Here is a 72089-nt window from a genome sequence, read left to right on the forward strand (position 1 = left end):
ACTTTAAAGCATTCTGTCTCATCCATATAAATGACTTCTTCAAGCTAAAATATATGTTTTCATTTAATTTATGAACATAAATATTGGTTGATGACTTGACTATTGGACCACATCAAGTACTAGTTCTAATAAATGGACCAAACACAGATAATTAAAAAGGTAGGGTCTAAGCAAATTAAGACTTTTTCTTTCCTCGAATCTTCTTTCTTGGTTCAGCTAAGACTTTTCAATGGTGGATATGTTTTTCCAATATTTGCTTTTTCTTTTGTGTTTGAAACAATTCCATTATTATGTAGGGTAATTCTATAATACATCCCCCAAAAGGAGCACACCATTACATTTTTCTTGTTTTCAGCCCCTGAAATTTTTGTATCAAATAGATTTGTTTGATCCTTGGTTACTACAAAAAATTTTAGTTTTAGTTATAATAAATTTTGTGACTAAAATAAAAAAATTTGTGGCTAAAGAAAAACCATCTTACATATGTCATCACTAAAAAGTCTGTAGCTAAAAGTATATGTAAAAAAAATCACAATTTATTGTCACTAAATGTATTTTTAGTCACAACAAACTTTATCACTAAAAATAATAGGTTGTGACTAATAAAACTACATTAGTGACAACGTGTGATTAAGTATGACTTTTTAGTCACACGTAATATTTTGTTGTTACTAAAAGTGGCATTTAGTCACACAAAATATATATTGTGACTAAAAAGTTATCACTGAAGGTTACCTTTATTTATAGTGGGGACGGTGAATTATTCAAAATTTATAAAAAATTTGCACACTATCATTAGAAATTTGATCCATGCGTGAAACAGTAAATAAATATATTGTATATTATTATATAAAAAAAATTAAGATTATAACTGTACTGGAAACAAAAAAAGTGTATCATGTCTCTTTCTTGGAATATACTATAGAAGTATCCTGTCGTATTAGCACTATCATACTTTCCTTGATGATGTCCATAAATTATTTTTTACTCTTTTTATAGGAGTACTCGAATTCAAGTTTTAAATTATATATTTGCGAGTTATAAAATATATATATATATGAGGGAATTTAGTAATTGCTTTATGCATTATAGATTTCATATATTAATATATCTCGGGTAAATACATATTTGGTATATTGTGTTTTATCGAAATACAAATTTAGTATCTACTATTTTAGGTAATACTCATTCGGTATCTTATAATTTACTATTGTACATATTTGGTACCTGGACTCAAATGCGATCAATAAAACTTTATCAATATGACTAATAAATTACTCTAAGTTATATGTAATTAAGTAATTAAATTTGAATTTAAAACCATATAGTTGAAGATAGTTTGTTCGTATTGATAAAATTTCAATAATCAAATTTGTTTAAGAGGTACCAAATATGTAAAATTTTAAATTATAGGGTACTAGATAAACAATATTATTAATAACATGGGATACTAATTGTGTATTTGGATAAACCACAATATACCAAATTGTTGTTTAATTAACCTTATATCTTTTGGTTTGACTTATTGCTAAAATGGTATCTTAATTAATTAGATATTTGCTTATCAATTTATAGCATTTTTTTGTTTATATATATATTCAAACTGAAGTTTAATCCACCATTGAAGTACTATACATATGTGTTTTTTTTATTAAATGTGATACAAGATGACAAATGAGTGATCAATAAAGAAGAAAGAGGCACTGATGATGAGTCTTCTGAACTACTACTACTTGTTTGTTAATGTTATTATAATTGGATCATTATATAATATAATAACATTTTTAAACATTAATGATAATATTTTTAATAAAAATAAAAATTATGTATTATATATTATTATAATGATATTTTATAATATTTAATTTTATATTATTATAAGTATTAAATGTCTAGTTTTGTATTAAATATTATTATAATAATAATATTTTATAATATTTGAATTCATATTAATATAATTAGTAAAAAATTAGAATTATAAATTATTATCATAATAATATTTTGTAACATTTAAATTTATATTAATATAATTATTAAATATCTAGTCTTGTATTATATATTCTTATAATAATGGTATTTAATTACATTTGAATTTGAATTTAAATTGAAATGCATATTAATATAATTATTTTATATATAGTCTTATATCAAATATTATAATAATAATAATAATGATATATTTTATAATGTTTGAATTTATATTAATATAATTAATAAATATTATTTTTTAGTTAATTTTAAAAATATATTTCTTTAAATATTTAAAATATTCTATTAAAATTAACAAAACAAACTTTTAATGTAAAAAATTTCTGCACTTTTTATATAGAAAGATTTATGAGTTCCTCGTATATTAGCTACCTTTATTTTATAACACAAATTGTATATAAAGGTTGTTCATAAATGCAATTAGTTAGGACTTATTATTATAGTTACAGTAATCATTTTTTATAATATATATATATATATGATAATAAATAAATAACAAATTTTATATTAACTAAAAAAAATTATGTGCTATTTAATTCTCAGATATTAATGAATGCATTGAGTACAAATCACCATGCTCTGAAGGCTCTACTTGCGTCAACACTTTCGGGGACTATCACTGCAGTGATAAACGTAATGCCATCTTTATAGGTATGTCTTTATATCTAATAAATATATATATATATATATATATATACTAGGTAGAAGTAACGTACATTACGCACGTTTGCTTAGTTTTATTTATAAAATTTGCTAATTATTTTTATTAAATTTATATAAATGTCTTATAAATTTTAAAATAAATATCATATTTTAATTAAATAAATTAATTTATTTTTGTTTAAGTTTATGTTTATTCTAGTTTTTGAATTTGGGAGTGACAATAAGAGATTATATATTATATGTTTAATGTAATATTAAATATTATACGTAGATTTTAAATTTAATTTTCTTGCTATTTTTTTAAAAAAAATAATTTGTTGCTAATTCACAATAGATTATATTATATGTTTAATATGATATTATTCTAATAAGTGAGTTTAAGTTTAATTAAATTTTATTTAAGTTATAAAACATATGATTTTATTATTTTTAAATAATTATCATTATAAAATATTTCAAAAATATCATATTTTAATTTGTTTAATTATTTATTATTTTAAAATAATTATCATTGTAAAATATCTTATTTTAATTTGTTTAATTATTTATTATTTTTAAATAATTATCATTATAAAATATCTCAAAAATATCTTAATTTAATTTTTTTCAATTATTTATTTTATTTTATTTAAATTTAAGTGTTTACAAACTACCGTTAAATATAAGAATATTCTATTAAATATAATAATATTTCGCTAATGTTAACATTAACAAAATAAAAACTGTTAAAACCAAGAATTTTCCTTATCTACACACTTATTATACAAAAGAGATATACAAATTAAACAATAAAATAATGTAACTGGGATAACTATTCTACTATTAGAACTCATCTATCCACCTACTCTCTCATTTTTACAAAAAATCTCACAACAATTTTTGTGAGTAAAAGAGCTTCATTATATTATATTTTAATTTTTTATTAATATTTGAATTATAGCACATTTCCAAAAGAAATAATTACATCTTAACTGTTAGGTACCTACGATTACCAAAAAAGCGTAACAAGATGTATTTTTGATGCAAAGGAAAAAAAATTAGGAATTTAACTGTAACCGTGTTGAGAAATTATGTATTTTTACTGCCAATATCCATATATTTTAATTAATCATATTTTTGATAAAAATTTATAAATATATTTTAAATCTATCACAAATTTTGATTAAAATAAATTGAGGCTATTTTGTCACCAAACTACCCTAAAGTTTGAGGTTTGTACGCATCATAGACTCAATCTTTTTTTTTTTCAGCAAGAAAAATACCAGAAATTAGTATAATAGTAATTTCGTCACTCTTTCTATTGATCTCCGTTAGTTTGCATTGTAATTTAAGAAAAACACAAAAAATTATTTTGCATTGTATTCTGAACAATATTTTTATCAAATGAATAATAGTATATTTCATTATCTAGCCTAGAAACCAAAACAGAAAGAAAAAATCAAATGTTTGATAAATTTCAATTTATATATTATAAAACTTATATCAAAAAATTAAAGTTTAGAAGAAGAGAAATAATAATATTAAAAAATCAGTTTAATTTATGCTTATTTAAAATTACAAACTAATTAAGAATAAGTTTTTAAAAAATTCCATATTTCTATAAATGAATGATTATGTTTATTTATTCATACATGATAAACAGGTGTGGGGAGTCCTCTTGGATTATTAGTTCTACTTTTTAGAACATGGAGACTATACATATTCATAAAGAAAAGAAAAGAAATTAAACGCAAGAAAGCATTTAATTTCAAACGAAATGGTGGCCTTTTGTTGGAACAACAGATACACTCAAGTGAAAACAATGTCGAGCAAACGAAGTTGTTCAAGTCAAAAGAGTTAGAGAAGGCAACTGATAATTTCAATATAGACAGAGTTCTTGGGCAAGGAGGCCAAGGCACTGTGTACAAAGGAATGTTGGAAGATGGAAAGATTGTTGCTGTAAAGAAGTCTAAAATAATTGATGAAGCCAAACTCTCTGAATTCATCAATGAAGTTGTCATTCTTACACAAATCAATCATAGAAATGTTGTCAGGCTATTGGGATGTTGTCTCGAGACAGATGTTCCACTTCTAGTTTATGAATTCATCCCAAACGGAACACTTTCTGAGTATATTCATGAAAAAAATGCAGAGTTTCCTTTCACATGGAACATAAGATTACGAATTGCAACTGAAGTTGCAGGAGCTCTTTCATACTTACACTCGGCAGCTTCTTTTCCAATTTATCATCGAGATGTCAAGTCTACGAACATACTCCTTGATGAAAAATTCAGAGCAAAAGTTGCAGACTTTGGTACATCAAGAACTATCTCCTTAGAGCAAACTCACCTGACCACTTTAGTTTATGGCACATTTGGCTATCTAGATCCAGAATACTTTCAGTCTAGCCAATTCACAGATAAGAGTGATGTTTATAGTTTTGGAGTGGTTATTGTCGAGCTCTTGACCGGACAAAAAGCGGTATCTGCAACAAGGTCAGAGGAGGAAGGAAGAAGTTTGGCATCATATTTCATGATGACGATGGAGGAAAAGAGCAGTAGTTTGTTCGACATTCTTGATGGTCAAGTTCTCAAAGATGCGCCAAAAGAAGAGATATTAATTGTTGCTGATCTTGCAAAGAGATGCTTACATTTGAATGGAAGGAATCGACCTACCATGAAAGAAGTAGCAAAGGAGCTAGAGAGGATTCAAGGCATTGATAATAAAGATTCCAATGGTATTCAACATAATTATGAAGATCTAGCATATGCACAACCTGAAATTGGAGACTACTCTTGGAATAATTCCACGTCGTCAATAGAGTTAACTTTTGATAGTGCTGCTACTAGCTTCTCATTGCATCAAGAATTACCATTGTTGTAAGGGTGAACAAATAGTAATATCCTCTTTGTACGTACGTAGTACTCTTCACTTACTTTTTTCTAAATCTTAAATTTGAGAGATCAATTATATATTGTGGTTTACTTTATTGGTTAATATTGTTAACTTTGGTTTCATCTGATTGTATAAGCATTCAATGCTTGGTACTTTTACTATGTAATATAATATAGTAGTATTCGTGTTTTTGTATGGTTTTGGCCTTTTTATTTTTCCAATTAGTTCTTTTTATACGAATTTTTATTGCCCACTATCTAATAAATATTATCTCCATAAATACTATCCTTGCAAGTAGGTGAGAATGATGGTGAACATGCATATTCACACAAATATATGACCTTTCAATCTCCTCATCGATACTCGATCTCTTTTGGTACGAAACACAACATCTCTTTATTCTTAATATATTTTTTCGTCTAAATATATAATTTATTTATTAAAAGAAAAATCAATATGGAGTGGTTCTTGTTGAGCCCTTGATTGGACAAAAAGCAAGATCTACAACAAGGGTTAAAGGAAGGAAGATGTTTGGCGACATATTTCACAATGACAATGGAGGAAAAAATTAGTCTCTTTGACATTCTTGATGATCAAGTTATCAAAAATGAACCAAAAGAAGAGATCTTAATTGTTGTTGACCTTGCACAAAGATGTTTACATTTGAGTGGAAGGAATCGACCTATCATGAAAAAAGTAGCAATGGAACTAGAGATGATACAAATAATTGATAAAGATTCTAAGGATAGTCAACATAATTATGAAAAGCTAGAATATGCACAAATTAAAATTGTGGACTACTTTTGGAATGTTTCAGTCATCGAAAGACCAAATATTGTAGTCGTGTAAAGAGTACTCCCAATGGAGAAGGTAAAATATTTTATTCTTTATAATATAGAAAAAAATGGTTAAATAGTCTTCCATTAAATGGTGTAAACTTTTTTTTTTTTTTTACATAAATGAATAGTATTTCTCTATATGTAGTTAAATACTATTCATCAAGCTATAAATATTTTATTATTTTTTTATAAACTTTTGTATATATATATGATTGTGATACTATTATATTTAATTATTTTATTTTTTTAAATGAATAAAATATTTTTAAAGATATAATATTTAAATGATGTAGAGAAAAAAATAGAGAAGCTGATGTATGGTATAATGTAAAAGTTTGAGATAAATTATAATAAAGTATGTTTTGGTGATATATTTTGGAGAACATCCATTGTGAGTGTTCTAACACGTGCAAGTACGAACATACTAGACACCCAAGCAGTAAAGCCAAAGAACCATATCCCAACCATTTTCTAAGTATTAAGAGATTGCACGGTGGAAACATTTCTCAAAGAAGCATGGCACATATTGACCTTGAATTGCATTATAAACTTGTTACTGATTTTAGAAATATAGGGTATTTGATAGGAATTTCTCTTATTAGATGTAACTAAAATGATTATATTTCAATGTGTTACTAAATTAGTATATAAAAAAAAGATTAATTTTTATATTATAGGAAATTTTTTGACCAAAATAGTGCAGAATGTACCATTTGTTACTAATTTTTTTACAAATATAGGAACCGTATTAATATGTATATTTCCTGTTTTAATCGGCACACAATAGTTTGGTATTTAAATGTCAGTAAAAATGAAAGTTTAAGTATTTTAGCAGTAAATTTCTTAATCAAATATTTGTGTAGTGGGTCTGATATGTTTATAGCATATGTTATGATATGATTTTATGTGTATGTTTATGATTTTAGTTGGTTTTGAACGTGTCAGTATGTAGTAGGTTGATATCTAATTGTAAATAAAAACTTTAAAAATTGTACTTTTGAAAATCTAAGGTAGTATTTTATAAAAATACAAAAAAAAATCAGAGATGCGAAAAAAGTAAAAAAAAATGATATTTATGAACAAACCTATTATAAAAAGTCATTATATGAAAATTCAACCCATGCAAAATATAAATTGATTATAGTATTATATATTATTTTAATGACTTACTTGATAAAATATTTTTTAATAGAAATTAAAATGAGATTATAAAATTAAAGCCCATTTTTTCACCAATTTTTTTGAAAGCAACTAAGATGCGTAACAGTAAATGAATATACATAAACTTCACAAAAGAAATTATCATGAAATTAATATTAATAAGACAATACAATAATAAGCTATGAATAAAAATCTCAAAACATGTAAAATGATAATCAAATGTGAAATAATTGTATATATATAAGTTATATAAACTTAATTAAAGAGCATATATTTTTTAACATGATAAATGTCATTAATTAGATTTGATGTAATTACATACGTTATTTGCTAAATATAATAAAAATATGTAAAATTATAATTTTTTATAATGATTTTTAATATTAAATTTGATAATTTTTGTTATAGTATGAAAATTGTGTTTCAATTTCTATTTATAAATATTATTAACAAATATAATTAAATAATAAATTATTAGAAATAGAAAACATGATATTTTTTATTTATAACTTGCAAGTGCACAACTAATTCTTCACCATTGATAATTTCTTAACATTGTTTCTAATGAGAAAGATATTATCTACATAAAAAAACAGGAATACCACTATCATTTGATTTGTCCTTAGTTGGCAAACACAAAATTCGTCAATATTTTGTTAAAAGTCATAAATTTTAATTATCTCATCAAATCTAAGATTTCAAGAACGAAAAACTTACTTAAATCCAAAAATATACCTATTCAACTTGCAAATTTTTCATTCTTATCCCGATACTTTAAAGCATTACGACTAATCCATATAAATGACTTCTGACATATCCATGTAAATGACTTCTTTCTAGCTAAAATATGACTTTTCATTTAATTTATGAACATAAATATTGGTTGATGTCATGACTTAGGCAATACTCATTCGGTCATGACTTGGTATATTGTGTTTTATCGAAATACAGATTTAGTATCTACTATTTTAGGTAATACTCATTCGGTATCTTATAATTTACTATTGTACATATTTGGTACCTGGACTCAAATGCGATCAATAAAACTTTATCAATATGACTAATAAATTACTCTAAGTTATATGTAATTAAGTAATTAAATTTGAATTTGAAACCATATAGTTGAAGATAGTTTGTTCGTATTGATAAAATTTCATTAATCAAATTTGTTTAAGAGGTACCAAATATGTAAAATTTTAAATTATAGGGTACTAGATAAACAATATTATTAATAACATGGGATACTAAATGTGTATTTGGATAAAACACAATATACCAAATTGTTGTTTAATTAACCTTATATCTTTTGGTTTGACTTATTGCTAAAATGGTATCTTAATTAATTAGATATTTGCTTATCAATTTATAGCATGTTTTTGTTTATATATATATATATTAATATATATATATATATATTCAAACTGAAGTTTAATCCACCATTGAAGTACTATACATATGTGTTTTTTTTATTAAATGTGATACAAGATGACAAATGAGTGATCAATAAAGAAGAAAGAGGCACCGATGATGAGTCTTCTGAACTACTACTACTTGTTTGTTAATGTTATTATAATTGGATCATTATATAATATAATAACATTTTTAAACATTAATGATAATATTTTTAATAAAAATAAAAATTATGTATTATATATTATTATAATGATATTTTATAATATTTAATTTTATATTATTATAAGTATTAAATGTCTAGTTTTGTATTAAATATTATTATAATAATAATATTTTATAATATTTGAATTCATATTAATATAATTAGTAAAAAATTAGAATTATAAATTATTATCATAATAATATTTTGTAACATTTAAATTTATATTAATATAATTATTAAATATCTAGTCTTGTATTATATATTCTTATAATAATGGTATTTAATTACATTTGAATTTGAATTTAAATTGAAATGCATATTAATATAATTATTTTATATATAGTCTTATATCAAATATTATAATAATAATAATAATGATATATTTTATAATGTTTGAATTTATATTAATATAATTAATAAATATTATTTTTTAGTTAATTTTAAAAATATATTTCTTTAAATATTTAAAATATTCTATTAAAATTAACAAAACAAACTTTTAATGTAAAAAATTTCTGCACTTTTTATATAGAAAGATTTATGAGTTCCTCGTATATTAGCTACCTTTATTTTATAACACAAATTGTATATAAAGGTTGTTCATAAATGCAATTAGTTAGGACTTATTATTATAGTTACAGTAATCATTTTTTATAATATATATATGATAATAAATAAATAATAAATTTTATATTAACTAAAAAAATTATGTGCTATTTAATTCTCAGATATTAATGAATGCATTGAGTACAAATGGCCATGCCCTGAAGGCTCTACTTGCGTCAACACTTTTGGGAACTATCACTGCAGTTATAAACGCAAGGCCATCTTTATAGGTATGTCTTTATATCATCTTTATAGGTATGTCTTTATATCTAATGCATATATATATATACTATGTACAAGTAACGTACATTATGCACGTTTGCTTAGTTTTATTTATAAAATTTACTAATTATTTTTATTAAATTTATATTAATGTCTTATAAATTTTAAAATAAATATCATATTTTAATTAAATAAATTTATTTATTTTTGTTTAAGTTTATGTTTATTCTAGTTTTTAAATTTGGGAGTAACAATAAGAGATTATATATTATATGTTTAATGTAATATTAAATATTATACGTAGATTTTAAATTTAATTTTCTTGCTATTTTTTAAAAAAAATAATTTGTTTCTAATTCACAATAGATTATATTATATGTTTAATATGATATTGTTCTAATAAGTGAGTTTAAGTTTAATTAAATTTTATTTAAGTTATAAAACATATGATTTTATTATTTTTAAATAATTATCATTATAAAATATCTCAAAAATATCATATTTTAATTTGTTTAATTATTTATTATTTAAAAATAATTATCATTGTAAAATATCTTATTTTAATTTGTTTAATTATTTATTATTTTTAAATAATTATCATTATAAAATATCTCAAAAATATCTTAATTTAATTTTTTTCAATTATTTATTTAATTTTATTTAAATTTAAGTGTTTACAAACTACCGTTAAATATAATAATATTCTATTAAATATAATAATATTTCGTTAATGTTAACATTAACAAAATAAAAACTGTTAAAACCAAGAATTTTTCTTATCTACACACTTATTATACAAAAGAGATATACAAATTAAACAATAAAATAATGTAACTGGGATAACTATTCTACTATTAGAACTCATCTATCCACCTACTCTCTCATTTTTACAAAAAATCTTATACTTTTACTCACAACAATTTTTGTGAGTAAAAGAGCTTCATTTATATTATATTTTAATTTTTTATTAATATTTGAATTATAGCACATTTCCAAAAGAAATAATTACATCTTAACTATGTATTTTTGATGCAAAGGAAAAAAACTTAGGAATTTAACTGTAACCGTGTTGAGAAATTATGTATTTTTACTGCTAATATCCATATATTTTAATTAATCATATTTTTGATAAAAATTTATAAATATATTTTAAATCTATCACAAATTTTGATTAAAATAAATTGAGGCTATTTTGTGACCAAACTACCCTAAAGTTTGAGGTTTGTACGCATCATAGACTCAAATTTTTTTTTTCAGTGAGAAAAATACCAGAAATTAGTATAATAGTAATTCCGTCACTCTTTCTATTGATCTCCGCTAGTTTGCATTGTAATTTAAGAAAAACACAAAATTATTTTGCATTGTATTCTGAACAATATTTTTATCAAATGAATAATAGTATATTTCATTATCTAGCCTAGAAACCAAAACAGAAAGAAAAAATCAAATGTTTGATAAATTTCAATTTATATATTATAAAACTTATATCAAAAAATTAAAGTTTAGAAGAAGAGAAATAATAATATTAAAAAATATGTTTAATTTATGCTTATTTAAAATTACAAACTAATTAAGAATAAGTTTTTAAAAAATTCCATATTTCTATAAATGAATGATTATGCTTATTTATTCATACATGATAAACAGGTGTGGGGAGTCCTCTTGGATTATTAGTTCTAGTTTTTAGTACATGGAGACTATACATATTCATAAAGAAAAGAAAAGAAATTAAACGCAAGAAAGCATTTTTCAAACGAAATGGTGGCCTTTTGTTGGAACAACAGATACACTCAAGTGAAAACAATGTCGAGCAAACGAAGTTGTTCAAGTCAAAAGAGTTAGAGAAGGCAACTGATAATTTCAATATAGACAGAGTTCTTGGGCAAGGAGGCCAAGGCACTGTGTACAAAGGAATGTTGGAAGATGGAATGATTGTTGCTGTAAAGAAGTCTAAAATAATTGATGAAGCCAAACTCTCTGAATTCATCAATGAAGTTGTCATTCTTACACAAATCAATCATAGAAATGTTGTCAGGCTATTGGGATGTTGTCTCGAGACAGATGTTCCACTTCTAGTTTATGAATTCATCCCAAACGAAACACTTTCTGAGTATATTCATGAAAAAAATGCAGAGTTTCCTTTCACATGGAACATAAGATTACGAATTGCAACTAAAGTTGCAGGAGCTCTTTCATACTTACACTCAGCAGCTTCTTTTCCAATTTATCATCGAGATGTCAAGTCTACGAACATACTCCTTGATGAAAAATTCAGAGCAAAAGTTGCAGACTTTGGTACATCAAGAACTATCTCCTTAGAGCAAACTCACCTGACCACTTTAGTTTATGGCACATTTGGCTATCTAGATCCAGAATACTTTCAGTCTAGCCAATTCACAGATAAGAGTGATGTTTATAGTTTTGGAGTGGTTATTGTCGAGCTCTTGACCGGACAAAAAGCGGTATCTGCAACAAGGTCAGAGGAGGAAGGAAGAAGTTTGGCATCATATTTCATGATGACGATGGAGGAAAAGAGCAGTAGTTTGTTCGACATTCTTGATGGTCAAGTTCTCAAAGATGCGCCAAAAGAAGAGATATTAATTGTTGCTGATCTTGCAAAGAGATGCTTACATTTGAATGGAAGGAATCGACCTACCATGAAAGAAGTAGCAAAGGAGCTAGAGAGGATTCAAGGCATTGATAATAAAGATTCCAATGGTATTCAACATAATTATGAAGATCTAGCATATGCACAACCTGAAATTGGAGACTACTCTTGGAATAATTCCACGTCGTCAATAGAGTTAACTTTTGATAGTGCTGCTACTAGCTTCTCATTGCATCAAGAATTACCATTGTTGTAAGGGTGAACAAATAGTAATATCCTCTTTGTACGTACGTAGTACTCTTCACTTATTTTTTTCTAAATCTTAAATTTGAGAGATCAATTTTATATTGTGGTTTACTTTATTGGTTAATATTGTTAACTTTGGTTTCATCTGATTGTATAAGCATTCAACGCTTGGTACTTTTACTATGTAATATAATATAGTAGTATTCGTGTTTTTGTATGGTTTTGGCCTTTTTATTCTTCCAATTAGTTCTTTTTATACGAATTTTTATTGCTCACTATCTAATAAATATTATCTCCATAAATATTATCCTTACAAGTAGGTGAGAATGATGGTGAACATCATATTCACACAAATATACATTTCAATCTCCTTATCGATACTCAATCTCTTCTGGTACGAAGCACAACATTTCTTTATTCTATATTTATTTTTTCGTCTAAATATATAATTTATTTATTAAAAGAAAAATCAATATGGAGTAGTTCTTGTACAGCCCTTGATTGGACAAAAAGCAATATCTACAACAAGGGTTAAAAGAAGGAAGATGTTTGGCGACATATTACACAATGACAATGGAGGAAAAAATTAGTCTCTCTGACATTCTTGATGATCAAGTTATCAAAAATGAACCAAAAGAAGAGATCTTTAATTGTTGTTGACCTTGCACATAGATGTTTACATTTGAGTGGAAGGAATCAACCAACCATAAAAAAAAGTAGCAATGGAACTAGAGATGATACAAATAGTTGATAAAGATTCTAAGGATAGTCAACATAATTATGAAAAGCTAGAATATGCACAACCTAAAATTGTGGACTACTTTTGGAATGTTTCAGTCATCGAAATACCAAATATTGTAGTCGTGTAAGAGTACTTTCAATGGAGAAGGTAAAATATTTTATTATTTATAATATAGAGAAAAATGGTTAAATAGTCTTCCAATAAATGGTGTAAACTTATATATTTTTTTTTACCTAAATAAATAGTATTTCTCTATATGTAGTGAAACACTATTCATCAAGCTATAAATATTTTATTATTTTTTTTATACTTTTGTATATATATATATATGATTGTGATACTATTATATTTAATTATTTTATTTTTTAAAATGAATAAAATATTTTAAAATAAGATAATATTTAAATGATGTAGAGAAAAAATAAAGAAGCTGATGTATGTTATAATGTAAAAGTTTGAGATAAATTATAATAAAATATGTTTTGGTGATATATTTTGTAATATAGAGGAGAACATCCATTGTGAGTGCTCTAACACGTGCAAGTACGAACATACCAGACACCCAAGCACCAAAGCCAAAGAACCATATCCCAACCATCTTCTAAGCATTAAGAGACTGCACGGTGGAAACATTTCTCAAAGATGCATGGCACATACTGACCTTGAATTGCATTATAAACTTGTTACTGATTTTAGAAATATAGGGTATTTGATAGGAATTTCTCTTATTAGATGGTACTAAAATTACTATATTTCAATGTGTTACTAAATTAGTATATAAAAAAAGATTAATTTGTATATTATAGAAAATTTATTGACCAAAATAGTGCAGAATGTACCATTTGTTACTAATTTTTTTTAAAATATGTATATTTCCTGTTTTTTTTTTATAGTTTGGTTGGTCAGTTATGATTATAGAAACTAAACATGATCACATACATAGTCCTATCAGATGATGAATCGGCACACAAATAGTTTAGTATTTAAATGTGAGTAAATGAAAGTTTTAGTATTTTAGCAGTAAATTTCTTAATCAAATATTTGTGTAGTGGGTCGTCAACAATTTTCATCTCAACTTTTCTTCAATCTAATTAAATTGAAGAAAATCTTCAAGCAGTCTCTGCCAATGATACAAACTATATGTTCTGCTTCTGTATGCACTTCTCATTTTGGTGCACATTTTATGTACATATATCATTATTGTAAAACTTATTACAATATAACAATTAGATCATTTATTACAACACAAATTTAAACAATATAACATGCATTATTGACTACTGAAGAAAGAGATAGTATTAAAATATATTGTAATACTTTATCTAGTCTCGTGCTATTCTTTATCACCACTCTCTCACAACCTCATTCCAATGTACAAATATCTTATCTGATCAATCAATGTTCTCTCATACGTCTTCTTCCATCAAACTTTTTCTAGCTGATCCCCATGAACGAAAATGTGGTAAGTTTCTTTAACCACAAAGGCCCTTGTAACATGAAGCACCATCCAGGAAGGAAAATTGTCCTTGTATTATTTCATCAATTTATAACGTTTCAAGTTCCACAATGAGGAATTGAATAAATCACATTAGCTAAACAAGAAGAAGAAGAAGAAGAATAAATTTGTGCAGAGATTGTCTTGGCAACTTTAGGCAGAGATTTAAGAAGAAAGGGCGATGGCTTCCTCAGAGTGTGAATGAGAAGGATCATCAGTGACATTAGTGTCAAAGCCCCAGCTTGATGAGCACTGCCCAGGGAAACTGGCACGTATGACAAAAGGGTAGATATCCCCAAGGTAACCTGCAATGATTACAAGGGGAGGAACCAAGTTTCGATCTTTATAGTCAGAAGAACATTCATAGAAATTGAGTTATCGGAACGTATGTACCTGAAGACCAGCCATGCCAACAGTGCTTCCAATCAAATATCGAACTGCAGGATGAAGATCCACCTTCCTCGTTAACCACCATAACGAGGCGATTGAAACTAAAGTGGCTGTTTCCAGGATACGATGGTCAAGCTGTAAATGCGGTTAAAGGAATATTCTATGATCACATTGATGATTATAGGTTCACACGGATTTCAGGAAACTACTGGTCGTGCGGAGTTTGAGCCATTGAGCTCGTAGTTCAATGGATTAAAATATATTTTTCTGAATTTGAGATCTCGTGAATACCTCTATGAATCAAAATTCAATGACAGACTGATCCTAAATCATGCTAAGGAATTCTCTCAATAATACACAGTAAATAAACACCACAGGAAAATTACCTCTACCAACGAAGTATTTTCATAGAAGTTGCGAATAAGTGGCTTCATTTCTAGAACATCCTCAGGTATCCATGTGTCACCCATCTTTGGAAAAGTATTGTAGGCATGTCCCTGGAAATTCACAAAATCATTATCATGATATGCTACTAGCAAAAAAACAAAAAAAATTGCATACTACCTACTAATTAATTTGTAAAAAATTATGAGCAACACCATAACAGTTGAAGTTACATACAGCATCATTTCCTGCAACAAATGCTCCTGAGACAGCAGTAATGCCGACAAGTAAGCTGACAGGAAGAGCGAATCTCTTTACTTTTGCAGCACCCTTAACCCAGGACATTGTTTCTGCAGGTGGTTCGGGCATTACCACCGAGAGACCTGTCCAAAGAAGGCCGCTGTATATAACAAATGCTGAAGTGAGATGAGTTGCAAGCCGATACGGGCTTACTCTAGGCTGTGCATATTCAGATGGTGGTTATATTTGAAAAAAGAGAGATCATTTAAAAAGGCGCAAACCACAACATTTTTCGATTCAAATTTGCAAATACACTTAATATAAGGTGTCCTACCTCTAAACCACTTTTAACCATCCACCATCCAATCAGCCCCTGCCCAGCACCAAGGGCGAAAAGAGTAGAGAGTTTCAGTCCAAGTCGTAGGGTAATATATGCCTTACGAAGAAAATATGAAAATGGCAAAGCAAACATGATACCAAGAGCTCTTCCCCACATACGATGAGCATATTCCATCCAGTATATAAATTTGAAATCATCAATGCTCATTCCTCGATTAACCCTGCAAAAACCATCATCCATAAATTAAAAAAAAATATTAATAATATTATAGCAAATGCCATAAAATAATCCTAGTCCAAACTCCAAAGAGTTCACCTCAAAACCGTTAAAAACTAGAAAGCTAAGCATCACAAACCATTAGCAATGCTACAAATACATGTACTGTTCTTTTCTTTCACTGACCGCTTATATTCAGGGGACAGCTTGTACTTCTCGAATTCCTGTAACCATTCCTCATCAGATAGAGGAGGGAGCCCACCACTGAACTTCCAATCAGTCATCGAAAGACCAGATCTTGTTAGTCGTGTAACACCTCCAAGTACGACCATACTAAACACCCAAGCAGCGAGCCAAAGAGTCATATCCCAACCATTTTCTGAGCACGAGGTCCTCCGTTTACAAGTAGCTCCAGTCCTTCATAACTTTTTGAATTAAGAGATTGCACGGTGGAAACATTTCTCAAAGATGGCACATACTGACCCTAAATTGCATTATAAACTTGTTACACATGTATTACATTTAAAATACATGAACATGACACATGAATTGTGTCCGATCCCCAAGTGAAACTGAATTAGAACAAGGACTTTCATCACATTTCATTGTCATGGAATACAGGGTCGCCATAAGAAACACATAATATCAAAAGAAAAAATATGCAAAAATATCTTCTTTCATGATAGTACAAGTGAGACCCTCAAAGGTTCGACTTTACTTTTTTTGTGGTTACTTCCCGCTATCAAATTAGCAATTTAGAATACTATAGATGCATATGTAGCCAAGTACTTAGATACCCAAAAACATATATATCTAATACTTCCAAGAAATAAATTTTAAAGCAGGGAATGAGCTTGAAATGGCATTTATGAAACCAATGAATTTTTCCAAGTTGAAATTTTTAAACTTCAGTCTTGGATTACTGCTAGCTGATGCTACAAGAAGTAATGATGTTCAACTATAAGATAAAAATATCTGCATATAAACTTTAATGTAAGAGCACTGATTTGAAACAAAGAACAAAAAATCTAGAATACGAAATAGAAATGAAGACAGCAGACATGGAACCAGCCATTTCAGTCCTAAAAACAAAAAATATATATTTATATCATAGCTCAAAACATGGAAAAAAATGTTTTCTGATATCCCATGCTATGATTATTAAAATATCTACCACTGCAATGGCACTTTGCAGAACTCCACAATCAAATCTGTGACTACTATGAGAATGCTTTATGGATTACAAAAATATAAAAACGAGAAAGTTATCATTTTGGGTGTCTCAAAATGGTATTTAATGAAGTTGAAGCTAATCAATTCAGTTCAAAGTTTTTGAAGTTGGTTCTAAGTTTCCATATAACAATATTTAGCAAACCATAATCTTTTAGTTCTAAAGATAGAGTTAGAAGAACCTTAGGGGGAGATCGGAAGTCATGCAGAATTCTCCGGACGATTCCGGTGGAGAAAAATCTAGGTCTCCTCCCTCACAACTCTAGACGAAGATGATGTTGCTTGGGTGAGATGGTTGTAGAGAGCCTTACAGTTACTCTTCACCAACAAAACTGGTGATAATCGGCTCCGGAACCAACTGCAACACCTACATTTTATCAAATATTATCTATCTATCTATACATATAACAACTACCACAATACTAAATACACAAAGCTATCTATCTTCCACAATATTAAATACATTCTCCATTTCCAACTTGAAAAACATGCTCCCAAACTCCGTCCAAACCCCCAAATGAACCCAAACATCTACTCCACATGTCTTAGGAATCATAACCTAACCAAACTTTGCCAAAAACCCCATTGAATTCTCAACTTTCAAACCACAATCCCAACTGAAACTCAATAAGAAAAACAGAGCAAGAACCAGAGTTTTAATGGCTAGTCACTCAGATCCAGGGCCAGAAGGCCCAGGTGATTGGATCGCCACATGGCTAAGGGTGCGGAACCCATATTAGTGACTCCATGGTCACTCATTTGGTTTACATTAGTGACTAATTCATTAGCCACTCATCTGAGCCAGGGTCAGAAGGCCCAAGTGATGACTGCATCATCACATGGCTAAGGGTAAGGAACCCGTGCTAGTGATTCACTCCTCAGTCACTCATTTGATTAGGGCTATACGCCCCATCATGGTTATCGGAACCTCAAGTGTTAAATCACTCATTTGATTAGGGCTATAAGCCCCAGCATGGTTATCGGAACCTCAAGTGTTAAATCACTCATTTGATTAGGGCGTTACACATTCTCTCTTCCATTTTAGTGTTTTTCAAGAGCATTTTCAAGTATGTATTTTATTTATTTTGTAATTTCTATTCTAGTTATGTAACGACCCAAAATCACTAATCAAGGCTTTTGTATCTAAAATAACTGGAAAAGTAGAAACAAGACCGGATATAATTTGTTCATTATGAGCAAATCCAAAATCTTTGTAGTGTCAGTGTCGGCCCAGCAAAGTGCTTTCGCCGTTGGTGTTCTTTCCGATCTCTACGCATTTCACCGCTCCACCGGAAATTCCCTCTGCCCCTACCGTACTCCAGCCCAATTTGTGAGTAAAATCTGAGAGGCATAATTCTTTCTTGCCAGGGTCCGTCTTTAGCAAAGCAAGCAGGGAGCTCATTAGCAATAAGAATAATAAGTACGTTTCCTTTTTTAGTGAATACTTTTTCATACTTCGCGTCTAGTCGAACCTCTTGCCCATCGAACAAATAAGGGAAAAGAATCCTATTGAAAACGTTCCTAACCCACCAACCCCTTCCTTCGTAGATCCGTGTATTGTAAGTGATCCGAACCCGCCCGGAGTGAGTCTCCCATAGAGGCAAGTGAAGTTGGTGAGCCGTATGCATATTTTTTTTGATAGAAAAATAAAAAGAAAATAAAAAGATGGCTCAATGGAAGCTGTTCTAACAAATGGAGTTGGCTGCGTTGCGTTAATAATGGAATCCTTTCATCGAAACTCCAGAAAGGATAAAGGACAACTTATTATTTCTTCATTTATTCTCATCCAATCAATTTTTTTTTTTGATGGGTTGATTTCTTGATTTTGATGAAGCGTGGGATAAACAACTTTACTAAACGGAAAGAAAAAGTAAAAAAAAATATTGATTGTAAATCCTAACTAGAGAGCTCCTTTCTATAAAGGGCTACTCGACCCATTTGGAAAGAGCGACTCTAAGGCCTATTCTATTGGTAACTTTTCAGTCGAAAGCTAAAAAAAGCGGTTGAAACCTCGGATTGGTTCTCGCGTCCCTGTGCCCAAAAGGATGGGCGAGTTCGGTTCAAGTGTTCATCGATCGGGTGGATCTATATGCTCCGGGAGAATCCATTTAGATAGTCCTTTGTGGCTCCGGTGGCGACTCGATCAACGCGTTATTACTTCAAGGATTTTTGGTAGGAAAGGCGGTAGTAGAGTTGCTAGAGGTCCTTTGCGTCACTCTACTGTTTGTTTTCCAGGCAGGCACTTTTAGCCGTGCTCTAACTCCTCCGATTTCCCTTTGCTTTCTTTATTACAACTTGCACATGCCCAGCCTCAACGTCACTTCCCAACGTATCTTATCTGTATATGAGTCTATAGGTAATTTTCAGTAAATTCTCGTGCTTCAATTTTTTTTTTTACAATTTTTCTGGAATCGATTGAATATATAAACGAGAAATTTTGATAATGTAGGCTCTAGGAGGAACGACTTTTCGGGAGCCCATAACTTTTACGATCTTTGGCTTTTTAATGAATTTAGAGCACCTGTTTCGATCCTTTCGGTGATGCCAGAAGTCGTTTCGATATACGATTTTATCTTGTTTCAATTTTATTTATTACCATTCTTATTTCCCATTGGAACCGAGTTAGCAACCCCATCTAGGATATATCAAAGACAGAAATAGATTCACGCTTTTCTATATCTTTATTGATGATTGGCTTCAGCTTAGGATTGACTGGCCTTTGCTTTTGCCTAAAAGGCTCGGCATCGGGCTTTAAAGGAATCTGATGCTTCATAATCTCATCATTCTTGTGAGTTTACAACTCATCGTAGTGCCAAGCAAAAAAATCCTTGTATTCTTGGAAGAGTTGGATGAACTTACCTTTCTCCTCCATCTCAATTGAAAAAGCAAATTTCTTTTTAGTAAGAAATCAAACCCCGCTTCCATATTATTCTTGTATTGTTTTTTATTTTTTTTCATCTTTGATACTACATAATTTTCTTCAATATCTTTTCCTTGGTTTGACAGAGTTAGTGTGCTGGGAGGGCATAATTGAAAGCTATGTGAGTAAACGGTGAAAATGCATGATTATGTGATATGCATGATCCTATGATTATATGGATATGTGGAATGCATGTTTATGAGTAATAGATAAACATGCGGTCCCTGTTTAGTCTGTAAGGGCATAATTGTAATTTTGGGCCGTTAGGGCACAGATGAAACTATTTGTGATAACTTTTGAGACTACATTATTATGTGGATAAATATTTGCAGCCTTCGTCACGAGGTGATCCTAGGGAGCAAGTAGCGGGAAAGTCACAACGGGACCCGGTACCCGTCTCGGGGCGAGTCAAGGGGTATTTTGGGTAATGGACATTTATTTGGGTTATTGAGTGATGAAAATAAATAATTTGAGATACATTTGAGATTAGGAAGCCTAGATGGGAGTACCAAACAATTTTACCATTTTGCCCTCGGGGACATTCTCGGTACCCCGATCCTTGGGATTAACTTAAGAGGCTTAAGTTAGATAAGACAAAGGAAAAAAAGAGAGAAAGGTTTGGAAGAATGCCAGAACTGACTCCCTCTTTCTCTCCCCTTCCATTAAACTATACCTCTTCCATTAAACTCCGTTAACTTAAACTATATTATAAATATGCTCGATTTTGATTGGTCCATCTTTAATTAATCTATTTAGAATAACTCAAAGACTTAATAAAAACCAAAACCCAGCCAGTAACTTACAGAATTTAATGGTGAGAATAACAGTTTAAAGCTTACCTTAGCTTCTACTTGAATCCACAAGTTAAAACTGAGTTAATCCCCAAGTTTAGAGCTCCAATTCCTATCTTAATCCTCAAAGTTTCCCCTTTGTATGTTTTAGAGAAAATGAGAGAGAAAGAGAAGTGTTGTGCCTAGTTTCTGAATGGTTCCTTGGTTTTGTTTTACTTATCCTAAGTCATTTAAGTTACCTAAGGCTCGGGGTACCAAAAAAGTCCCTGAGCGCAAAATGGTAAATTTCTCCAATATTCCCTCCTAAACGTTCTAACTTCAAATATATCTTTAAATATTTATTTCCATAACCCGATAACCCAATAAAACATCTTATGCTCGGAATACCGCTCGACTCGCCCCGAGTCGAGTATTCAACCCTGTTGTGACTTTCTAACTAAACCGCTCCCTATGACTGTCTCGGATCATGCAACACAAATATCACAATAATCACAAATATTGCATTTATGCCCTCAACGGGCTAAAATTACAAACATGCCCATAACAACCAAACGGGGCCACATGCATATTTATTTCACCTAAACATGCATCTCTAATCACATATTCATTAAATTCACATATTAAGGTAATAAAACACTTATTACTCTCCAGACATGCTAATCAAGGCCCCAAGCCCTATTAGCAAATTTTGGGACACTACAACTATCCCCTCCTTACAGAAATTTCGTCATCGAAATTATCTAGCGGAATTCTTGTACATTTAGCAACTTAGAATTCGAGAGAGATGATATCTAAAATTTGAAAAGGAAAAGCTTTATTGTTATCCTCAAAAATGATATATATATTTTGAAGTAAAATTAAAAAAAAAAATGCGAAAATGCATATTAATGAATTTTATAGACTTGAGCGTTAAAGGTGTTTTACACTAGCTTTTGTATACATACAAAATTTTCTCCTTTCCTTCTCTCTTTAATATGCTCAAATTAATGGGGGTAGGCCATGGCTTGCTGACTAAGTCTTCTAATGCATAAATTTATGAGCACAATTAATTAATGTGTGATGATTAGTCTTCTAATGCATGTTTGGTTTAGTAGGACTTTTCAGCTGTGGATGTTTCCTCGAGTTTTCTATATTGGTTCAGCAAAGATTTTTCAATCGTGGATATTAAATTGCTAATTTCCTCAAGTCTTCTATATATACTTAATTGTTTTTTTTATTTTATTGCAGAGAAAAACACACACGCACACTGATTCGATGCGTAAGTCTTCAGTTCAGAGTTTCATTATGTAGATAGGATGTCTTTAATATTTTTCTAAATTAATTTCACATATATATTTTTCTTAATTAATTTCACATATATATTTTTTAATATTATGTATTCTCACTGAAACACAAACTGATATGTCACATAGATTCCTTATTAAGTACGCAAATATACCTTCCAATTTTCTCATCCATATCTCTCTGGTACAAATAATTTTATCCCTTTTATCTTTATTGATTCTTAATGTTTTTTTTTTGTTTTGTTCTTATTATCTATCCTCTTCTCAATAATATATAGTATTTAATATCCAGTATTCCTGGGAAAAGTAGAATATTTATTTTAAAAATCTATAGAAATATTGAATAGTGTCATTATTATTAATTTGTAGATGATTTTTTTCTTCTTCTATCTAGTATTCATCTATGTCTTAGAGAAAGGTTGGTTGTTATCTCTCTCTCTCTCTCTCTCTATTTAAATTTGGTGTATCATATATATATGCATGCCTCAACAGTTATTTTATGTCTTTTAGATAAATTTTTTAGTTGCTGTTTTTTTTCAGATACCAGAGACAGCAAAGTGATGATCAATCAATAAAGAAGAGAGAAGAAAATGGTAGTGACTATGGTGAACTACTTGTTTGTTATCATAATTATTATTATTATTGGATCGTTATCAATGACAAGGTCGTCCACGCAAGTTTCACTTGCAAAGCCTGGTTGTCGAGTAGAGTGTGGGGCCATAACTATCCCATTCCCTTTCGAAATTTCCTGCGAAAACTCTACGCCTTTCCTCAAACACACTCGACTACAAGTACTTGGCATTTCAGATAACGACAACAGACCATTCCAAAGTGTTCAGGTCAGAAGCCCCATCAGATTCTTCAACTGCTCGTTTTCCTATTCGTCTGATAATATATTCATCGCAGTAAGTTGCGGTGTCAGTGCCAAGTTCGACACAAGTAATGAGAAACCAACTGCTCGTTTTCCTATTCGTCTGATAATAGATTGGGTGCAACTCCAGTGAGAAAACAACTAGTAATGAGAAAAATGTTCAGCTCAAATGATGCTGAGATATGCCTTTTCATTATATAGAGTGAGTCTGGTACAAAGAGAATTCTCTAGAAGCATTGTAACGGAAATATAATACGTATCCTACCTTTAACCAAATCCTAACAACATGAGAATATTCCCACAATATTGGAATCAGGAAAATGATTACAAAATGTTGACTAGGACAGTATAGCACAATAAAGAACAAAATAGCCCTTTTCAATAGCAGAGAAGGTTAATCAATTCTTGACCACTCCACCTGCTCATCCAATAGTACAAGTAATATTATTGATGATTTTAGGTATTGCCAAGGCATCGATTGTTGTACTACTTCGTTCTCTTCTGTCATTGGCAACAACATCGAAACCAATTTGATGAACTTTCACATTTAGGAGACGTGCAAAACAATATGTTTATGATTAGCTATTATTATAAAATGAAGACTCAAATAACATTGGTCACACACATGGTCCTATTAGATGATAACTAGGCCAACAATTATAATAATAAGGGAGAAATGAAATAAAGTACCTGATAGAGCCGGCCTGGTTCAAAGACCAATCAATTTGGATGGTGGGACCACCGTGGTGTCTAAGCAAATTAAGACTTTTTCTTTCCTCGAGTCTTCTTTCTTGGTTCAGCTAAGACTTTTCAACTGTGGTTGTTTCCTCGATTCTTCTATATTTGCTATAAGTCTTTTTTTTTTCTTTTTCTTTTTTCCCTAAATTAATTTCATGTATCTTTGAAATATTATATATATTCTCACTAAAACACACATATACTCACACAAATATACCTTCCTAGTTTCTCATTGATGAAAAAATAATTAACACTTTCCTTATCGATCTCTCTGGGAGATATAAAAAACGCTCGATCTCTCTTGGTAAGTAACACAACATCTCATAGACTCATACTATACCTTGCTGTTTCTTGGAAATAATTTTATCCCTCTATTTATTTTTTATGTTTTTTAATTTCTTATTATCTACCTTCTTCTCAATATATAGTTTATTTAATACTTATGAGAAAGTAGAGTATTTATTTTAAATTTCTACACAGAATCATTCAATTCATTTCTAGATATAATTTATTATTTTGAGCTACAAGGCAAAGTAACTTGTACATATAACAGAATTCATAATTTTTAGTGTTATTCCCATAAATTTTCAAAAAGTTTGGGATTATTTAGAGTGTCGAAATCAAAATTTAAATAGTTTGTTGCACACATGTACACACGCATGCTTTTTCTTTTGTGTTTGAAACAAGTTGCTTGCACCAAAAAAATTCCATTATTATGTAGGGTAATTCTATAATACATCCCCCAAAAGGGGCATACCATTACATTTTTCTTGTTTTCAGCACGTGAAATTTTTGTATCAAATAGATTTGTTTGATCCTTGGTTTTGGCTCTACAAAAAATCTTATTTTTAGTCATAATAAATTTTGTGACCAAAATAAAAAAATTTGTGACTAAAGAAAATCATCTTACCTATGTCATCACTAAAAAGTCAGTGGTTAAAAATATTTGTCAAAAAAATCACAATTTGTTCTAAATGTATGTTTAGTCACAACAAACTTTATCACTAAAAATAATAGGTTGTGACTAAAACTACATTAGTGACAACTTGTGATTAAGTATGACATTTTGGTCACAAGTAATATTTTGTTGTTACTAAAAGTGGTATTTAGTCACACAAAATATATGTTGTGACTAAAAAGTTAACATTGAAGGTTACCTTTATTTGTAATGGGGATGGTGAATTATTCAAAATTTATAAAAAATTTGCACACTATCATTAAAAATTTGATCGTGTGAAACAGTAAATAAATATATTGTATATTGTTATATAAAAAATTGAAATTATAACTATGCTGGAAGTAAAAAAACTGTATCCTGTCATATTAGCACTCTATGATAATTTCCTTGATGATGTCCATAAATTATTTTTTACTCTTTTATATGAGTACTCGAATTCAAGTTTTAAATTATATATTTGCGAGTTATAATATATATATTTATGAGGGAATTTAGTAATTACTTCATGCATTATAGATGTTATATATTAATATATCTCGAGTAAATACATATTTAGTATATTGTGTTTTATCGAAATACAAACTTGGTATCTAATATTTTCGGTAATACTCATTCGGTACCTTATAATTTAATTTTGTACATATTTGGTACTTGGACTCAAATGCGATCAATCAAATTTATTCAATATGACTAATAAATTGCTCTAAGTTATATGTAATTAAGTAATTAAATTTGAATTTGAAACCCATATAATTGAGGATAGTTTGTTTGTATTGATAAAATTTCATTAATCAAATTTGTTTAAGGTACCAAATATGTAAAATTTTAAATTATAGAGTACTAGATAAACAATATTATTAATAACATGGGGTACTAAGTGTGTATTTTGATCAAAGAGAATATACAAAATAGTTGTTTAATTAACCTTATATCTTTTAGTTTGACTTATTGCTAAAATGGTATCTTAATTAATTAGATATTTGCTTATCAATTTATAGTATTTTTTTGTTTATATATTTATATATTCAAACTGAAGTTTAATTCACCATTGAAATACTATGTGTGTTTTTTTTTATTAAATGTGATACCAGATAACAAATAAGTGATCAATAAAGAAGAAAGAGGCACTGATGATGAGTCTGCCGAACTACTACTTGTTTGTTAATGTTATTATAATTGGATCATTATTATTAATGACAATAATGTCCACACTAGCTTCACTTGCAAGACCAGGTTGCCAAGAAAAGTGTGGAAATGTAGATATTCCATACCCTTTCGGAATTGGACCATCCGAATGTTTTCTTGACGAACGATTCGAAATCTCCTGCCACAACTCTTCCATGCCTGTTCTCAAACACACTCAGCTACAGGTACTTAATATTTCATTAGAACCTGATTATAGCAGCTATCGTCGTCCTCGTAATGATTACGATTCCCAATGGATTGTGGTGAGAAACCCCATTAGTTTCTTCGATTGTGGAAACCTCATTAGGCAAAAATCAGCAGATTTAACAGAAACCCCGTTTTACTATTCGCGTGACAATGTATTCATTGCAGTAAGTTGTGGTGCCTTGGCCAAGTTCGTAACAAGGTCAGGCAACATGCTCTTCGAGAATGGATGCTCATCCCAAAGTACAACTACATCAAGTAGTAATAATATTGATTTTAGTAAGTGTGACGGCGTTGAATGTTGTACTACTTCCGTCGTCTTCCCTTCGGATGTTGCAGGTAACAGCTTCGAAATCTCCATGGATAATGGTTCTTCTGGTACTCCTAGCCAATGCAAATATGCATTCTTGATAGATTATGATGAAATTGATAAATATAAAACATTTGGTGATCTGGATTATGTTCCCGTCCGGCTAAGTTGGTCCCTTAACCGTACGTATTTCGATGTGTTTAAAACACATGATATGCCATTGCCAACTAGAACTAGCAACTTCTATTGTTTTAATTCGGCAGACGACCTCCTTTTAGAATCTTTAGATCAAATACATCATTGTCGGTGCGGTTATGGACTTCGAGGGAATCCCTATCTGGTGGGTGGGTGTAGTCAAGGTAAACCTCTCCCATAAATATTAATTATAAAATGAATAAGTTTGTAGATAATAAATTTTTTTGATTTTAACGGTTTTATATTTTATTTAATGTTAACTTTAACAGAATATTCTTATATTTAACAGTAGTTTATAAACACTTAAACTTAAAAAAATAAAATAAATAATTGAAAAAATTAAAATAGGATATTTTTGAGATATTTTTACAATAATAATTATTTAAAAATAATAAATAATTTAACAGATTAAAATAGGATATTTTTGAGATATTTTACAATGATAATTATTTAAAAATAATAAATAATTAAATAAATTAAAATATGATATTTTGAGATATTTATAGAATACAAGTATATATAATAAATACAAGTAATCCATTAGTTTTATTTATTTAATGAATTTATCAATTATATATATTAGATTTATATTATTATTTTATAAATTTCAAATAAATAAATAATATTATATATATAAAAGAATGACATAAATTTATTAAATAAAAAATTAAAACAAAATACTGTTTATGATTTTTTTAATATATAAATATAATATGATAATATTTTAAAATATTAATGATAATTTTTAGTTAGTTTTAAGGATATATTTCGTGAAATATTTAAAATATTCCGTTAAAGTTAATAAAACAAACTATTAAAACTAATAATTTTCACACTTTTTATATATAAAGATTTATGAGTTCCTCGTATATTAGCTACGTTTATTTTATAACACAAATTGTATATAAAAGTTGTTCATAAATGCAATTAGTTAGGACTTATTATTATAGTTACAGTATTCTTTTTTTTATAATCTATATATATATATATATGATAATAAATAAATAATAAATTTTATATTAACTAAAAAAATTATGTGTTATTTAATTCTTAGATATTAATGAATGTATTGAGGGAAGAGCGTTTTGCCCCGGAGGCTCTACTTGCGTGAACACTTTCGGGGACTATCACTGTAGTTATAAACGCAAGGCTATCTTTATAGGTATGTCTTTATATCCAATTCATATATATGACAATTTTTTATAGGGTTTCATTTTAAATCTATCGGTGGGGCTCGCAGTGTTCTCGACCTATGAACAGTTTTTGATGCGATTTTTTTTATGACTGTGTATATTGTAGCTATTTAGAGCATCCTGCAAATTATCAGAAAATTTTGAATAGTTTACAGTATCGAAAACTAGGTTCAAACATGTTTCTTTTCACGCGCATAAAAAAATAACATATTTGAACTTAGTTTTCGGTACTATAAACTATTCTGAATTTTCTGAAAATTTGCAGGATACTCTAAATAGCTACAATATACATGATTATAAAAAAAACCGCGCTAAAAACTATTTACTGGTCAAAAACACTAAGATCCCCACCGATAGAGCTTAAAGTGAAGCTCCTATAAAATAATTCTCTAATATATATATTTATATTTATAATTTTCTTTGTGTGTATGTGTGATTATCTATTCATCATAAAATAATATTTTGTAGTGGTTAATTAACGTAAAACATAGTAAAAATTCATAATGTGCATCTAGGAATTCATTCCACCAAAAATAAAAATCAATAATAATATATATTGGAAATATATAATATAATGGAACAAAATTTAAAAATTACATATATATATACAATTTAAATAATAAAATAATGTAATTGAGATAACATTTCTACTATTAGAACTCATCCATCCACCTACTCTCATTTTTACAAAAAAATCTTATACTTTTACTCACAAAATTAATTATGTGAGTAAAACAACTTCATTATATTATTTTTTTTTATTAATATTTGAATAAAACTAGAAGTGAAAATATCTTTTAAATTTATCAATTCTTAAGAAATTATAGCACATTTCCAAAAGAAATAATCACATCTTAACTACTAGGTAACTACGATTACCAAAAAGACGTAACATGATGTAATTTTTTATGCAAAAGAAAAAAACTTAGGAATTTAACTGTAACGTGTTGAGAAATTATGTATTTTTACTGCCAATATCCATATATTTTAATCAACCAGATTTCTAATAAAAATTTATAAATACATTTTATATCTATCGCAAATTTTAATTAAATAAATTGAGGCTATTTTGTCATAATAAATAATAAAAATGTTTGCACCAAAACTACCCTAAAGTTTGAGGTTTGTACACATCATAGACTTAATCTTTTTTTTTAGCAGTGGAAAATACCAGAAATTGGTCCAGTCACCACCTAATGGAGATCAATATGCAGAGAGTGACGAAATTACTATTATACTAACTTTGGGTATTTTTCCTGCTATAAAAACACCACAGCAAAAGAGATTATTAGAACCGGAGGCTTCCGCCGGTAATAATAGGGTATTCCGCCGGTAATGCATATTAGGGGCGGAGGTCCACCGATAATACTCCGCCGGTAATACTCGGTCGGTGATTAGGGGTATTACCGGCGGACTAACTTCCCGCCGGTATTCTATTAATACCAGCAGATTAATAGGGACGGGAATCCGTTGGTGTAAAAAAATAGTCAACCTGGTTTGACTCATTTAATACCAGCGGTCCCGCCCCTATTAATCTGCTGGTAATAAATTAATAATATTAAAATATAATAATTCGTTTGATTTTATTTAATAATAAATATACATACAATACTTATTTAAAGATAATAAAATTTAACATAAATTAAAATTAATTATTAATAACACAATTAATATTCATCAAACAAAATTACATATAAACTAATCATAAAATTAACATAATAAAAATATCAATTGTCTTAAGTTAATTACATATAAACTATCTAATCATAAAATAAACATAATAAAATATCAATTGTCTTAATTTAATTAAAAAACGTAAACTAATTATTATTATTGTTTAGATCGGGCCAACCAGGCGAGATATATTCATTATCACTCAGGTCAATATCTTGATCACCCATATTAGGGCACGACAATGGTGGTGAAGCAAAATGTGGTGCTGGTGGTGAAGGGTAATAAGCTTGTGGAGGCTGCTGCTGTGAAGATAATCCAAATAATTAAAACTTTTATTAAATAAAATTATCAATTACTATATTCAAATAATTTAATGCTATTTAATATTAGATAATGTTATATCAAATTTTTATTATTTAATTAATTAAATTAAAAATAAGTAAATAATTAAAAAATAAATTATTTTTTATTTAATTCTTTATTCATAATTTTTTAATTTGTAATAATAATAATAATTTTACAAATTAATTATTATTTAACTTTTAGACTAATTTTCAATGTGCAAAAATTTCAATATGTAAGATTATTAGAGGCGGGGACCCGCCGCTAATAATATTATCCCGCCGGTAATAAACTATTAGCGGCGGGACCTGCCGCTATTAATATATCCCGCCAGTAATAGTCTTATTACCGGCGGATATTTACCCGCCGCTAATAGTATTAGCGGGGGATAGTCCGCCTCTACTAAGGCAAAATATCCGCCGCTAATAATTTTGAAACTGAACACCCTTTTGTTTCCTGGGCATTGTATTAGCGACGGACTACCCGCCGCTAATAATTGGTAAGTCCGCCGCTAATAAAAAAAATTAATTTTTTTATTAATTTCCACATATTAGCAGCGGACCCAGTAGTCCGCCGCTAATAACCCGTACATTACCGGCAGACTAAGTACGCCTCTAATTTCAAACATTCTTGTAGTGAAAGAAGATTGGATCTATGCCGCGTACAATCTTCAAACTTTGGATAATTTTGCCACAAATATTCCTAAATAATATTTTTACCAAAATTAGTAAAAAAAAACACAATTTTAACAATCATGAAGGAAAATTTAAGAAAAAATACAAAAAATTAATTTGCATTGTATTTTGAACAATATTTTTATCAAATGAATAACAGTATATTTCATTATCTAGCCTAGAAACCAAAACAAACAGAGAGGAAAAATATCAAATGTTTGATAAATTTCAATTTATATATTATAAAACTTATATCAAAAAATTAAAGTTTAGAGGAAAAGAAACAATAATATTAAAATCTCATTTAATTTATGCTTATTTAAAATTACAAACTAATTAAGAATAAGTTTTTAAAAATTCCAAATTTCCATAAATGAATGATTATGTTTATTTATTCATACATGTTAAACAGGTGTGGGGAGTCCTCTTGGATTATTAGTTCTACTTTTTGGTACATGGAGACTATACAAATTCATAAAGAAAAGAAAAGAAATTAAACGCAAGAAAGCATTTTTCAAACGAAATGGTGGCCTTTTGTTGGAACAGCAGATACATTCAGGTGAAAACAATGTCGAGCAAACCAAGTTGTTCGATTCAAAAGAGTTAGAGAAGGCAACTGATAATTTCAACATAGACAGAGTTCTTGGGCAAGGAGGCCAAGGCACTGTGTACAAAGGAATGTTGGAAGATGGAAAGATTGTTGCTGTAAAGAAGTCTAAAATAATTGATGAAGCCAAACTCTCTGAATTCATCAATGAAGTTGTCATTCTTACACAAATCAATCATAGAAATGTTGTCAGGCTATTGGGATGTTGTCTGGAGACAGATGTTCCACTTCTAGTTTATGAATTCATCCCAAACGGAACACTTTCTGAGTATATTCATGACAAAAATGCAGAGTTTCCTTTCACATGGAACATGAGATTACGAATTGCAACTGAAGTTGCAGGAGCTCTTTCATACTTACACTCAGCAGCTTCTTTTCCAATTTATCATCGAGATGTCAAGTCTACGAACATACTCCTTGATGAAAAATTGAGGGCAAAAGTTGCAGACTTTGGTACATCAAGAACTATCTCCTTAGAGCAAACTCACCTGACCACTTTAGTTTATGGCACATTTGGCTATCTAGATCCAGAATACTTTCAGTCTAGCCAATTCACAGATAAGAGTGATGTTTATAGTTTTGGAGTGGTTCTTGTCGAGCTCTTGACCGGACAAAAAGCAATATCTGCAACAAGGTCAGAGGAGGAAGGAAGAAGTTTGGCAACATATTTCATGATGACGATGGAGAAAAAGAGCAGTAGTTTGTTCGACATTCTTGATGGTCAAGTTCTCAAAGATGCGCCAAAAGAAGAGATCTTAATTGTTGTTGATATTGCAAAGAGATGCTTACATTTGAATGGAAGGAATCGACCTACCATGAAAGAAGTAGCAAAGGAGCTAGAGAGGATTCAAGGCATTGATAATAAAGATTCCAATGGTATTCAACATAATTATGAAGATTTAGCATATGCACAACCTGAAATTGCAGACTACTCTTGGAATGTTTCCACATCGTCAACAGGGTTAGCTTTTGATAGTGCTGCTACTAGCTTCTCGTTGCATCAAGAATTACCATTGTTGTAAGGGTGAACAAATAGTAATATCCTTTTTGTACGTAGAACTCTTCACTTTTTTTTTCTATCTCGAATTTCGAGATCAATTATATATTGTGGTTTACTTTATTGGTTAATATTGTTAACTTTGGTTTCATCTGATTGTATAAGCATTCGATGCTGGGTACTTTTACTATGTAATATAATATAGTAGTATTCATGTTTTTGTATGATTTTGGCCTTTTTTTTTTCCAATTAGTTCTTTTTATACGAATTTTTATTGCCCACTATCTAATAAATATTATCTCCATAAATATTATCCTTACAAGTAGGTGAGAATGATGGTGAACATCATATTCACACAAATATACATTTCAATCTCCTTATCGATACTCGATCTCTTCTGGTACGAAGCACAACATTTCTTTATTCTATATATATTTTTTCGTCTAAATATGTAATTTATTTATTAAAAGAAAAATCAATATGGAGTGGTTCTTGTAGAGCCCTTGATTGGACAAAAAGCAATATCTACAACAAGGGTTAAAAGAAGGAAGATGTTTGGCGACATATTACACAATGACAATGGAGGAAAAAATTAGTCTCTTTGACATTCTTGATGATCAAGTTATCAAAAATGAACCAAAAGAAGAGATCTTTAATTGTTCTTGACCTTGCACATAGATGTTTACATTTGAGTGGAAGGAATCAACCTACCATAAAAAATGTGCAGTTGGGAATGGAGAGAAGAAGAGGTTTGGGGTTTTGAATTTAGGAAAATGTGCAGTGTTTGGGGAAATGTATATAACAGGTGTTTTATGGCAGAGGTTCAGAATTTTTTTGAAATAAACCAAAAAGATAAAATATTTTAAAATGTTAAGTTTTAAATACATACCCTAATATCATGCTTCTCAATTAATTAGATAATATTTGTATAAGAAATAATAAAGACAATTTTAGTAAATAAAATGAAAAATTGGTTAAAATTTGTATATATAAATGAAAATATATTAATTGGTATGAATATAGTAATTAAAAATAATATTGTAATGAATTGTGTAGAAACCCCATTTAGATAGAAAATATCATTTACTGTAATTTTAGAAATACGCCACTAAATCATTTAAAAGCTTTTTTTTTTTTAAAAAGAGTTAAAAAATAAATTTTAAAAACATTAAATATTAAAACAACTCTAAGTTCTGAAATTCATGCCAAACTGGCCTTAAATATGAATATGGGGGATCCATTGTACAAATGTCACTTCTAGTTTTTGGGCTTCTTTCCCTAAAAATGTAATTTTTCAGTGGGCTTTTAATTTTCAAAAATACCAATTTCTCTTTCAAAGCTTGCATCTTTATTTCTTTTTAATTTCTTTCATTATATTTGCCACAATGTATTATTATTTATGCAAAATAAACATAAATTTAAATCAAATCAAATATTTTCAATAATAAAATATATTATATTAATTTCATAAAAATATTGATTAAAACTTAATTATTTTAACACTTAAGAACATTAAATACACATTTTCAAGAACTAATCAAGAAACTTCACAGTTATCAAATTGATTATGTAAAATCAAAGACAATTACATAATAGGTATTATTTCAAGAAAACATGATTTGCCTGAGCAACTCACTCAGTTGACTCAGCAAACCAATCACGAACCTAGTTCACCACATGAACCATATTCATTTTCAAAAAATTTAATTCCTGGGTATATATTTTTCATAACAATTAGTAAATAGTGAAATCGGAAGAGTGAATGTTATATATATATATAAATATATATATATATGCAACAATAGTGCACCATGGAACTAACGTTGGAATAGGCATTTAAAATGTATGTGGAGGTCAGATTCATTATTACTTCTACACCATATAATACTCGTCCAAATTAGCACTCAGAGACAAGAATTTTCCAAGCCAAAATATAAGCTTAGAAAATTCATATAATTGATGATATGATCAAGTCATATTGTTATGTTTCAATTGACAATGATAATACTTTTGTTTTACTTGAAAAGACTTTGACAAATTCATAACTAATTAATATGGAATGAAAAGTCAAATTCCAAAAAGTAAATGTTAAAAGAGCCAAGTAATAGATGTATATATTATGTCAAAAGAGTCGCTATTTGAAGCAAATACTTTGTTGGATCAACCTTATCATTTCTAGCATAAATTATTAAATTGTTAGCAAATTTAATCCTTATTAATTATACTTGTAATAATTTTCTTTAATAACACAAATAAATAAAAAAAATTCAAAACTGACCAAATTCTTTTAGCAAAATATAGTTATCGAGAATAGTGATTACTAATTGAAGTGATCATGATATCAATGATAAGAAACCTTTTGAAAACAATTCATGTTTTTTTTATATACATAAATTTATTTTAAAAAAACAGAAAACAAAGAATTTGTCTATATATATGTCCTTGCAATGGAACTGAAAAAGTAAAATTTTATGTCAAAAATTCAAAAATCTTTTTAAACAAAGTGTTTAACCAACTGGAAAATCAGTTGTTGCAGCAAAAAGTAAAGAACATACTTCAAAGGTAATTTTATAATTTTTTTTTATAATCTATTATTCAACGTGACTGCCAAATTTTAATATGTTTACTCCAAATTTTATATATAAATCAATACTTACTTAACAAGAACATGCACAAATTAAAATGATGACAACACTAAATTTCTCATTCGATTTTTATTTAATAAAAAAGTGCTAATTAGAGGAAAAAAAAATTCATTCAAATAATTTTGATCAGGTAAACAGTGAGATCGATGGATAGAATGAAAGTAAATATCGCGAACTAAGAAAATTCAGCTAATAAAACTTCATACAGTCAAGTTTGGAAAAAAAAAACTCTACATCAAAGTCTTTAATGCAAGTCACGTCTCACAGACCATAACAATATTTGTACAATCAATAGATGTGTTAAAAGTCTAGCATAGAATAAGATAGGATGAATCAAGATTTCCAAACCCCCCAAAAAAAAGTTTAGATGATCAATTATTAAAATGGTTCTGTTATGTATACTTTTGTTTTACGTGGAAGACTTTGAGATGTTTAATAATGAGGTCCATAGTGTCTTAATCATAGATAATAAGAAGACATGAGGAATAAAATACCATATTAGTTTCCAATCTAATAAATACATTGAGGTCATCCATTCTTATTCAAGTCTTTACACTTTTAAAAAAAAAAAAAAAAAGTAATTAAATCACCATAGATAGAATTGTAGAGAACAAACTAAATGCGTGGATCATTTCCATCCAATTAGCTTATTGTCTAGCCAAAATACATATAAATAAATTTATTAGCTACTTTTTAAGAAAGCAACCAACACTACAAAAAAGGAGACTTTTGCCGGCGCAAATTTGCGCCGGCAAAAGTATGGTTTTGCGCCGGCAAAAACTATGGAGTTTTTGCCGACGCAATTTTGCGCCGGCAAAGAATTGCGTCGTATCTCCGTCGCTAATGTCACTTTTGCCGACGCAAATATAATGCGCCGGCAATGGACTTTTTTGGCGACGAAAAAATACGCCGGTGAAAATATAAATGCGCCGGTAAAAAAATCTGTCACGATATTGTGAAAAACACTTTTAGCGGCGCAATAATGCGCCGGCAATAGTTTAATTTTTTAGTGGCGCATTTTTGCGCCGGTAAAAGTGTATATGTGAAGGTAAGATTGAAACTCTTTGCCGACGTAATTTTGCGCCGGTAAAAGTATTTTTAAAATAATAATTTGTATTAAATTATTAATATTATTTTCAATATATTAATATTAATTAATAATTTTCAATTTTAATATATTAATAATTATTTAATTTTTTAGTAATATTATTTAATTAGAAATAAAAATAAAATTAAAATTTTATAAATAAATAAACAAAAAATTACAACTATTAATATTTATTGTCTCCACCAAACATTAAAATATAAAAGTAATTTAGTAAAATAAATGTCTCATAAATTAAATTTTAAATAAATAGAAAAAAAGTTCTACAAATGAGTACTGGCCGCCTCATCATTCCCGCCCCCATCAGCATCATCGTCCTCGTCCGAATCCTGGTCTGGTAAGTCAACAGTAAAACCAGGAGCCAATTGACCAACCTGCTTCAACAAAGCACTGAGCAGGAGATCTTGACGCCGTTGACGACTCTCAAGTTTAGTCGTATGCTTCTTTAGGTTCTGATTTTCTAGCATAATGTCCTGATTTTGCTGCAAAATGGTGTCCACTTCAGGTGGCAATTGCCCGGACATTTGAGAAGTTGACGAAGATGCTGCCCTCTTTGCGCCAATTGCCTTCAACCTAGGCAACCCCCCAAACCCTTTCTTATAACGCGAGCGGGGTCCAAGGACATCCGTGACAATATCCATATCAGGCGGGAAATGACCGTCGACATTATCGCCGACACAAGAAGCAGCAGATGATGCAGGGGCCGTACTCTGCGATGCTCGACGTTCGGTCATCTCATTCTGCACAATAAAAAGCACGTATTTCGAATTCCAATATAACATTATTTGAAAACCTAACTTATAAATTTTTAATATAACAACATATAAAATATAACTTTATTATCTATCTGCCAACATCCTATCATTAATGACTGCAGACCAGTGACTGAAAAAGAATGTAATTAATTTTGTTCCCGTATCAGGGAGCAAGTGGGCTAAAGTAAATTTGGTCATGAAAATCCATATCTGAATCAAAATCATGAAGATGTTGTTGATATATACGGTAAGTGCAGTTAATTCCATTAATGAGGAATTTACGTCTCCAAACATATACATCAACTATATTTACATGTTTTTGATTCAGATATGGATTTTCATGACCAAATTTACTTTAGTCCACAAGCTCCCTGATACGGGGACAACATTAATTACATTCTTTTTTTATCTTAGTCCACAATCATTAATCATAAAAATATTGGCACATAGATTATAAAGATTTCATTGTTAAAAATTTAATTAATAATTAATAAATAATTACTAATTGACAACAACAATTAATAATTAATATTTATTAATTATTTACTAAACTTTTTTAAAGTTAAATGATCATAAATTAGTTAAGGTTATGCAACTTACATGTTTTGTCGCCGCTGCATCACTAATCCACTTATCCTTCTTCTTGTGCAGGTGCTCGAATGTGTCGATCATGCTCGGGAGCTGGCCAGTAGATGGGTCCATCTAAAAAAGCAAATTATTTAAACATTGTGACATTTATAATATTTTCGTAAATGTAAGGATATAAGTTATTATAATTTACGTGATCATAAACATGGGCAACGATGGATTTGGAACCGTGTCCTCCTGGTATGGTCATTTTAGCTCGAGCTTCTTTATTTTTCTTCGATATACGCTTCAAAAAGAAAACAGTACTCATTAATCTAAATTGTAATTTTATAATTAAAAATTAATGTAAAATGTACGGCATACCTGGTGAGAATCAGAAACCCAAAAATCACACAGAACTGCCCAATCAGAAGAAGTGATCGACACAAAAGGTTTTGACTTCGCTCTCTCATTGTCCACCTCTCCTCCAACATCTACCCAGTGTTTCTTCATCGTGTGGCGCCAATCAGTCAGATGTTTTTGCATTTGTCTTACCATGGCATCGTTGATTACTGGATTGTCTTCTGGATAAATGAATTTTTCCTAAAATCACAATTAAAATTGGAATTTGTTAAAATATTTTGAAGATAGACAAAATATTTAATAATGAGTTATTAAAGGTTTAAAGAATGCTTACAGATAGTCTCTTTCGAATAACTTCGATATCAGCTGGTTTTACTTGTTCCCAAGCTAGTGTAGTTGGGGGTACGGTGCTACGCAAATAACGAGCCATAGAATTGTTGAACCACTTGCCGTACTTTTGAATAGCTTTTCCAGTTTCTTTATCAAACTCTACTTTCAAATGAGTAACTTTTTTGATGGCCAGCTCCTTCTCGATATTGGCACCGTAATAAGCTCCCCTGCCTCTCTTGGAGCCACCACCTGTGTCATTACTTGTTTCGGCCATTCTACATTAAAATATTCATTAATTAACTAATTCAAATTATGTATGTCTATTGTTTTTTGTTATAAAATTAACATTTATTCATTATGGTATTTCCAAACCTACCCTATTCCGACCTAGTGGATCCCTTGGAGATAGTAAGAAGTCATGTACTTCTCCTCAGTTTTTTAAAATGTTTATCAAACATTTAAAAAAAATGAGGAGCAGTACATGAATACATTGTCTATCCCCAAGACATCCACTAGGTGCATCGCTATTATTTTTTGTTATTGAATTAACATTTTATTACTTATTGTCTTTCCTAACCTACCCTATTCCGACCTAGTAGATCCCTTGGAGATAGTAAGCAGACATGTGCGACTACACACTTTTTCAAAATATTTCATCAAACATTTTGAAAAAATGAGTAGCAGTACATGAATACATTGTCTATCCCCAAGGCATCCACTAAGTGCATCACTATTATTTTTTGTTATTGAATTAACATTTTATTACTTATTGTCTTTCCCAACCTACCATATTCCGACCTAGTAGATCCCTTGGAGATAGTAAGCAGACATGTGCGACTACCCATTTTTTCAACATATTTCATCAAATATATTGAAAAAATGAGTACCAGTACATGAATACATTGTCTATCCCCAAGGCATCCACTAGGTGCATCACTATTATTTTTTGTTATTGAATTAACATTTTATTACTTATTGTCTTTCCCAACCTACCCTATTCCGACCTAATAGATCCCTTGGAGATAGTAAGCAGACATGTGCGACTACCCATTTTTTCAACATATTTCATCAAATATATTGAAAAAATGAGTACCAGTACATGAATACATTGACTATCCCCAAAGCATCCAATAGGTGCATGTGTACCTATATCTAATACTATCATTAATTAATGATAATAAATAAACTTTTCATTGAATTAAATAAAAAGTTACATACACTTGTTTAAATTACATATCACTGTCCTCGTCATCACTAACTACAACATCATTACGAACATCACTATCACTATCACTATCGACTAGAACATTATCGTCATCCTCATCGTCTTCATACTCGACCAACGTGTCGTCTTCAAATTCAACTTCATCATCGACAACAAATTCATCTGAACCTTCGCCAACCAAATCATCAACGTTGTGCACTTCAGTGGCATTGACATCAACCCGATCATACTGAAGATTATCAAAAATTGGAAGTTCTACCCACAACTGAAATGAAGAAGAATTAACTTCTTGCAATATTGGTATATCATTTGTGGTCTCAGTATCATCAACATCGGAATTTGTGAAATCCCATACATTCCTTGGAATGTATTCATTAACGAGCCTCCAATCATCCCCATTTTTCACATCTCGAAGATAATACACCAACTTCGCTTGAGATGCGAGAACGAAAGGATCATCTTTATAACATTCTTCTTTCACATATACGCTCGTAAAATTGGATTCCACTTTAATTCTACTTGTATTGAACCATCTACACTTGAATAGGACAACACTGTAACCCATCAAGTAGGACAATTCAATTACTTCTTCCAAAACTCCATAGTAGTTCACTCCTTCCTCACTTGGCACCATTACACCGCAATTTTGTGTTTTAAGCTTCATATCACGACCACGAGTCACAAATTTCACACCATTCATTATCATCCCTGGATATGAATACACGGTGCCGCTTGATTTGTTTGCGAGAGCATACAATTCATTATTCACTTCAGTAGGTGTTGACTCATGCAAACCGTTCACCTATCAACATTAACATTGAAAGTTAGTTTTGGATTGACTAAGTGAGGTTTCAGAAAAGAATTGACTAATATACATACTCTTTCTTTGAACCACTGAGGAAAATCAGTTTCTTGTTGAACTTCAAGATTCAAGCCCCCCCGTCTTCTTAATTCATCCATATGCTCACTACAAATGAACAAAAAAACTATGATTTTGGCATTTACTCGGTATATAAACCAAACATCATTATTGAAAAAATACTAGAAAACACACCTAAGGTACTCCTTAATTTCGGCACAATTGTTCAAGATATACCACTCAGCCTTTTGCTTTAATTGCGGATTGAGGAGCATACTTGATTTCTTACCAAATGGACGACCAACAGCCTTATAAATAGAATATTCCCGATTTGGTTGGGATTCAACGCGATCGTCATTCCTCTCAGGTCGATTGAATCGAGTCTCAACCCCCCGCAGGTACATTGAGCAAAAGGTTAAAGCCTCGTTCACCACGTAAGCTTCTGCGATTGAACCTTCAGGACGTGCACGATTTCTTACATATTGTTTATAAACTCCCATCGAACGTTCAATGGGATACATCCACCTAAAGTGCACGGGACCGCCAAGAATTGCCTCTTTCGGAAGGTGCAAAACCAAATGCACCATAATATCGAAAAATGCTGGAGGAAATATCATTTCCAACTTGCATAAAATGGTGATAATGTCTGTCTCCATCTTCTCAAGGTCTTTCACATTCAAAGTCCGTGCACAAAGTTTTTTGAAAAAACCGCACAACTCAATAATTGGCTTCCGAACTTCCGGAACCAAAAACGACCTAAGTGCGGCGGGCAACAACTGCTGAAACAACACGTGGCAATCATGTGATTTCAACCCAGTTATCTTGCCATCATTGACATTGACATTCTTCGAAAGGTTTGCAGCAAAACCGTCCGGGAATTCAACTGACTTCACAAATTCACAGAAAACTCGACGCTCCGGGACACTGAGGGTGTAACTGGCGTGCGGTTTCTTCCACTTGTTTCCCTCTTTGCGGAGGTGGAGTTTTTCCCTAATTTTCATGTCTGCTAGATCAAGTCTTGCCTTGTCAGTGTCTTTAGATTTTCCCTCTAAGTTCAACAAAGTTCCCAAGACACTGTCGCAAACATTCTTCTCAATGTGCATTACGTCCAAATTATGCCTCAACAATAACTCCTTCCAATAATCAAGCTCGAAAAATATGCTCTTCTTCGACCAATTAAGTTCAATCGGAGCCCTTTTGCGTTTCACACCACCAAATTCTTTGTGTTTCCCAGGATGTCTAATCAGCAAATTCTCTAATTGCTTCAAAACATCATCACCGGAGTAATGTTTCGGTGGTGGCCTGAGTTCCCTGTTACCGTCGAATAGTGCTCGTTTGCTCCTCCATTCATGATCCATATCAAGAAATCTCCTATGGCCAATGTATGCAATTTTACTTCTAATCCCTACAGAGGGAGTTTCTTCATTGCATGTGGGACACGCCTTGTACCCTTTTGTGCTCCACCCAGACATCATAGCATAAGCTGGGTAGTCGTTAATGGTCCACAAGACTGCTGCACGCATATTGAACAATGTACTATTGTATGCATCTCTTGTCTCGACACCATTCATCCATAACTCCTTCAACTCGTCAACCAAAGGTCTCATATAGACATCGATATCTTTTCCAGGTGAAGAAGGACCTGGAATAAGAATAGACAACATTAATGACTGTGGTTTCATGCACTTCCACGGCGGCAAGTTGTATGGGACAAGTATTACAGGCCACATGCTGTAAGAGTTGCTCATGTTCCCAAAAGGATTGAAACCATCTGTAGCCAACCCAAGCCTAACATTTCGAGGTTCGGCTGCGAAAGATGGGTACAACTCATCAAGGTGCTTCCACGCCTTACTGTCAGCGGGGTGCCTCATCACACCATCTTCCCTTGGCCTTTTAGAATAGTGCCATCTCATATCCTCTGCAGTATATCTGGAACTGTACAGCCTTTTCAATCTCGGCGTCAACGGAAAGTACCGCATGACCTTATGGGCCACTTTCTTCCCGTTCCCACGATTATCTTGCCAGCGACACTCACCACAAACCGGACAGAATTCCAAATTCGCATTCTCCTTCCAAAACAGTGCACAGTCATGCTTGCAAGCATCGATGGACTCATATCCCAATCCAATACTCCGCAACTTTGCCTTCGCCTCATAGTTAGACTTAGGTAAAATTGTTCCGTCAGGCATAGCGTCGACTAACAATTCCAGCAAACCATCAAAGTAATGATTGCTGCACTTGTTAATTACTTTGAGATGCATCAGCTTCACCAAGAAGTTCAACGCGGAATACTTTCGGCAACCCGGGTACAGTTCACTTGACATCTCCTTAAATAAATTGTCATACTTGTCGCGATGTTGAGGATCATCTTGGGGAGGATCATTATAGTTTCCATGGGGAACGTCATCTTCAGCGTAAACATCCTCCAGGATATCCGCTATCTCATCTCTATCATGATCTCGTACCACAGCTGGTGGCGACGGCAGCGCCTCTCCATGGTAATGCCACACTTTGTAGGACTGTACGATGCCATTGTTGAATAAATGCATCGAAATTGCATTTATAGGCTGGAACTTAACATTCCCACATTTCTTGCACGGACAGCGAACCAAACCCCGATCGTTCAACTGATTTTTGGCGATATCGAAGAACTCCTTAACACCATTTCTATACTCCAGAGACCAACGATTCCTCGCACTCATCCAGCTTCTGTCGCTTGCCATCTTTAAGCGAAATAATTAAGAAAATATTAATAATTGTCTTAAAATAAGGGAAATGATAGTCAAAGTATTTCATGACTGTTTGTCTCCCTAATTATCACTAACTGATAATAATATCCTATCTCTGGCAAAAATAATTATTTATAGAGATATTTCCGGCTAAATTACTCAAACTTACAACTTACTAACACTTAAATGACACGTGACACCACATGATTGGTACACATTATTATTATTATTATTTTAAATAATTTTTCATAAAAAAAAAACATTTTTTATTTTTTATTTTTTTTAAAAAATCCAATTTATTGTTTTCCAATTTAAAGGTAACAAAAAATAATTTTTTTTTTCATTTTTTACAAAAAAAAAATCAAATTTGCTGCTTTTAATCAATTATTTAGGATTAAGTAAAAAAAATATTTAATCTTAAATTATTGCTTAGATTTTAAACAAAATTACTTAATCTTTAATTGAAAACAAGTAGACAAAATGATAAATAGGAAGATTTTAATAATAATAAATTAAAAATTTTGAGGATATTAACAATATAAAATTAAATTTTAAAAAAAATGTATTTTTCATACTTAATCTTAAGTTGAAAAAAATTTTGAATTTTTTTTTAAAAAATGTAAATTTTATTTTTTTGTTAAATTAAAAAATATTTTAAGAATAATAACAAATTTTATCAATCATGTACTGCCACGTGTCCGTTGACTAGTCTACTTTAACATTTACTTATTTATTACTTTTAATTTAAAATTAATTTAATTATACATTAATCTCCATTTTGTAATTTTTTATTAAATTCTTTAATTTGTATTGGATTATTTACTTAATCAATAATAATTTTATTATATTTATATTTTATTAAATCATTTATATTTTTAACTTTTTCAATTACAAAACATCTAATATTAATGTTAAAATTAATTATTAATTATTAATTATTATGATTGGTAATTTTATTTTATTTAAATTATAGTTAAAAATTATTTTTTTGATGAATTTTTAATTATACTTAAATATTTATTTAATTAATTATTAAACTTTTATTAATTTTACTAACTCCAACAAAAATTGGGCAGCATAACGACTATATTTCAAACTATCCCAAAAATTTAAAAACCTACAAATTAAACACATATATAACCAGAATAGTCCCAGAGCAATATACAGAACATTCTCATAACATGCACAACATAAACCAAGATTAATAACATATATCAAATCTTTCTATATCAGTAACATCAAAACAATTTATTTAGTAAATATTTATAAACAAATAATATTTAATATAAAAAATATAATATATTTTTTTTTAATATACATAATCTAATCTATTTTTTAATATACATATTAAGCATTAAAATTAAAAAAATATACATTCTCAAATCAAATTTTTTTTAATAAATACTAAAATTATATTTTCTTTTTCATTATTAATATCATTTTTTTAAAACTACACATTTATTTATTTTATAAACAGAAAAATATAATTATAATAACAAATATCACACACATACATTTATATTAATCAATTTCTACAAAAATTTAACATTAAATAAACATATATACACACCCATTTACAGAAATACATAAACATATATCCATATACAAACATATATACAGATATATAAAAAAAAAAAACCAAATTTAAGTATATATATATATTCAGATATAACTAATATATATATATAACTAATATATATAAATATATACATATATATAAACTAATATATATAAATATATACATATATATATTCGGATATAACTAATATATATAAATATATACATATATATAAATATATACATATATATATTCGGATATAACTAATATATATAAATATATACATATATATATAATCATATATAAATATATATATATAAACCGAAATATATATAAACATATATAAATATATATATAAACTAACCTTTGCATTTGTTTCACCGAGAGAGTTACAACACACCTGTTCATAGGGAGAGAATAACAAAAAAAAAATACAATTACAAAACATAATATTGAGAAAAAAATCCAAAAATGTTAAAAAATTTCTCATTTTACTAACCTTGAGAGATGCTTCAATATATAACTTGAGCCACGGCGTGGGATTATGGGACACCGGTGGTCGGAGACTATCACAGAGGAGAGAGAGAGAGAGCTTACAAACTCAGAACAGAAATGGGGAAGAAGGAGGCTGCGGCTGAGATATATCGTTAAGACTTTTGCCGGCGCGTTTCGTTGCGCCGGCAAAAGTCTAAAAATGCGCCGGCAAAAGTGTTTAAGTAAACCCTAAAGTAAAACGATGTCGTTTTAATTATGTCGACTTTTGCCGGCGCGTTTTGTCACTTTTGCCGGCGCAACGAAACGCGCCGGCAAAAGTAAGCCCACCTACTTTTTATTTCAAACGTGTAAAAATTTAAAAACACGTTGACTTTTGCCGGCGCGTTAGGTGAAAGGCGCCGGCAAAAGTTTGTACGCTTATTTTGAAAAATCTGGCATTACTTTTGCCGGCGCAACCCCGACTTGCGCCGGCAAAAGTCATCTTTTCCGGCGTTAAATTGCGCCGGCATAGGGTTTGATTTTTGCCGGCGCAATTCATGAATTGCGCCGGTGAAAGTGATTTTTGCCGGCGCAATTACGAATTACGCCGGCAAAGAACTAGTTTCTTGTAGTGCAACAAAAGAGAGAATTATCCCAAGAAAATTTGAGTCCCAAAAAATGTCCCACTAATAAAGCAAGAGCTTCCACTTGACACAATCAATCACTTGAGTCCCAAAAAGTCATTATAGAAAAGCACGAGCGATCGAATATTCTTATACAAGTTCAATAAAAATAAAAAGAAAAAATCAAACCATAAATAGTCACTAAACTTATAACATCAATTTAAAAAAAAAAATACTAATAACATAACAAAGTCAAATAAATATTAACACAAGACAAAACCAAAAATAAAGTTGACACAAAGACAAAACTAAATTAAAATTGGCACAAGACAAGGCAAAAACCAAATTAGCACCAAGATTTCACTTTTATTTATTTTACTTGAAAGAGTTTGAGATTTCTTCTTTTATCTATTTTTATCATTATAATTTTGTTTATTTCTTAAGGTCTTTCACGCACACTATGATAGGATGCTCAAGTCTTTTTTCTTTTGTTTCTTTTGCAGAAAAAACACATTGATAGGATGCTTAATTATAAGTCACACGTGCAATAATCTGTTTTGAATCTAGTTTTTGGCACTGTAAATTATTCAAAATTTTTAGAAAATTTGCAGGATGCTCTAAATAACTTCAATATATACGGTCATAAAAAAAAACCATGCTGAAAATTGTTCATGTGTCAAGAATACACAAAAACCCACCACTAGAACTCTTTTGGAAGCGCCCACAATAGATTTTCCATATGCTTAGATGTTTTATTGTGTTATATGTTGACCCTATTATATTGTATGCATTTATATATATATATTGTCAGCTCATCATATTCTTTTCTCACTCGTATGTACACTTATTTTTTTGACACATTTTTAACATAAAGATTGTTAATGACTTCCATTAGTTAGGACTTATTATTAGTTCTATTAATTTTATTTTTTTATAGCCTATGATAATAAATAAATAAAATATAATTAGTTAATATATATTAACAAAAAAATTATTTACAAATTAATTGTCAGATATTGTTGAATGCAATGAGAAAATCTCGAGATGTTCTGAAGATGGTACATGCGTGAATAATTTCAGAAACCATCGGTGTAGTGCAAGTTTATTTTTATATAGGTATGTCTTTATATACAGTGTGCATTTATTTATTTATTTATATGACTGTTGTTATTTTTCATCTTAACTATCTAACATTACATATTACATAGAGTGCCATCCTATAATTGATTAGCGATTTCCTATAAAAAAATATTTAATGCGCTAATTGCGATATGACACTTCCATGTGATGTTGGGAACCAGTAATGTCTCTTAACAATTCTCTATTTATATATATAATAAAAAAAAAACTTTCAAAAATTATATATATTAATTAAATAATAAAATAATTCAATTGGGGTAGCTATTACACCACTAGACCTCAACTATATATCCAATCTCATTACTTATATCAAATTACTAGTTAGCGAAAAAATTTTAATCACTATTAATTAATTATTTGTCATTGAAAAGTTATATTTATATGAGAAATTTGTGAAAATACCATCTTTTTTTAAGTGATATTGCACTCTGACCTACTTTTGATAATTTTTTGTAAAATGGTTTCTGCCTAAAATTCGACCAGTTGTCTAATTTTTTTCGATCAGTTGTCTAAATTTTTTTACCAGCTATTTGAATTTTTCGACCACATGTCTAAATTTTCGACTAACTGTCTAAATTATGAGAGGTCATTTTGCAAATAATTATTAAAACTAGGGTAGAATGAAAAATAATTTTAAAAAATAGGTTATTTTGCCAAATGACCCTATTTATATTTATCTATAAATTTTAATGTTTATGTTTATTTAATATGTTCAAATAAATGGGGTAGGGAATGATTCAAGTTATTTAGAATAAGAGTACTCTAGAGTTAGACGTATATAATTGTGGACTTAGACGTATAACAATATATACATTTATGACTAAACAAAAAAGTCCTCTAATTAATGCATTCAAAGACTTTTAAGCTGTTTATTATTGCTCGAGTCTTCTTTGCAATCCACATCTCAAATTAAAGGGGTAGGCCATGTCTTCTAATGCATGAAAGTTTGGTTCAGTAAAGACTTTTCAGCTGTGGATGTTTCCTCGAGTTTTCTATATTGGTTCATATATATCAGTAAAGATTTTTCAGTTGTGGATTTTTCCTCGAGTTTTCTATATATGCTTATTAATTTTTTATTTTATTTTATTTTTTTTCTGCTGAAAAGAACATGCACATACTGATAGGATGTCTTCTTCTTTTTCTTTTCTTTTTTTTTTTAAAAAGAAAAAAAAGAAAAATTGAATTTCACATATCTTTGGAATATTATATATTCTCACTAGTGTCACATAAATTCGTACTTCTTTCTCTATGGGTAGAGATGCCAGCTTCAATATCTCCATGGATAATGATTCTAGTACGACTCTTGCAACAAATCGTGATAACGAATATTGCAAATATGCATTCGTGATAGATTCTTATGAAATTGATAAATACAAAACATCCCATGATGATGATCTGGATTATTATGTTCCCGTCATGCTAGGTTGGTCCCTTAATGTTACATATTTCGACATATTTAAAACAGATGTTATGCCAACCACATCTAGCAGCTTCGACTGCGAAAGCTATGATGTTATTACTTTAAATTCCTCTCTAAATCGGATATACCGCTGTGACTGCCGTGAAGGATATCGAGGGAGTGCGTACATTCAGGACGGGTGTCAAGGTAATAAATACATATATATCATAATAAATACATATAAAATAGTAATATTTATTTCAAATATATATTAACAAGAAAAATAATACAAATTAATTGTCAGATATTAATGAATGCAATGATGAGAAAATCCCGAATCCATGTCAGGGAGGCAGTACTTGCGTCAACACAATCGGGGGATATCGTTGTAGTTACAAGACCAAATTTATCTTTATAGGTATGGTTTTATATACAATGCATATTTATAATTTTGTTTTGTATGTATGCCTGCTTATCAATTCATCATAAAATAATATTTTATAATGCATGCACGGTTAATTAACTAATTCTGTAAAAATAGGGAAAATTCATTATCAATATAGTGGTACATCTAGGAATTCATTCATTCCAACAAAAGTAAAAATAAATAATAATAATATTGGATATAATAATATATATTAGAACAAAATTTTAAATATTTATTTGTAAAATTTAAATAATACAAATACATTTTTTTGATAAATTGTAAATTTATTTTCAAATAAGGGAAATATTGTTAAAAATTAACTATAAAGTTTTGAAATTTTGGAATAATTGGAATTTTGCCACTTTTTTACTCGAACATTGCTACAATAAAATAGAGACATTTGCATCCCTTTTTTAAGTGATACAATAGAAACTTTCACGTCACTCTACAAAGCAATGTGTGTATGTAAACTTGTTGATATGAATCAATTTTCATAATACCTTAAAAAAATAAGTTAATGTGATAATTCTGTTTATTTATCATAAAATTTATATTAAAAAACTAAAGTTTTGAAGAGAAATAAAAGCAATATAAAGTTTTATTTAATTTACGCCAATTTAATATTACAAACTAATTGTTAATGCTTTGATTAAAAAAATGCCATATATTAGTGTTTATTTATTCATAACTTGTTAAACAGGAGTTGGGAGTGCTCTTGGAGTCTTAGTACTTGTTTTTGGTACATGGAGACTATACAAATTCATAATGAAAAGAAAAGAAATTAAACAGAAGAAAACATTTTTCAAACGAAATGGTGGCCTTTTGTTGGAACAACAAATACACTCGAGTGAAAACAATGTCGAGCAAACCAAGTTGTTCGATGCAAAAGAGTTAGAGAAGGCAACAAATAATTTTTGTATAGACAGAGTTCTTGGACAAGGAGGTCAAGGCACTGTGTACAAAGGAATGTTGGAAGACGGAAAGATTGTTGCGATAAAGAAGTCTAAAATAATTGATGAAGCCAAACTCTCTGAATTCATTAATGAGGTTGTTATTCTTACGCAAATCAATCATAGAAATGTTGTCAAGCTATTGGGATGTTGTTTGGAGACAGATGTTCCACTTCTAGTTTATGAATTTGTCCCAAACGGAACACTTTCTGAGTATATTCATGACAAAAATGCAGAGTTTCCTTTTACATGGAGTATGCGATTACGAATTGCAACTGAGGTTGCGGGAGCTCTCTCATACTTACACTCAGCAGCTTCTTTTCCAATTTATCATCGAGATGTTAAGTCTACAAACATACTCCTTGATGAAAAATTGAGAGCAAAAGTTGCAGACTTTGGTACATCAAGAACTATTTCCTTAGAGCAAACTCACTTGACCACTTTAGTTTATGGCACATTTGGTTATCTAGATCCAGAATATTTTCAATCAAGCCAATTTACAGATAAGAGTGATGTTTATAGTTTTGGAGTGATTCTTGTTGAGCTCTTGACTGGACAAAAAGCAATATCTGCCGCAAGATCAGAGGAAGGAAGAAGTTTGGCGACATATTTTATAATGACAATGGAGGAAAATAGCAGTAGTCTTTTCGACATTCTTGATGGTCAAGTTCTCAAAGAAGCGCCAAAAGAAGAGATCATAGTTGTTGCTGATCTTGCACAAAGATGCTTACATTTGAACGGAAGGAATCGACCTACCATGAAAGAAGTAGCAAAGGAGCTAGAAATGATACAAGTCATTGATAATAAAGATTCAAAGGGCAGTCGACATAATTATGAAGAGTTAGCGTATGCACAACCTGAAGTTATAGACTACTCTTGGAATGCTTTCACGTCATCAACTTTTGATAGTAATGCTACTAGCTCCTCGTTGCATCAAGAATTACCATTATTATAAGGTATCCTTTTTGTAATACTCTTCACTTATATTTTGTTTTTCAAATTTGGATAGTTAAAAATACAATAATATATATTTGACTGTTGAATTATAACTTGGACTACTTTATAGGTTATTGCAGTAGCATAATAATAATAATAATTTCTAGAGGTGACTAATTAATAAAGTAATTTGAATGTGTATATATATGTACTGTTTAATTGATTATAAAGCCAATTGGTTTCTACTTGGGGACGATCTAGTGTTGGGAATGCTTAAGTTTATTATTATAAGTTTAATTAGACAAATAAAAAAATTTAAAAATATTTGGCCGAAGCCTCACAGCCTCTCATTTCTTTGTTTCCTGCAGCTCTCAGCTCACATTATTCTCACGCACCCCACTGTGGTACAGTCTCTCTCTCATTCTCATTTCTCTTATAAATATATATATAGAGTAAATTATATGTTATAGTTTTGTATTTTAGAGTTTATAGTGTGCATAAATTAAATACAGTAATTAGTTCAAAATGGACTTTATTGTATGGAGTTATCAACTTTGGCTGATATTGTTGTCATTTTGCAGAAATATATATATTGCTTTTGGATTGAAGTTGGTTCTGATGAGTTGGACTTTATTGTGTGGAGTTTTCAACTTTTTATTTCATGAGACTTTGTTTTGAACATTTTATATATGGACTTTATTATATATGTACGAGACTTTGAATATTTTAGACTTGTAGACTTGTATAAGTGTGAGATTTTAGATAATTTAGACTTGTAATCTTTATGTTGAATATTATGTATATTGTAGACTTTATTATGCCGGTACGAGATTTTGGATGAAGACTTTATTATACCTCTGACTGACTGTTGTAGTAGTTGACCGAAGAGCAGAACAAGTTCCACTTATATAATTGAGACAGAAACTGGTTACCCTATTAAAACATTCCTATATAATCACTACAATTTTATTCATACAAAATATATCAAAGATGAAGAAGACAAAAACCAAAGAAAATAAACCATTTCGACAACCGAAAGATGAAAGACATAACCAATGACGAAAATGAAACTTTGTAGATTGAAACAAAGACATAATCACAATACATGTTTGTGCTTCATTCTTCCACCGCTCTCATTTACATTCTGGTTTAGTAGATGATATTATCATAACTGGCAGTGATTCCACACTTGTTGATAATTTCATTCGAATGCTTCATAACAAGTTTACTCTTCCAGACCTTGGGCAACTTCGTTACTTCTTAGGCATTGAAGTTTCCTACAGTTCTGGCCAACTGCATTTGTGTCAACAAAAGTACATCCATGATCTTCTCACCCACACTGATATGCTTGACTCCAAAGCAGCTCAAACTTCTGGCTCAGTCAGCAAGCCCTAGTCTCAACATGACGGCGATCCCATTGATGATCCTACTGAGTATAGACGTGTGGTTGGATCTCTTCAATATGTGACTATGACGAGACCCGACATTGCCTTTGATGTCAGCAACGCATGCCAGTTTATGCAGCAACCAACTTCTGCTCATTGGCTTGCTGTGAAACGCATTCTCCGGTACCTCCGAGGCACACAAACACATGGTATTACAATGTCAGCTACTTTTTCTCTTCATATCTCTGCCTTCACTGATGCAGACTGGTATCTAGCCCCGATGATATGCGGAGTACTAGTTGTTTTTGTGTACTTTTGGGTGACTCCCTTGTGTGGTTTCCCGTAGCAGCACCGAATTTGAATACTGTGCTCTCGCAAATGTGGCAGTTGAACTGGCATGGTACAAGCATCTCTTCCGTAAACTTCACCTTCCTCTTGATTCAGTTCTAGTGGTGCGGTTTGACAATATGAGTATTACGCATTTGGTTGCAAATCCAATATATCACGCTCGAACCAAACACATAGAGATTGACTTTTATTGAAAAGAACTCAATGTTAACTTTGTGGCCTCGGAAGATCAAATCGCTGACATTTTCACCAAGCATCTGTCTTGTGCCGCAAATTGACCGTTTTGCCAAGGCTGATCAATTTGAGGGGGTGTTAATCTGAGTAGTTAGTGTGTCTGTTTTATTGTAACAAGAGTTAGTTAAGTACTTAATTTTCTGATGTAACTCTTGCTTTATAAATACCAAAGTGCTCTGCTGTTGATTCATTGGTCACAGCTCATTTTCAATTATACTTTCTTCACATTAACTACTACCTCTTCCATTAAACTCCGTTAACTTAAACTATATTATACATATGTTCGATTTTGATTGGTCCATCTTTAATTGATCTATTTAGAATAATATAAATTAATATTAAGATAATAAAATCATTTTAAATAATTGAAAATTAAAAAAAAAACTTAAACAAATACATCCATATCTTCTAAACTCATATTTTATTTATTAAATTTTGTCGAAAAAATTATTGAACATTTTATTAAAAACTAAAATTTAAACAAAATAAATCAAATCCCTATCTAATTTGATTCTTTATCGTGCTCTCTTCCTTTTAATATAATTGTGGACCTAGACGTATAACAATATACATATGAGACAAAACAAAAAAGACTAGCTATAGCTTCAAAATTAATGGTTGATGATGACTAGTCCTCTAATTAATGCATTCAAAGACTTTTTAGGCTGTTGATTACTCGAGACTTTTATATATATATATAGGGCATTGCTCAAGTGGAGACTGTAAAAACGTCTCCACCGGTGGGGACGTTTATTTTGCACCCTTTGATCAAATAAAGGGGTGTGATTTTCCTAATATTTGGTCTATCTCTCTCATAACTATTCTCTCTCTCTTTCCCTCACAATCGAACCCATTCACATTCACAACTATTCTCTCTCTCTTCCGAATCTGTTTCCTGCTCTTGTTAGGCTAGTAAGACAAATCTATTTACTTCAAACTAGTCCGGCCATTGATCTCTAGTCCGGCCATTGATCTCTGCTGTACCTGGAATCCAAGTAATCCATCCGCTTGTAATCCATCTGCTGTACTTGGAGTTAGATAAATATTTTACTTTGTTATCGATAGGTATCGATAGAGATCGATGGGGACTCGATGATACAGACTTTGGGACTTTTATAGCATACCTCGATAGGCATCGATAGAGATCGATGGGGCCTCAATGGCACAGGCTTCTGGGTAGCTTAAGGAAATACCTCGATAGGAATCGATTTAGATCGATGGCGCCTCGATGGCACAGGCTTTTGGGTAGCTTAGGGAATACCTCGATAGGCATCGATATAGATCGATGGGGCCTCGATGGCACAGGCTTCTGGGTAGCTGAGGGAATACCTCGATAGGCATCGATAGAGATCGATGGGCCTCGATGGTCCGTCTTTTTGGGTAGCTTAGGGAATACCTCGATAGGCATCGATAGAGATCGATCACCGAAATTATAATCCTAGCGCAACCAAATTGAGGATATTCAACAACCTGTCTCTATACCATGATGATTTTGCAACACATATAAAGGGAGCTTATGTTTTCATTGTATCAAGAAAATAGAGTTTGAAGAAGTCACAAGACAAGTTCTAATCCGATAGGCATCGATAGAGATCGATGGGCCTCGATGGTTCGTCTTTTGGGGTAGTTTAGGGAATACCTCAATAGGCATCGATAGAGATCGATGGTCCGTATTTTTGGGTAGTTTAGGGAATACCTCGATAGGCATCGATATGACTCGATAAGGGGCCTTGATGACACTCTCGGAATTTTAGAACATACCTCGATTGGAATCAATAGGACTCGATGATACAAGACTTTTTTAATTTGAGAACAAACTGAGATGGATTACAAACAGAGAACTCTGTTTCGGAAGAGAGTTTCGGAAGAGAGAGAGAGAGAGAATAGTTCTCTGTTTGTAATTGTGAGAGAATAGTTATCTGAATGGGTTGTGTCAATGGATTCGGAATTGTGAGGGAATGAGAGAGAGTTAGAACAAGGATAGATCACAGCCGTTAATTTGATCAAATGGTGAAAAAAAAAACGTCTCCACCGGTGCAGACGTTTTTACCGTCTCCACATAAGAAATTTCCTATATATATATATATTTTTTATATAATAAGCGAATAGATAACGATTTTTTTTTTATTTTAATAGTTTTTTATTTTTTTTTTATGTTAATTTTAATAAAATATTCATATATTTAAAGATATTTTATAAACACTTAAACTTAAATAATTAAAAAAATTAAAATATGATATTTTTGTGATATTTTACAATAATAATTATTTAAAAATAATAAATAGTTAATCAAATTAAAATAGAATATTTTTGAGATATTTTATAATGATAATTATTTAAAAATAATAAATAATTAAATATAATAGGATATTTTTAATATATTTTACAATGATAATTATTCAAAAATAATAAAATCATACGTTTTATAACTTAAATAAAATTTAATTAAATTTAAACTCACTTATTAGAATAATATCAAATATAATATATAATATAATCTACTGTCAATTAACAACATATTACTTTTTAAAAAATAACTAGCAAGAAACTTAAATTTAAAATCCACGTATAATATTTAATATTACATTAAAAATATAATATATAATTTCTTGTTGTCACTCTCAAATTCAAAAGCTACAACAAACATAAACTTAAACAAAAATAAATAAATTATTTAATTAAAATAAGATATTTATTTGAAATTTATATGACATTAATATAAATTTAATAAAAATAATTAATAAATTCTATAAATAAAACTAAGCAAATGTGTGCACATTGCTTGTATCTAGTATTATACAAATGTGAATAAGTGGGTGATTGTTATCCATTTTTTTGTCTTTTTTTATAATCTATTTTAAACATAGTTTATATTTACTAATTATGTAAACAACTCATATGATAAACTAATGAAAGGATATTATATAGTTTGTATTTAGGAAAATACTCCCTTGTCATCTTTCATTTTTTCTTTATTTGATTTAAATTTATTTTACCTTTTATTGACTTAAAATTTAGCAAACCTAATTTAAAAAAAAAAAAAATAGTTATCCATCTCTCTTTCTTAAATACTTTTTTTTTTATATATATATTAACTATCATCATATTTATACGTATGGGCACATGCCACATGACATGTGATTTCATACTAGTATATATATCTCTTCTATATAATAAGTGTGTAGATAATGAAAATTCTTGGTTTTAAAGGCCTTTTCCAACTGATCAATTCTTTCCTGGACTGGGTCCGCGAGGGATACTGTCTGGACTCGGTTGTCGTTGATCACAATGCCAGGCTCGCGCCTTCGTAGGGGGTCTTTACGCCTATTCAAGCGATCCCTCAGGTCCGGGTTTGTCAGGTTAACATTACCCCGACTTTGATTCAAGTGTTCTCGTAGGTCGGAGCGATTCCTGCGGCTCCCAGTATTCTTTCAACCTCGATCATGCATGCTGACCGATCTGGTATCTCCAGAGTCGTCACTAGTAAAACTTGTCGCATGGTTATTTCGAGATGAGTCTTTTCCCTGCCGCCTCGTTTCCGCCGTGCGAGACCGAGATGTTTGACTCCTTTCAGATAGGGCACCTCTCCGCTCCTGAAAAGCTTCCCTGTTTCCTTGTCTCCTCTCCGCATGCCTTTCGTCCTGATCTCGAACTGGTTGAGCATTCCTGCGAGGAGGTGAAGGATATCTTATAGGTGATGGAGGGAACCGTATGGGTGACGGTGGCTGCCACCCATTTCGCGGCCTAAACGGTCCGGAGTTTGCTCGAGATGGGTTGGTTGCATTTGGTGCGCTCCCAGGGACTTGAGTCCGAGCCTCTGCAGGGGCTTGGTTATTCTCAGTTCCCGCAGGTACTTCTACAGGTGGATTAACCGGGGCCCTAGCCCGCGTACTTCTCTGGGGCCTAGGGGGAGCGGATGGCTCTGCTGGTGCTGGAGGTTGTACCGGCCTTCTTGTGGCAGCACTCTTCCGTGGACGCCCACGGGGCCTGCGGGGAGGAACATGCACGTCCCTAGGAGGAGGAGCTTGGTTTTCACGCGGAGGCGGGGGCTGAGCCACCTGCGCCTCCGCGGCTATCCTTGCTAACTCCTCATTCCGCTTGTTGGCTTCTGCCAACTGCTGTTTCAACTGCTGGTTCTCAAGTTCCACAATGGGAACATATCGCTTAGGATTTTAATACATATCATCATCTCTTGGTGGAGCGGGTGGTCCCCGAGAATCGGAGGATCCGCTTCTTTCTTCAACATCTGGGTTTTCCATCGGCTGTTTCCCAGGACGTCTTGGATAATTTTCTTCAGGAACGTTCTGATTATTAGCGGCCATAACTTGTTCAGGGACTGAATGCTTAAGGCTCTCAATGAAAGCTCCAAATTGTTGATGCCGTTTTTCGTCAACAGTGAAATAAGAGCACGAAAACAATAATCAGTTATGGCCAAAAGATATATGATAACACAAACAAGATTTTTTACGTGGTTCAGCAGTTCAATCTGCCTAGTCCACGAGTCTTTGTTATTAAACTTAAGATGATCTCTGAAAATTCTTCAAGGATCAATTCTCCAGAGTTTTCTCTCAAGATCACCAAAATTCGGTCCTTTACAATGGTGCATGACCTCTCTATTTATAGAAAAGATTTCATAATACTATCCCACATATTTCGGGAAGTTATTCTGTGTATGCAAATAAATTTAATGGCATTCAAAGCCTGTAATCTTATATACAAGGAAACGTCCCCTGAAGATCAGGGGGTGTATAACTGAACAATTAATATCCCTTGATTATAGAGGATTTATAGCAATCAATGTAGATCGCGTCTCTGATTGATGATTCATTAAGATATTCAAAATTATTATCTTATATCGCCAATGCCTTATTCACCCAGGTCTCTTATTGACTTTCGAGCTATAGTATCTTCCCGAGATCATGTGACTTCGAGCTCATACTTGTATCGGGCTTGGGGTCCCTGATCTGAGGCCATCCCGAGAACAGATGCACCTCGATATCTATCTTTCGAGCTTGTTAGGATCTCGAGGCTACTATCTTCGAAGTCGTCTCTGCATCGCAGGCTTGATGCCTCGGCCGCGGACATGATCCAGACATTACGAGTCCATTCATTGCGAATCCAGCTTTCGAGATCACAATTCTTATGCCTCGAAATCTGGGTGTAACAATAAGTGTGATACAAATTTTGCTTAACGATTTAATCAACAATAATAAATGTGGAGAACAAAACACACATGATATATATATATATATATAAGAATAAAGCAGATTACATATGTATAGTACTACTACAGTAATCTGCCTCACTATATTGAAGTACTCGTTTTTTTTGGTTGAAATCTTTTTTGGAGAAGAAGGTGGAGTGAACTAGATCACGAAGGACAGGAAATACAAGATACACAAATAAAGTTATTAGAAAAACTTGAAGTGTAATAGTTATGTAAGGTAGTGCAGTGGGTCTGCTCGGTGTGAAGGAGGTGACACAGAAAGACACCATCATGAAAGATACACAAAAATACACTTGGTTATATCAGAGAGCACAATTAGAAAATTTTGCTCCACAAAGAAAATCATATCATTCTTGAAGCATAAACATAAACAGTAGAAAAAAATGGAACAATGGATAATTCAAGCAGTAAAACTTACGCCTGAGAGGTATGGGTCAGTGGTGGAGGAGGTCAATCGGCGTGGGTCACTAGTTGTCGTTGCCTGAGAGAAGTATAAAAATATTAGAGCACAATATGAATATAGATACATTGTTATATATATATGCGAGAAAGTGGTTCACCTGGGTTTAAGCTTAGAGAAGAGGCAATTGGGTTTGCGTGTTTGTGGCGAACCAGCGTGAGGGACTGGAGAGGCTTGGTGATAGGGAGAGAGAGCAGTTCGAGATGGAGTCGGCGTTAGGGACTGGAGAGGCTCGGCGTTAGGGAGAGTCGCGAAGAGGAAATGGGCGGAGGAAATGGGCGAAGAGGGATTAGTTTGAGAACAGACACGAAGAGGAAATGGGCGATTCCAATAATATTATTAGATGTGGGACCCGCCGCTATTAGTTTCTCCCGCCGACAATAATATTATTAGCGGCGGGTAGCCCGCCTCTAATAAAGGTGATTACCTGCCGCTAATACTATTAGCGACGGATAGTCCGCCTCTAATAAAGGTGATTATCCGTCGCTAATAAATTTTAAAAACTATTCCCGGGCATTTTATCTGGCATATTAGCGGCGGTGGGTCCACCGCTAATATATTTTTTAATATTTTTTTAAATACTTACTTTTATTAGCGGCGGACTCTCATGTCCGCCGCTAATAGACTGTACAATATAGGCGGACTTGGTCTGTCGCTAATACTTCCGCTGCTAATAACCTTTATTCTTGTAGTGTTATATAAAAAAATTGAGATTATAACTATGTTGGAAATAGAAAAAGTGTATCGTGTCATATTAGCACTCTATCATACTTTCCTTGATGATGTACATAAATTATTTTTTACTCTTTTTATATGAGTACTCGAATTCAAGTTTTAAATTATATATTGGCGAGTTATAAAATATATATACGAGGGAATTTAGTAATTACTTCATGCATTATAGATATTATACATAAATATATCTCGGGTAAATACATATTTGATATATTATGTATTATCGAAATGCAGATTTAGTACCTAATATTTTCTGTAATACTCATTCAGTACCTTATAATTTAAAATTGTACATATTTGGTACCTAGACTCAAATGTGATCAATAAATTTTTATCAATATGACTAATAAATTGCTCTAAGTTATATGTAATTAAGTATTTAAATTTGAATTTGAAACTTATATAATTGACAGTATTTTATTCGTATTGATAAAATTTCATTAATCAAATTTGTTTAAGACACCAAATATGTAAAATTTTAAATTATAAGGTACTAGATAAATAATATTATTAATAATATGGGGTACTAACACTACAAATAAAGGTAACCTTTAGTGACAACTTTTTAGTCACAGCATATATTTTGTGTGACTAAATGTCACTTTTAGTAACAACAAAAAATTACTTGTGACTAAAAAGTCCTACTTAATCACAAGTTGTCACTAATGTAGTTTTAGTCACGACCTATTATTTTTAGTGATAAAGTTTGTTGTGACTAAAAATACATTTAGTGACAACAAATTGTGATCTTTGTGACTAATACTTTTAGCCACGGACTTTTTAGTGATGACATAGGTATAATGATTTTTCCTTAGTCACAAATTTTTTGTTTTTAGTCACAAAATTTGTTGTGACTAAAACTAAGATTTTTCGTAGTGTAAGTGTGTATTTTGATAAAACACCATATACCAAATAGTTGTTTAATTAACCTTATATCTTTTAGTTTGACTTATTGCTATTAAATGGTCTTAATTAATTAGATATTTGCTTATCAATTTATAGTATTTTTTGTTTATATATATATATAAATAAATATATATATATTCAAACTGAAATTTAATTCACCATTGAAGTACTATACATGTGTGTTTTTTTAATTAAATGTGATACCAGATAACAAATAAGTGATCAATAAAGAAGAAACAGGCACTGATGATGAGTCTGCTGAACTACTACTACTACTTGTTTGTTAATGTTATTATGATTGGATCATTATTAATGACAATAATGTGGATATGTAGATATTCCATACCCTTTCGGAATTGGATCATCCAAATGTTTTCTTGACAAACGATTCAAAATCTCCTACCACAACTCTTCCATGCCTGTTCTCAAACACACAGCCACAGTTTCTAGCTATGACGTGGATTACGATTCCCAATGGATTGAGGTGAGAAACCCCATTAGTTTGTTTTACTATAAGCAAATGGATTGAGGTAATGATTATGTCCGACTAAGTTGGTCCCTTAACAATACGTATTTCGATGTATTTAAAACACATGTTATGCCAACCGGAACTGACAACCGGTCCCTTTAGAATCCTCTTTAGATCGGATAAGTCTTTGTTCGTGTAATTTTTTTATAATCTATATATATATATATGATAATAAATAAATAATAAATTTTATATTAACTAAAAAAATTATGTGATATTTAATTCTCATATATTAATGAAGGGAAATTTCACTTTTTATACATACTAATAGGTATAATTACAAAAAAATCTTAGCATTATTAACTTTTTCAAATGCATCCTAAGCTTTTCCCTCTTACCCAAAATACCCTTCCCATTCAATCTCAGCCTTCTCTCTCTCAGTCTCGGTTTCTCTCTCTCTCAGTCTCACAAAAATCCCCCAAAAACCATCGAACCCCCACCTCCGTCGAGCCGCCATCTTCGTCGAGCCGTTGAGCCCGCATCTCCGTCGAGCTCCCACCTTCTCCGTCGAGCCCCCACCTTCTCCCATTTCTCCGGCGATCTCGAGCCCACTGCAAACTCCCATTTTTCTGTCAAACCCGAGACCCACGGAGCATATTTCCTTCAAAGTTTAAAAATCTAAGGTAAAATCTTGAACCCAAGTCCATATTTGCTTTATATCGTTGTTGAATCTGTGATTTGTGGAATGGGTTGTCCGATTTTGTGGGAAATTTTTTCTGGGTTTGAACCAGTGGCTCGATAGGTTCGATAGTAGGCTCGATAAGGTAGTTTGAACAGTTCGATGATGGATCGATTATGGCTCGATATGAGCTCGACATGGAGCTCGACATGAGCTCGACATGGAGCTCGACATGAGCTCGATAGGAGCTCGATAGGATATGTTGTATTATATTACAAGGGCTCGATAGGTTCGATAATGGTTCGATATGAGACTAGACTGTAGCTCGATGGTTATTTATCTAGACAGACAGATTTTTCTTAGCTCGATAGGCTCGATACTGGCTCGATAGGCTCGATAAATTTAGGTTGTTGATATTTCTCGATGGAACTCGATAGTTTTTCGATAGTGCTCGATAGGGTATGTTGCAGCTCGATGATAGCTCGATAGAGCTCGATGACAACTTATTTCAGTGTTTTTATGAAATTTTTTTTATTCTGTTTTCTTACAAAATTTTTTTCATGTGTTGTTACAGATGCCTAAGTTGCTTGTTCCGTTCAGTGATCACTTTCCTGGTCGAGTGACATATCGGGGTAGTAGTACTTTAAATCACATTAAGACCAGGTTTTTGGAGCTCGGGCTGCTTGAAAGGGCTAAGGAATCCCCTTTCAAGCAATTCTTTTTGGCTTCGGAGTTTAATTTCTCCGGAGTCTTGGTGCATCAACTGTTGCTGAGGAAAATCGCCAGCAACAACGAAGATGAGGTGCATTTTTTCTTGGGGTCGAAGTCTTGTAGATTCGGCATGGGAGAGTTTTCCCTGGTGACGGGGTTGGATTTCAGTGCCTTCCCGTCACCAGAAGAGTTGGAAGGGCGTAATCTCAGCGATCGGTTGATAAAGGAGTATTTCAACGATGCTGAGAAAGTAAAGCTGTCACAGGTGGACCATGCTTTCAAGACTTGTACGGTTGTGGAAGATGTGTACAAGCTTGGTCTATGTCTGTTTGTTGAGGGGGTTCTGAATGCCATTGAGGGCAAACTGCACATTTGGCGAGATATTCTAAAAATTGTTGAGAATGTAGAGTACTTCTTCAGCTATCCATGGGGGAAGTACTCTTATAGGAGGCTATTGCATTCTTGTAAGAAGGACATGGTGAAGCAAAATGCCAACTATGATGCCAAGAAGGATGCCAAGGTGCAGCAAGAGTCCAAATACAGTATGTATGGTTATGCCCCTGCCTTACAGTACTGGGCATATGAGGCTATCCAACAGCTTGCGGTGGAGCTTGTTGTGAGCTCGGGAAACATGTTCCCGAGGATGCTTAGCTGGTCGCATCGGAGGAACAAGGATTTCACCAAGTCCGTCATCGCACCGATATTATTGAAGAAGAATGTAAGTTATGTTGTTTTTTTTTATCTATATGCTTATCTTTTATCATTATTTGAGTTAACCAAATGTTTTATGTTGTTTGCAGTTAATTGTTCTTCTGATGTTGAAGCCTCGGCCAGCAGAAAAAGACTATTACTTGTCTTTGACTGAGGGAGATCTTCCCCTTTATCCTGGGCTTGGCCAGGATCCCTCGGAGACTGATGAGGAGGAGGATGCGACTTTTGAGAAAATGGCAGAGAAAGTTTCTCAGGCTGCCGAGGCAGCCAAGATATTTGTTGATGCTGCCCCGGGGGAGGAGGTTGCAGGTCCCACCCCTCCTATTGCCCCAGCCTCAGCCCCAGCCTCAACCTGTGCCCCAACATCAGCCCCAGCCTCAGCCCCAGCATCAACCTGTGCCCCAACATCAGCCCCAGCCTCAGTGTCAGCCCCAACACCAACCCCAACACCAGCCTCAGCCTCAGCCTCAGCCTCAGCCTCAGCCTCAGCCTCAGCCTCAGCCTCAGCCCCTGAGCTGGCCGACTTGATTGAGCGGTTGGACAGAGTCGAGGGTCGACAGGAGACCCTCTTGAAGAACCAGTCAGTGATCTTGGACGTACTCAGTCAGATCCTGACATTTGTTAAGGAGAAACCGAGGGGCTCCAATGAAGATTCAGACTCAGAGTCATTTGATATTCCGCTAGACTATGTTGATGATCCAACGACGCCTCCTACCATCATTGTGACACCTGATGCTGAGACTCCGGGAGTCGTTATTGTCAAACCTGAGGATGTTGCTGGGGTTCAATTTCAGAGGGCTAGACGCAAAAGACGTAAACCAGATTAGTTTGAGGACTATACGGATCCCACGAGGAAAAGACCTCGCACTGATGCAACTGCACCAGCAGACGAGGCTACACATGTGCTGGACCCTCTCAAGAAGCCAGATCCCAAACAGTATAGGACAATGTGCAAGTGGCTTCTTGGAGACATGCCCAACAAGACCTCGCGGGATGTAAAGACTGGGAGTCACAGTCCAGCGTGGTTTCTGATGTTGAAGACACCCCAATCCTGGCTCAATGATGGGGTAAGCCATTTATACCTAGTTATGGACTGTTTTCAATTTTACATGTTTTGTTTTTACTGACTCGATGTGAGCTCGATGGAGCTCGATAGGTAGTTCGATAGGGATGTTAAAATAGGTTGTTTTTTTACTGTTTTATACTGGCTCGATGTGAGATCGATATGAGTTCGATAGTAGTTCGATATGTATGTTAAAATAGGGTTTTTTTTTTTACTGTTTTAGACTGGCTCGATGTGAGCTCGATATGAGTTCGATAGTAGTTCGATAGGGATGTTAAAAGCTCGATGTGAGTTCGATAGTGAAAATTCCCTTAACAAAGTGGCTCGATGTGAGCTCGATGGAGCTCGATAGGGAGTTCGATAGGGATGTTAAAATAGGTTGTCTTTACTATTTCATGATGGCTCGATGTGAGCTCGATAGGGAGTTCGATAGGGATGTTAAAATAGGTTGTCTTTACTGGCTCGATGTGAGCTCGATAGTAGTTCGATGGTAGTTCGATAGGGATGTTAAAGTAGGTTGTCTTTACTGGCTCGATGTGAGCTCGATAGTAGTTCAATGGTAGTTCGATAGGGATGTTAAAGTAGGTTGTTTTTTACTGTTTCAGACTGGCTCGATGTGAGCTCGATAGTAGTTCGATGGTAGTTCGATAGGGATGTTAAAGTAGTTTGTTTTTTACTGTTTCAGACTGGCTCGATGTGAGCTCGATATGAGCTCGATGTGAGCTCGATATGAGTTCGGTGTGAGCTCGATGGAGCTCGACATCAGCATTTTATGATGGTTTTTGCTAATTTTTTTATCGTACTCTCTTTTGCAGCATATTGATGCGGCAGAACACATGCTTCGTATGCGTCGCAAGTATTTTCCCAATATATATCAACAGAATGCAGTTGTGATGAACAGTTATTTCTCACAAGTGATACCTGCCCGATATGATCAGTTCAAGAAAACAGCCGACAAAACAAAGTATTATTGGGATGCTGACATTATGTCCATGTTGACCGGCATCGAGCAGCAGTTTCTGGCATCTTGGGGAGGAGTTGAGGATGTATATTGGTGCCAGAACTATGGACAACAACATTGGTTTGCCATTGAGGCTTCCATTTCTAGTTGGACTCTGACTGTTTACGATTCAGACAACTCGGTGATTAGTGACGCAAAGCTTGAGGATATTATGAATCCATGGTGCTTTATGCTACCTTCTCTGTTAATGCAGAGTAAACTGTTTACTGATAGCTTGATGTTGAAGATTCCATCAGCAGGAAATAGGCCGCATCAGTTCACATTGCGTCGCAAACAGAAACACGAGCTCCCTCAGTCAAAGAGAAGGTAACAAACATCATCTTCATACTAGTTTTGTTTCTAACTAAATTTATAGTAATGTGCACACTTAATATTTATTAATTTTTTTATAGTGGGGATTGTGGTGTGTATGCTATCAAGTATATTGAGCATCTAATGGTCGGTCTTCCATTGGAAGCTATCTGCGATGAAAATATGGAGGTGTTCAGGAACAAGTGGACCACAGACTTGTGGTATCAAAATTTGTTACCTTGATGATTGTATATATACAGGGTCTTTACATGTACAGTTTGTTGTTCACATTTTTTTATAACTTTCATGGGCTGTTATCGAGCTAATATCAAGCTATATCGAACTGTTATTGAATTATCAAAATTTGTTACCTTCATAAAAAGAGTTTATTAATACAACAAGTTCAAATGGGAAAAAAGAGTTTAAAGCCTAGCTTTGCCATAAACATAACTTTTCAGAAAAATCAAATAAAAAGAGTTTATTAATACAACAAGTTCAAATGGGAAAAAAGATTTTAAAGCCTAGCTTTGCCATAAACATAACTTTTAAGAAAAATCAAATAAAAAGAGTTTATTAATACAACAAGTTCAAATGGGAAAAAAAAGTTTAAAGCCTAGCTTTGCATGTAGCCCTGTTGTGGCCAAGACCACCACACATGCTACACTTGCGCTGACTGGGAATGATTTCTCCATTCGATGGAGTGCGGTTTGTCTTCCTTCTTCCCACCTTATTCTTCTTCGGTCGACCAACTGGTTGTTTTTCAACGGGAACCCCAACTTGCATTTTCTCTATGTTCTCGGGAACTTCCCAATCATCCTCATTGCCAGTTGGGTAAATTGTTTCTTTGTAAGACTCCCTCCACATCTCAGTAGTGTAATATGGTGAACACAGTGAGTAAATGTTGACATTGCGCAACATGGCCGCAGCCACACCATGAACACAAGGGTAACCCATTATTTGAAACTGACCACAAGAGCATGATTTGGTCATCAAATTCACCTCACCATCACCTTCTGGGTCTACCACATGAAATTCAAACTGTCCAAGAGGATGGACTTTCAAGTACCTTGCATCATCCGCAATGCCTGAGACATCTTTCTCATATGTTGTTGCTAATTTGGATGTGCACTTCTCTACCTCCTCACGACGCGCGGCAAACCATGACTGAATTGTGAAACGAATGAATTCCACAAAAGTAGTGACTGGGAAGGTTCTTGCGTCTCTGGTTTTGTTGTTGAAACTTTCAGCGTAGTTGCTTGTCATTACATTGTATCGATTCCCAGGAAAGTATACACGAGTCCACTTATCGAAGCCAATACCCTCGAGATATTGAGCTATGGCAGGATCCATTTGCTTTATATTGTTGAAGAACCTGTGAAATTTTGACTTCCGAAATGCATATGCCGCATTCCACATCTCCTTGTGACAGTGATCGGTCTTGAACTTAGCGATTACACTCATACTTATGTGATGGTAGCATGCGCCGTGGTAGGCATCAGGGAAGACCAACTCAAGAGCATGAATAATGCTAGCATGCCTATCTGATACAAAAGACAGATTATCAACAACTCCAATGGTTTCCTTCAATTTCATCATGAAATACTTCCAAGAAGCATGATTCTCACTGTCAACAATCGCGAATGCAATTGGATAAATGTGGTTATTCGCATCCAATGCGACAGCACACAACATGTGGCCACCGTACCTTGACTTTAAGAAAGTGCCGTCCACACATATAACAGAACGACATGATGTAAATCCCCTTCTACAAACTCCGAGTGAGAAGAAACAGTAAAGAAAGCGACCGTCATCTGTGACAAAATCAGTAATTGTACCTGGATTCTTTTGCTGCAGCATGTACAGGTAAGAAGGTAACTTGGAGTACGATTCTTCAGGTGTCCCCCTAACATAACCGAGTGCATTCTCTCTGCATCTCCAAGCCTTAATATAACTCATATCGATACCAAAATTATTCTTCATATCCTCCTTTATGCTGTTTGGTGGATAGCTAGTGCCATCAGTAGCATATTTGTTCTTGATAAGGTGCCCAATGACAGAAGGTGCTGCTTGACGGTGGTCTTTTTGTCGCAATTCTAGTGAGCAAGTATGTACACTATTATAAACAGTGATCTCAAACATCTCTGATCACGCTACTTTTTTCCCTCTTATTCTCCAACCACAATCAGGATCCTTGCAGGTGATATACAACACATCAGTACCAGACTTCTTAACCATAAACTCAAAATTATTCTTCATTGCAAAGAGAGCCACTTTGGTTTTCAATTCCATCTTGTTCTCAAATGTCTTCCCAAGATGTAATTCCCCCAACGCTATACCGGATGAGGGTGATTCAGAACGACTACAAGCTATGATATCTTCTTTTGTAAACATGGGAGCACTCCATTTTCTGTGATCTTCTGTTGAACATATAGAAATGTTCCCTGTATAGTTATATTCTGTTCCACCAGGACGACTAGAGCTGGTGCCAGGTGTTCGGCGTCCTTGACTTGGTGGGTTCGTCCGTGCAATATGATGTATTGGTTGTTCTTGTGCTTCTTCTACTTGCAAATGTTCAGCTAATAGATCATCATCCACCGAATTGTCTCCTAATTCCTCATTGTGTTCGGCTACCGGATCGTCATTCACATAGGGGTTGTACTCATACTGGTTGTCCCTCAGGTCACCAATAGGAAATCCTAAAGTACTGGCTGCTCCCTCAGGTCCGGGAGTGGAATATGGGTCTGCAATGACAATATTTTTAACAGGAGTGACACACAAGGCCAACCTTTCTTTAGATGTTACTCCTATGAATGCACGGACACCAAGATCACTTTCAACATGAACGGGTGTAAACGGTTGGTCGCCGCAAGTGTAAGGAACCTCCAATTTCAACTCATATATCTGTTTATCAACTTTAAGTTCCTTGTGCAATATGTCAAGAAGTTGCAAGTACGTTACAGTATCCTCCATCGGTATCACCGTGCATTGAGGGTCCTTGAAAATCCACTTATTCCCTTGTAATTCCCAAACACCATTGTAGGATACAAAAACGTAGACAATAGAGCCTGTGTTGGAAAAAAAAACATTAACATTGTCAGGAAAACTGTCATTTTTCCAGAAATGCAATAAAAAATAACATTATCGAGCTTTATCGAGCTATTATCGAGTTGGAATCGAGCTACCATTTCTCAAAACAGAACATAAACCTAACCAAACCCTCCATCGAACCCCTATCGAGCTGTTATCGAGTTATCATTGAGCTACCATTTCTCAAAACAGAACATAAACCTAACCAAACCCTCCATCGAACCCCTATCGAGCTATTATCGAGTTAGCATCGAGCTATCATTTCTCAAAACCGACCATAAAACCTAACCAAACCCTCAATCGAACCCTATCGAGCTACTATCGAGCTCAAATATTGTAGATCCATTCGAACCCTTATCGAACCCTTATCGAGTTTCCATCGAGCACTAAACCCGAACCTATCGAGCTATTATCGAGCTCACATCGAGCTACATCGAGCTCTTACAAAGACCTTCTTCTACATACCATCGAACCGTTATCGAGCTGCTATCGAGCAAAAAAATTGCAGAAAACCCAGAAAAACACAGATCGCGGAATCTCTCAAAAAATCCCGAAAAATACACCAATATAGGCTCAGATCTGTTCAAAATAGCCAAAAAAAATGTAAACAAATAATACCCAACACATAAAATGTAAAATCTCATTACCCATGGTTTTTCTCCTCCAAAAACTCTCAAAATAGATGTTGCCTTTGATATTAACGAATTCACAGAAACAATGGAGATAACTAACAATGATTTTGACAAGAAAATTATACAAAACTGTAGGTTTTATGGAGATTTCGTGAGAATTAGAGAGAGAGAGGGAGGAGAGTGGAAGAGAAGGTTTTGTGAATTTTTGATATAATGGGAGGGGTATTTTGGGTATGAGAGGAAAGTTTAGCATTAAATTGAAAATATTATTAATGTTGAGATTTTTTGGTAATATTAGACATTATTAGACATAAATAATGAAATTTCCCTTAATGAATGCATTGAGTGCAAATCATCATGCCCTGACGCTCTACTTGCGTGAACACTTTCACTGTAGTTATAAACGCAAGGCTATCTTTATAGGTATGTCTTTATATCCAATGCATATATCTTACCTATTATATAAATGACTATTTAACGATATTTTGTATTTAACAGAATTTAGTATGTTTTAACTGAATTTAGTATACTTTAACAGTTAACTATTAACATTTTAACAGAATCTATAGTTCAGTCAAACAATGCAATAGTTGAGAAATATACAACCATTGCCATAGGACACAACCATTAGCATTTGCAGACACAATAAAAATCATCTCATCTATTTATGAATCATAAATTAACACAATCGTAAATTTGAAATATAAATTCTTATAATCTTCTATTAAACTTGTAAAGAAGGTAAAAAAAAGATTTACATAAAAATAAAAATTTATTATCTTAGAAGTTTATCATTCATGTTCAACAATTATGAAGGCTAAACACTCATCTATGTTTCAAGAACAAAATCTGTCAGACGTTAAATTTGTAAAATCTGATCTTTGGTTTAATTTTTTGGTGTAGATTTACAGCGAAGGCAAAAACGATAAAGAATAAGATGTTTTGAGGCTTGTACTTTTAAGGTGAAGCGCAGAGTGGGATTTAGAGGGTGATGTTGTGCTCGAATAGCCATTTCAGCGCCAAGGAATCAGAATTGTTGCTTTGGTTTCTTCATATTCATATGCAAAGCATTATTCTTTGATACAAAGCTTTGCTTTTTTTTTTCCTTTGTAACTTTAGAAAGCAATTCGCAGCAACGTTTTTCTCAACAGAGGATTTCAAATCGACCCTTCTCATTCTTCTTCGGAGAAATCTTGCTTCACCAAGTTTCCACTTTCGATGCGTTATTATAGTAGTACTACTGTGAGAGGTTCTTTGTTTCGGATTCTCTTAATAATAATAACTGAGATCCTCGTCGACATTCACTCCATACTAATAGTAGTAATGCCAATAATGGGGCTCGTCTAAGTAGTGGCTTTGATCATCATAAGGCTCAATTCGTTCATGATTTGGAATTGGAGGGCTTTTCTGCTTTGTAAGACGTCTGTGCCACCGATGCTCGTACCTTGGCCCCAAATGGTAGTGGCGAAGCATCATATGGGCGTAGCAAGCTTCTTGGATTTCCTAACCATTCTTTGCCCCGTGAAAAATTTGATGTTGCCGTTGACGTAGACGAGGGTATTTTTCTTGTCTAAGTTTTTTTTTCCCTTCTTTTGATTTGATATTTTGAATTTTTTTTTTCCTCGTTTACATGTTACTGATTAATTTTTGTCTGTCGATATAATTATACAAGTTTTGACTAGAGCTGTGAAAAGGTATTTTGACGGTATTTTTAAAAGTTGACATTTTGCACGTAATGTCTATCACCTCATTTGACAATTAATTGAAATGCGAAAAAGGGTATAGTAATCTTTGCTTTCTTTCTTGACAAGTGTGTACTAGCTGTGTAAGTTGTAGTTACTTTTATTAGTTGCTTCAGAGGCATGGGCTTCTAACTTATTATGTTTTTCTATCTGTCAGTGTGGTTTATAAGTGCCTGACACATAGTTTGTGCTCTTTTGCTTTTAGTTCTGGGAAACTTTGTATCGGCTCTGAACATGTTTATTGCGGACCGTTATTCTTCAAACCATTCAGTTTTGGAATACCATGTCTATGAGTTCTTCAAGGTATATCTTGTTGCCATCACCTTGGTATTCCATTGTCCATATTTTCTTGATATTACGGTATTTAACTTTTTACATTTTTAATTGCTGTCTTGTATGGTCTATTAAAGTTTCTTTAAAGATCCTCCCCCAAGAGACTAGAAAAATATTTATTTTTTGCAGTTTGACTTGAGATAATGTAGTATCAGTTGGAGTCAACTTCTTAATAACTTTATGAGGAGATTTTTTTTTATTGCGCCTCGGTAGTGAATATTACTGTGGTTGAGCCTTTACAGTTATGGATGTATTCTTATTATGCAATCTATTTTTGTGCTGCAGACACGGAACTGCTCCCGCAATGAAGGTATTATATTTTTTTTCATTGTTTCGACTTATTTGAATTTTGAACTATGCACTGATTTTGTTAATGGATGATTGAACAGTTAGAAAGGTGAAATATCGGTGAGATTACTTTATTATTATTCTGAGCGGTGGCAATGGGAAAACGCCACCCTCAGTGCCGTTGCTGTGTTCGCCACAGTCACTGCTTCGTCGAAATCTTTCTTGCTCAATTTGTCGAACTCAATTATTTCATTTAATTTGGTTTTAACTAGTTATAAGTTTAATATATTATGTTATCGAAGCAATCACTGTTTGAAAATGTACCTCAAAGTAGTTCTTTACGTAATATGACAACAACTTTCTACTTAAATCATGTTGTACATTTTAATAATCATGTTATTTATTATCTAATTAATTTTTTTTTAATATTACATCGTTTTTAAAAAATATCAAATATAACATGCATTGCACGTATTTTATACCTAGTATATATATAAATATATATATTTATATTTATAATTTTCTTTGTGTGTATGTGTGATTATTTATTCATCATAAAATAATATTTTGTAGTGGTTAATTAACGTAAAACATAGTAAAAATTAATAACAATAGTGCATCTAGGAATTCATTCCACCAAAAATAAAAATCAATAATAATATATATTGCAAATATATAATGGAACAAAATTTAAAAATTACATATATATATATATATGGAGGGAGCGACTACAACTCATCCTATTTTTTGCAACACCGGTGCATCATTTTTCTATTTCGGCACTTGAATAGTTATAATCCCAAAAAAATTTATATGATGGTGTACATTATCACAACAACAAAAATTACAATTACCGGCGGAGGATCCCGCCGGTAATACA

General features: G+C 31.9%; 7 protein-coding genes across 7 annotated transcripts; 5 read left to right on the forward strand and 2 right to left on the reverse strand.

Annotated features, from left to right (window-relative positions):
* Window positions 1-2403: 2403 nt before the first annotated feature.
* LOC133786134 (putative wall-associated receptor kinase-like 11) lies at window positions 2404-5552 on the forward strand. Its single transcript, XM_062225347.1, has 3 exons — window positions 2404-2437; window positions 2533-2640; window positions 4295-5552. Exons 1-3 carry the CDS (start codon window positions 2404-2406, stop codon window positions 5512-5514), a joined length of 1362 nt encoding a protein of 453 aa, XP_062081331.1. The 3' UTR covers window positions 5515-5552.
* Window positions 5553-6075: 523 nt separating this feature from the next.
* On the forward strand, window positions 6076-13040 carry LOC133786135 (wall-associated receptor kinase-like 1). The gene is made up of 2 exons (XM_062225348.1): window positions 6076-6274; window positions 11617-13040. Exons 1-2 carry the CDS (start codon window positions 6076-6078, stop codon window positions 12831-12833), a joined length of 1416 nt encoding a protein of 471 aa, XP_062081332.1. The 3' UTR covers window positions 12834-13040.
* Window positions 13041-14680: 1640 nt separating this feature from the next.
* Window positions 14681-15794, reverse strand: LOC133783436 (cytochrome c oxidase assembly protein COX15-like). Its single transcript, XM_062223060.1, has 2 exons — window positions 15454-15794; window positions 14681-15365 (listed from the first exon to the last, which is right to left on the reverse strand). The coding sequence occupies exons 1-2, from the start codon at window positions 15466-15468 to the stop codon at window positions 15120-15122; spliced, it is 261 nt and encodes an 86-aa protein (XP_062079044.1). The 5' UTR covers window positions 15469-15794; the 3' UTR covers window positions 14681-15119.
* On the reverse strand, window positions 15581-16995 carry LOC133786136 (cytochrome c oxidase assembly protein COX15-like). The gene is made up of 5 exons (XM_062225349.1): window positions 16817-16995; window positions 16409-16634; window positions 16072-16293; window positions 15837-15947; window positions 15581-15610 (listed from the first exon to the last, which is right to left on the reverse strand). The coding sequence occupies exons 1-5, from the start codon at window positions 16993-16995 to the stop codon at window positions 15581-15583; spliced, it is 768 nt and encodes a 255-aa protein (XP_062081333.1).
* Window positions 16996-24679: 7684 nt separating this feature from the next.
* Window positions 24680-33026, forward strand: LOC133783433 (wall-associated receptor kinase-like 6). The gene is made up of 4 exons (XM_062223057.1): window positions 24680-24767; window positions 26513-27479; window positions 28370-28477; window positions 31611-33026. Exons 2-4 carry the CDS (start codon window positions 26552-26554, stop codon window positions 32825-32827), a joined length of 2253 nt encoding a protein of 750 aa, XP_062079041.1. The 5' UTR covers window positions 24680-24767; window positions 26513-26551; the 3' UTR covers window positions 32828-33026.
* Window positions 33027-48423: 15397 nt separating this feature from the next.
* Window positions 48424-51716, forward strand: LOC133786137 (wall-associated receptor kinase-like 1). Its single transcript, XM_062225350.1, has 4 exons — window positions 48424-48781; window positions 49702-50907; window positions 51256-51291; window positions 51469-51716. The coding sequence occupies exons 1-2, from the start codon at window positions 48424-48426 to the stop codon at window positions 50904-50906; spliced, it is 1563 nt and encodes a 520-aa protein (XP_062081334.1). The 3' UTR covers window position 50907; window positions 51256-51291; window positions 51469-51716.
* A 12982-nt stretch (window positions 51717-64698) lies between these two features.
* On the forward strand, window positions 64699-65559 carry LOC133783440 (uncharacterized). Its single transcript, XM_062223061.1, has 2 exons — window positions 64699-65142; window positions 65229-65559. Exons 1-2 carry the CDS (start codon window positions 64709-64711, stop codon window positions 65368-65370), a joined length of 576 nt encoding a protein of 191 aa, XP_062079045.1. The 5' UTR covers window positions 64699-64708; the 3' UTR covers window positions 65371-65559.
* Window positions 65560-72089: the final 6530 nt, after the last annotated feature.

Source organism: Humulus lupulus, chromosome 6 (assembly GCF_963169125.1).
Source record: "Humulus lupulus chromosome 6, drHumLupu1.1, whole genome shotgun sequence".
In the NCBI taxonomy this organism is placed as follows: Eukaryota; Viridiplantae; Streptophyta; class Magnoliopsida; order Rosales; family Cannabaceae; genus Humulus; species Humulus lupulus.

What these genes read in the sequence shown, in the direction of transcription:
- LOC133786137 (XM_062225350.1), top strand. Translation starts at nt 48,424, where the DNA reads ATGGGTAGAGATGCCAGCTTCAATATCTCCATGGATAATGATTCTAGT. An exon ending in CATTCAGGACGGGTGTCAAG is followed by an intron (nt 48,782 to 49,701) that starts GTAATAAATACA and finishes CTTGTTAAACAG; the next exon opens with GAGTTGGGAGTGCTCTTGGA.
- LOC133786135 (XM_062225348.1), top strand. Translation starts at nt 6,076, where the DNA reads ATGACAATGGAGGAAAAAATTAGTCTCTTTGACATTCTTGATGATCAA. An exon ending in TGATAAAGATTCTAAGGATA is followed by an intron (nt 6,275 to 11,616) that starts GTCAACATAATT and finishes CATGATAAACAG; the next exon opens with GTGTGGGGAGTCCTCTTGGA.
- LOC133786136 (XM_062225349.1), bottom strand. Translation starts at nt 16,995, where the DNA reads ATGACTCTTTGGCTCGCTGCTTGGGTGTTTAGTATGGTCGTACTTGGA. An exon ending in CTGTCCCCTGAATATAAGCG is followed by an intron (nt 16,635 to 16,816) that starts GTCAGTGAAAGA and finishes TGGTTTTTGCAG; the next exon opens with GGTTAATCGAGGAATGAGCA. An exon ending in AAAATACTTCGTTGGTAGAG is followed by an intron (nt 15,611 to 15,836) that starts GTAATTTTCCTG and finishes ATGTGATCATAG; the next exon opens with AATATTCCTTTAACCGCATT.
- LOC133786134 (XM_062225347.1), top strand. Translation starts at nt 2,404, where the DNA reads ATGCAATTAGTTAGGACTTATTATTATAGTTACA. An exon ending in GACTTATTATTATAGTTACA is followed by an intron (nt 2,438 to 2,532) that starts GTAATCATTTTT and finishes TTTAATTCTCAG; the next exon opens with ATATTAATGAATGCATTGAG. An exon ending in ACGTAATGCCATCTTTATAG is followed by an intron (nt 2,641 to 4,294) that starts GTATGTCTTTAT and finishes CATGATAAACAG; the next exon opens with GTGTGGGGAGTCCTCTTGGA.
- LOC133783433 (XM_062223057.1), top strand. Translation starts at nt 26,552, where the DNA reads ATGATGAGTCTGCCGAACTACTACTTGTTTGTTAATGTTATTATAATT. An exon ending in GGTGGGTGGGTGTAGTCAAG is followed by an intron (nt 27,480 to 28,369) that starts GTAAACCTCTCC and finishes TTTAATTCTTAG; the next exon opens with ATATTAATGAATGTATTGAG. An exon ending in ACGCAAGGCTATCTTTATAG is followed by an intron (nt 28,478 to 31,610) that starts GTATGTCTTTAT and finishes CATGTTAAACAG; the next exon opens with GTGTGGGGAGTCCTCTTGGA.
- LOC133783440 (XM_062223061.1), top strand. Translation starts at nt 64,709, where the DNA reads ATGAACAGTTATTTCTCACAAGTGATACCTGCCCGATATGATCAGTTC. An exon ending in CTCCCTCAGTCAAAGAGAAG is followed by an intron (nt 65,143 to 65,228) that starts GTAACAAACATC and finishes ATTTTTTTATAG; the next exon opens with TGGGGATTGTGGTGTGTATG.